The 60,948-nt window shown below is 36.3% G+C and overlaps 1 protein-coding gene and 2 pseudogenes across 5 annotated transcripts; all 3 read left to right on the top strand.

Annotated features, from left to right (window-relative positions):
* The first annotated feature begins 7,622 nt into the window (after nt 1-7,622).
* LOC148695480 (uncharacterized) lies at nt 7,623-8,927 on the top strand (annotated as a pseudogene).
* A 5,953-nt stretch (nt 8,928-14,880) lies between these two features.
* LOC137734712 (protein GLUTELIN PRECURSOR ACCUMULATION 3) lies at nt 14,881-23,827 on the top strand. Of its 4 annotated transcripts, none has more exons than XM_088697697.1 (17): nt 14,979-15,142; nt 15,265-15,362; nt 16,254-16,311; nt 16,400-16,535; nt 16,639-16,667; nt 16,799-16,895; nt 16,982-17,037; nt 17,156-17,263; nt 18,598-18,654; nt 19,246-19,337; nt 19,895-19,979; nt 20,777-20,929; nt 21,550-21,650; nt 21,845-22,024; nt 22,115-22,218; nt 23,127-23,217; nt 23,373-23,827. In XM_088697697.1, exons 2-17 carry the CDS (start codon nt 15,354-15,356, stop codon nt 23,430-23,432), a joined length of 1,416 nt encoding a protein of 471 aa, XP_088553823.1. In that variant the 5' UTR covers nt 14,979-15,142; nt 15,265-15,353; the 3' UTR covers nt 23,433-23,827. The 4 variants fall into 4 exon arrangements, with proteins under 4 accessions (XP_088553820.1, XP_088553821.1, XP_088553823.1 ...); XM_088697696.1 differs by having other exon boundaries at nt 15,093-15,142; nt 21,842-22,024; XM_088697694.1 differs by lacking the exon at nt 16,254-16,311 and having other exon boundaries at nt 14,881-15,142; nt 21,842-22,024.
* A 7,505-nt stretch (nt 23,828-31,332) lies between these two features.
* On the top strand, nt 31,333-32,919 carry LOC137733338 (UDP-glucosyltransferase 29 pseudogene; annotated as a pseudogene). Its single transcript, XR_015964554.1, has one exon. The product of XR_015964554.1 is annotated as a UDP-glucosyltransferase 29 pseudogene (transcript).
* The last annotated feature ends 28,029 nt before the right edge of the window (nt 32,920-60,948 follow it).

The following is a 60,948-nucleotide window of genomic DNA, read 5'->3' as shown; positions in this document are numbered from 1 at the left end:
AACGGGGTTACCTTGGGCAGTGTAGGAACGATAAGTTCAAAACACACTTTGGTAAAGAATTTGACCTGGATTGTAATTTCAGTTGTCTAATCAGTTCTAAGTTGTCACTAAATCAACGGAACACGGTTCGATATCATCGTTTTTCATTTATGTCGGTAGCTACCATATAAGTGAAAACATCATCGATGGTAATCTTATTTCAATTCCATTTAGCTCATCCAAACTAGTATACTGGACCAAGAACTTCAAGTCTCGGGAGTAATTCAGATTAATCTCATGAGATAAAAATGATTTGAGACAACGATCAAGTATGGATTCATTGTTGTGCCGTGTCTTTATTTTCTAGGGAAGTGAATCCTACAAACCAAATGATATATCGTGCTCCAGGCCAAGATATATTGATTGGCTATCCGTCGATGTACTGGACCGTCCAACAGGGACGGCACACCCTCCAATGATGTTGACTCGACGTCTGTTAAGTATGTCTATCCTTGCATGCATGTTTACAGCTAGTACATGATCTCGTCACTTTAGCTAGATCAGAGGAATGCGTTTGGAGAAATATTCTGAAAGCTAGAATTTATCGCACTTGCTTGTCATACATGTGCGGTATGAGGATTACGAAGAGACATAATGGGTAACGTCCACATAACTTTGCGACATTATACAAGAACGTTGACGTTCTTATCTCCCCCTAACGGTGGGAAGACTGTCTCATTGAAGTGACAACCCACAAATGAGTGATAAAGAGATCGTGTGCAAGGGTTCTAAGAGAGCTAGTGTGAAGAAGAATCATAATCGACAAAGATTCACATCCTTCTTTAAGGACCCATATTAGTATGTTGCGGTAGCGTACCTTGGCATATGGAATGCACACCCAAATGTGTAAATACGAAAAATGTCAGGTTCGTACCCAGTAACCAACTGTAACGTTGGGATGGTTAGGTGGTAATGGGCCTTAAGGCGAACCAACATAACTGCGTACAAGATTGCATAGCTCTAGGCAAAAATCGAAAACTTGGTATGTACACCAAAATTCAGGCAATCATTTAAATTGCACTTTATGATCACTAGACAAGGCTATTTAGAGTGAACATGGGAATTCGATTATAAACCCAAAATACAAGCAATACTTTATAGACTTTCCGACATTATCTAGTCTCCCGAACTTTATGGGATAAGTAGGGGTGAACCCTTAATTGGCCAGGAGGTTTACCAACAATGTGTGTGGATAAACATATGACCAGTTTGTCGATTCATCAACCAAAACTATAAGTATTTATATGGTCTGCATTTTGGTTGGATTAGTCCACATATATTCCCTTGAATCCACTGTGAAAAGAGAGTCGTTTCGTATATTTGCTAGGGATGATTTAGAAATCAAATTTCCCAAACCGAGTGGGTTTTGGCAAAGTGTTCTTGTAGGCATCAGATCCTTACTTCAGGTAAGGAGATGTGTCGTAGCATCATTGTTCGACCTAAATGTCCCAAAAAAGGTCATGCCAAAGCAAGTAAAACTACTCAATCACCATGCTTCAGGCTGGCCATATGTGGCGTGTTCCTAGTTGGGAGACAACCCATTGCCCCAAATCAAAGCTGCATGCTCATTTTTGGAGGTGGTGCAAAGGTTTTCCACTCTATTTTCTTTGGTGGTTTCATTTATGATCATTGTTCTCTAGAATATCCTCAAAAACTCAACGACAAGGAGAATTTAAGGTCCCTTAAATGGTAATTCAATACCATTCATACAACGAGGAGCGTGCCAATGCTCTTAATCAGGTTGGATAGCCTTGAAGTCGTTGTTAGAGATGTGCTTTAGGTGTAAAGTTAGTGTGCGTAGTATCGCATTCATATACCAGACAACTAACTTTCCCACATTTCTACCTAATCATGTGTTTAATTGAATTGGGTCACATGTATTAAGAAACATGATTCAATTAACTCGTATTTGAGGACAATATCAATAAGATTATCCATAACTAAAACAAACACCAAACTTGAATCCAAGAACATAGAAAAATGTTCACAAAGTAAATGGTTTACTAAAGGGATTCGGCCAACAAGGCTATCCATGTCAAAATTATGCTCTTTCAACGGTGTTCAGTAGAGCAAAATTAGTCTCACATATTGACTACAAGAATGGTACTCCTTAATGACATTGGTAGGCGTACGAACATGTGCATAACCAATAATCTATTCCATCGAGATGGAAGTAGGTTTTGCAGGGTTAAAGTTTGGGACTACTATCCCTTATTCTTGAAGTTTTAGGTCTTAGATGCCAAGGATCATGCTTCGTGCATAATGCCACACCTTGGCAGGCCCGGATTCTACCATAGGTTGTAAAAATAAACTTGAAATTGGATTGTAAGAGAGATAGACCCAAACTTGGGTTTGGTAGGCCCCAGCCGAAGCTAGATAGGTCTGTTCAGTAGGCTTCTACCGAAGCAGAGCAGTACCGTTCGATGCATCTCTGTTGAATAGGTAGGTTTTGACCGAACTGGGTTAAGCCATTCGATAAACTCTAATCGAACTGAGTTTATACCCTTTGGTAAATTCCAGCCGAAGTTGGATCTATACCGTTCGGTAGACTCCATCTGAACTAGATCTATACCTTTCTCTCATGTTTGTGCTAGTAATCATATCCGAGAATTTGGTAAACTTCCGCTTTCTACACTGCTGCTTCATGAGTGAGTTAGAAACATGGAAGGACAAGAAAAATATTCTCTAGTCAAAATTCGGTCAAATTTATAAAATTTAGAATCGTACTCATTCATGGACGTAATCACGGTGTGCTTCAGGCAATGTCTTGTACCCCACATAAAGTGGTTTCTATTAGAAACGTCCAAATAAGGGAAATCGAACTTGTTACGGTTTGACAATCCATTGAATTGGAGGGAATAAGATTGTGAATAGTGTTATGGGAATGAATCATCCATAAGCATCAAAGTTAGAACATTCAAGTTCTAAGACATGGTTTTCATGAAAAACGTTGGGTTTTCATGGGTGTATTGTTTTATGAAAACTTCGGGTATCAAAGGCACTAAATTTGAAACTACAGGTTCAATTTAGTTTATGAACGTTTAGTTCATAAAAGAGAGGTTCCTGCAAGAACACATAATGTGTAATGGATTTGAGTTACTTCAGGAACTCAAGTGTGAGAGCTTCGGGACTACAAAAGTATGTCAACGGTTCAAAGAAGAGAAATAAATTATTGAATCGTTAATGTCTAAAAGTGATCTTCAGGTCAATCATTTTGGATTCATTATCAGATTAATGGATTGCAGGTCACTTTTAATTAATTCAATAGATCGAGACCAAAAATGGTCGATTGTAGAAGCAAAATAATGACTTTGGGGCCATATTCACTTTACATGTCTTTGGGCCAAATAATTAAGAAAATTAAGCCTAAATAAGGCTTAGTCGTGGGCACCCCAACCTAGTTGGGTGCCGGCAAAAAGCAGAATGGGCCAAAAAAATGATTTTGGTCGTGGGATTCATAGCAGCCCAACAAAGATTTGATGGCTGCTATCCAAAAAGAAGGGTCTGCAGCAAAGCTACAGGTTTAGGCTCAGGTCATGGCTGCAAGGAGTAGCCCAATTTGCATGCAGTCGTGCAACAAAGATGGGCCGAGAAAAGAAAAAAAAATATTACAAGTAGTAGACGTGCTGCTGCAATGTGGGCCAAGTCAGGTTTTTGGGCTAGGGAGCAGAAGCCCAGCAAGGCTGGCTTTTGATAAGGTGGCGTTGATTGGGGTTGCATGCCTAACTGTGAGGAACCCAGGCATGCGGGCCTGGTGAAACGCACGTAGCATGCTCATATTTTCTTTTTACTTTTTTTTTTTTTTTTCGAAATCTAGGGTTTGGAAAAACTCTAAATTGCTTATATTTTATTTCGATTCTTTGCCTCACAAATTCCACATAGTAAAAATTGTGTAATGCACGAAATGTATGTGTGTCTATATATATATATATATATATATATATATATATATTGGAAGGAAAATATAAACATAGGGGGTTCACGCATCATGGGGAATGCTTCATGGTCGTTTCAAATATCTTACTTTATTTTAAGTGTACCTGATTGGCAGAAAACAACAAAAGCCTTTGAATTTGTAGATCATTCTTAGAAAGCCGGAATTGCATCTCCAATGCGTTGTATCACGTTCAACACAGAAAAATTGAATCAATAGCATGTAGATCAATTTAAAATAATAAATTAATAACAAAAAGAATGATTAAAACGTAATACTCCCTTGATTGAAGATGAAACTCTCTTTAGCGCATCGTCAAGAACGTGCTGATAACGTGTTGCAGACATAATTTACTGAGCAATTATGGAGGCCAGAAAGAGAGAAGAGAGAGATGCGTAATTGTGAGGTGTGCTCTATTCCACCTCATTGTGCCTTTATTTATAGTAGTAGGGAAGGTTAATTCTTTACCCTTTTAGGATTACAACTCCTAATAGGAATATAAGAGATATTCCTAGATCTACTAGGATTTACACAATCACATTTCTAATCTAATAGGACTGCAACAATATATATATATATATATATATAATTATAATTATAAACTTGTCTCTTAAAAAAATAATATATAAAACTAAAACTAAGGATACAGTCATGATAGAATTTCATCTGCTTCATCTAACATAAGAAAAATGCATGATTGTTTCATATCAAAAAAATTGTTTGAATAGAGCGTGAGAGTTACCATGCCCAAACTAAGTTCATTATTTTTGCTTTCTCTAAATGAAAGGAGATGGGACGACAAGTGAGGGTTTGAAGGAGACAAATCATCTAAACAAAGCGTGAGAGTTATCATGACCAAACTTTTCTTTTATTCTAAAAAAACATAACGAAAAGAGGGTAGCTAATGTCCTTATTAGTCATTTTACAGATGGACAAAGTTGTAATTAAAAAATTCATTAAAAGGTGGGTGGAGATATAAGATATTAGGGTGAGAATAACAACACTCTATGTATTTTTGATATAATATATATAAGGCATCTTCCGGATAATTCAAAAGATGCTTTGCTTATTCTTTTTGGAGTAAAGAATATTTAGTTTTGATTTTCTTAATTTGTTTGGGTATGAAGATTCTACGTTGGAAGAGTTTGTCCCAACTACAACGTCGACTGAATCCGGAATTTCGTATGCACTTTACTCCAACTTTCTGTATGAACTTTCCATGTATGTTTCTCTTCTTCAAACTTTTGTGGTGATTCATGACTCATCTCCAATATGCATTAGGCCCTCCCTACAACCTTCCTTAGCGAGAAAATCTTTAGTTCCTCCATCTACATCACTTGGAATTGAAAAATGAACCGTGTGAGACCCAAGAATTTAATTGGAAAATATGTTCGGCTTATTTATCGAAAAGGTCATCACAAGAAGATAATGAACGTGATATGAAGATGTTGAAATACACCAAAAGAAAAGGAAAAGAGAGATTAGATTTCCTTCTTGCTTGACACATGAGGCAAAGGCTTGGGAGATAAAATCCCATATTCTTCCTCTTTTGTGAAATGGTCTGAAAGAGAGCAAACAAAGAGCCCTCGTTCTTTTTAATTGGAAATAAAGAAAAATCTGAAACTCTCTCCATACTTCATCAAATTCGATTATGTTTTCGCCTACGAGTTTGTAGTGAAGAATACTACATTTAGAGCTATAGTAGATTTTAATATTTTCCATTTTTAGGATTTATTCCTACATAAGCTTTAATCTTCGAATTGAAAGCTTAACTGAACGAATTGAGATTAATTTCTACATGGGCTAGCTGCTGCTAACCCTAGAATTATTTCATGGTTGTGAAACTTTGTTATTTTTTGGTACTTATAAAATTAAGAGAACTTGGTGAACTTGAATGGTGATTTGGTATTGGAAGTCATGATAAATGATTTGGACATGTTCTGGAATGAAAATGGAAGAACGAACCTGGATTTTTACCCCTGTTGAACATTTCGTGCAGCTAGGACCTTATAGTAAGATTTATTGAAGTCTTGGAGTTAGTTGTAATTTTCAGAAATTGATGGGTAGAAGTGTAATTGCCGAAAAGTTTGGGGGTTAATTTCTAATTTTTTTTTGTGGTAACATAAGTGGGTAGATCACCCAAAACTGACTCAATAAATTATTACAAACAATTCAACTTTTAGAGACTTCGGTCATATAATCCAATAAATGAGTTCCAGTTCATTTAGATGGATTCTCAAAATAATTATACCCAAGATTCAAAAATACAATTGCACAGAAACTTGTTGATTGTCCAGCAGTAAGGGAGCTTGTGTTAGAGTATAAGGTTGATTAGATTGTGACAAGTGTCAATTGTAAAAGAGTGCCATGTGTCAGTTTGTTATTGAGCTCTTGATGTCAGATGGTAGTCATACTGTGAGGTATTTATATTGTAGAAAAACTAGTATTCATTTAATGAAAACATAAATTGATAAGTCGGTTACTACTTTCTCTCTCTATTCTTCTTGTGTATTCTTTCTCTCTCTAAGATTTCTTAGCTGTGTTGTTATGGTATCTTCGCCGACTATGGTTCACACCAACGGTTGACGATCATTTGCTTCCACTCATTCATTCGTTCTCTGATAATTGTTGTCGTTGTTGCTGATTCAACTCGGTCGTGGTCGTCTTGAAGGTTTGATTTTTCAGTTGTCGAAGACTTGAAGCTTGTCGATTTGTGGCGAAACCCTAGAAATTTGGGGATTTTTGCAGCTAGTTGTTGTGATTGTTGTTCTAGCTGCTCGCGATACTGAGGTGATATCTCCCTTTCTTTGATTCTATAGAAGTTGTTGTTTCTTCTTCATCTGCTGTCTAAAATCTTTGTATTTGGAGATCGTTGCCATATCAAATCTTCATATTTGGAAAGCGTTTCTTTTTTTGTGAATTGTTATCAAGATTCTTCAAGATTTGTGTTCGATTGTTTGGAAATGGTTACTCCTAATCAATTGGCTTTCACTCAGTCACCGATTTCTTCCTTAATTCCTAGTGTTGGAAACACTGTCATTGTGAAACTTGATGATTCTAACTATGTGACTTGGAATTTTCAAATGGAATTACTATTGGATGGAAATGGAATTCTAGGCTTTCTTGATGGTTCAATTCCTTGTCCAGCAAGATTTGATAATTCTGATTCGGACCATGAAGCTAGTGATGATCCACCTACTTTGTCTTATGCTTATAAAGTGTGGAAGATTCATGATAAAGCTTTGATGACTCTCATCACTACTACTCTGTCTACTGTTGCTTTGTCATGTGTGATTGGTTGTAAAAGTTTTAAGGAATTGTGGACTAATATTCGGAAAGGTTTGCGAATGTCACTAGAACTAGTCTTGTACAAATGAAGATTGATCTTCAAAACATTAAGAAGGGTTCTGAATCCATTTATGGCTATCTTCAACGAATTAAGGATGCTAGAGATCAATTAGCTACTGTTGGAGTACTTATTTCTGATGAAGATATTGCAATTGTTGCTTTAAGGGGTCTCCTTCCTGAGTTTAATACAATTAAGGCTGTTATTCGTGGACGTGAAAATTTGGTGTCCTTGAAAGAACTTCGATCACAGTTAAGGGCTGAGGAAGCTACATTGGAGGAAGTTCATACGTCAGTCCCTATAATGTCAGCTATGCTTGCTCATACTTCTGGAATTGTTTATAACGCTAGTGGTTTATCTGGAACAAAAACATTCAATTCAGGATAGAATCTTGGTGGATTTTCTGGGATCAAACAGGTTCCATGATTACTCATTTTCAGTCCACTTCCTAGTTTCAGCACTTTCCCTTACCCCTTTCAGTTTCAACAATTCCCTTTACCCTCTCAGTTTCAACAATTACCATTTCTTGGACACTTTACTTTTGTGTCTCAAACTGGTTCGGGCACTTATAACAATTTCAGGGGGAACAATTACAAACCAAAGGGTAAAGGCAAAAAGTTCTTTTCTGGTGGAAATCAATACTCCCCGCAACCTGCTTTTGGTAATATTTCCTATTCACAACAAAATCAAGCTATGTTTCCACAACCAGGGCAGCAATTGCAAGGACATCAAGGAAACCAATCTCTCTAAATTTGTCAAATCTGTGATAGGAAAGGTTATTCAGCAATAAATTGTTTTCAACATGGCTATCAAATCTGTCATAGAGTGGGACACACTGCTACCACTTGTTTTGATAGAAACAATTCTTCTTCTCATGGTCAAGCCTACCATCCTTCTCAGAACTATCCATCATTCTCTCAGAGTTCTCCACAGTATCCTTAACAGTTTCAGGTTCCTTCTCCTTCTGTGTATCAGAATGGTCAAAACTCCAACATGCCTTTCATGTCATATCCATCAGGTCCTAAGATGAACTCCAATACATATTCTGCACCTGTTATGCCTACTCAATCCCACATACCAATTGCTATGAATGCTCGTACTCATGCCACTCCATCTGCACCTCAACAAGAATATTGGCTTGTTGACTCTGGAGCAACAAATCACATGACATCGGATTTGTCTAATCTTCAAATGGCAGCTCTTTATCCTTCCACAGAAACCGTGATTGGTGTTGGTGGTGAAGGTTTGAACATTGCTCATATTGGCAACTCTCAACTTTCCACTAAAACTCATAATTTTCGATTAAATTATGTACTTCATGTACCTCAATTGTCAAAACACTTATTGTCTATGCATTAATTGTGCAAATATAATAATTGCTGATGTATTGTTGATGAGTTTTCTATATGTATACAGTACAGGGTCACCGAAAGAACACTGTTTCAAGGACTGAGTAATAATGCTGTCTATCCATTTCCTGTGATTAAGCAACCAAAAGTCTTTCCAGCAGCATATCTTGGTAAAAAGGTTTCTTCTACCTTGTGGCATTGTCGTTTAGGTCACCCTACCAATCTAGTTGTCAAAGCAGCTCTTGATAAATTCCATTGATTTCAGTTGTAATTTTCCTTCTCAGATTTGTAATTCTTGTTTACATGGAAAGTTTACCAAACTTCCATTTCCTACATATGCATCAAAGTCTTTCATTCCCTTTGAGGTTATACATACAGATGTATGGGGTCCTGCTCCTTGTTTGTCAATAGATGGTTATAGGTACTATGTGTCCTTTATCGATGAATGTACTAGATATACTTCGATTTTTCCAATCTTTAATAAAGCTGCTGTATTTGGTATCTTTGTTCAGTTTCAAGCCTTTATTTCTAATTCTTTTGCTGCCCAAGTTAAAATTTTGCAAAGTGATGGTGGTGGAGAGTATATCAGCAATTCTTTTCAAACTTTTATTAGGGACAAAGGCATTTTACATTAGAAATCCTGTCCTTATACCCCTGAGCAAAATAGGTTTGCTGAAAGAAAAAATCGACACGTTGTTGAAATAGCCATAACCTTACTCCACCAAGCCTCTTTGCCATCCAAATTTTGGTACCATGCTTGTGCAACTGCCACCTATCTTATCAATAGGATGCCTACCTCTACCTTGAAGATGAAGTCTCATTTTGAAGCTTTATATCACTTTCCACCTCGGCTAGATCACTTAACGGTTTTTGGCTGCGCATGCTACCCCTTTCTGAAACCTTATAGAACAAATAAGCTTGAATCTAAGACTACTATATGTGTTTTCTTGGGATATGCAGCTCAATACAAGGGATATATTTGTTATTCTGTCAAAGATAACAAATAGATTGTGTCTAGGCATGTATTGTTTGATGAAACACAATTTCCTAATCCACAAATAATCACTCCTACTGTGTCTTCATTATCCATATCTTCAACTTCCACACCTACTATTATTCATCAAAATACTTTTGTGCATACTCCTATCATACCTATTCCTTTATCACATGTGTGTATACCCCCTTCCAATGCTTCTATCCCTAGTGTTACTCAGTCCTCCTCTCTCAGAAATGATGATCTTGTCTCCACTGCTTCCACAAGTTCTAAGACTGCAACCAATAAATATTGAGACAACAACTTCATCCAATTCCGAGACAGCACATTTACCATGTCTTGAGCTACATCCAGACACCACCACATCTCAAGTTTTAACATTACAAATGGTGTCACTTCCTCCTCATAATTCTCATCCTATGCAAACTAGATCAAAGTCTGGGATTTTTAATAAGAAACAGGCTTACATTGCTACCAAGTCTGATTCTAACACAAAACCAAAGTCTTTTACTGCAGCTTCTAAATCTATCTAATGGCAAACTGCCATGAAGGAAGAAATGGATGCTTTGTTACAACCAAAAACTTGGAAACTTGTTCCACTTCCTCCAAGTAAAAATCTGGTTGGCTGCAAATGGATTTATAAAATCAAGAGGAATCCAGATGGTTCAATTGCTAGACATAAGGCTCGGTTAGTGGCAAATGGATTTTCTCAGGAAGCTGGTTTGGATTATTATGAAACTTTCAGTCCCGTGGTCAAGCCAACCACTATGCGATTAATGTTGTCTTTAGCAGTAACTCATAGTTGGGAACTCAAGCAACTAGATTTTAAGAATGTGTTTTTACATGGTTTTCTTGAAGAAAAAGTTTACATGGCATAACCTCAGGGCTTTATTGACAAGAATCATCCTACCTATGTCTGTAAGCTCGAAAGGTCCTTGTATGAGCTAAAGCAAGCTCCCCGAGCATGGAATGATAGGTTCACCACCTTCCTACTCTCCTTGGGATTTAAATCATCCTATGCCGATCTGTCCTTATTTGTTAAACATGATGGCCAACATATTGTTGTGTTGTTGTTGTATGTGGATGATATCATTCTCACTAGAGATAGTTCACCTTGTGTTCAATTTGTGATAGCTCAGTTGACAACTGAGTTTGATATGAAGGATTGCATAAAACAGACATGATGCAATGTAAGCCGTGTATAACTCCGTGTCATCCCAATCAAAAGCTGCTGAATCATGGCAGTCCGTGTTACTCAGATCCTACCACTTATAGAAGTATTGTAGGGGCATTACAATACTTAACGTTTACTCGACCAGACATTGCTTATTCTGTGAATCAGGTGTGTCAATTCATGCATTCACCTTTGGAATCTCACTATGTTGCTGTCAAGAGGATTATGAGATATCTTCGAGGCACCTTAGGATGGGGTCTATGTTTTCAACCTGGCTCATTAGGACTGAAAGCATACACGGATGTTGATTGGGCAGGTGATCCCAATGATCGAAGGTCTACTATAGGTTTTGTTGTCTTTCTTGGCTCTAATCCTATCTCTTGGAGCTCTAAAAAACATCACACTGTTAGTAGATCATCAACAGAGGCCGAGTACAAGGCAATGGCAACGACTACTGTAGAAATTGTGTGGCTGCAACAACTATTAAAAGATTTGCACATTGACAATCTGTCTCCTCCTTTACTGCACTATGATAATCTATTTGCCATGGCATTAGCCACAAACCCTGTTTTGCACTCAAAAGACAAACATATTGAATTTGATTGTCACTTTGTACGAGAACGTGTTCAACAAGGCACCATTTCTCTCCAATTTGTTGCTTCTGCAGATCAACATGCAAACATATTCACTAAAGGCTTATGTTCTCCTTTGTTTACATCTCATTGTTACAATCTTATGCTTGCTTGTTCTCAGCATAAGATTGAGGGGGAATGTTAGAGTATAAGGTTGATAAGATTGTGACAAGTGTCAATTGTAAAAGAGTGCCATGTATTAGTTTGTTATTGAGCTCTTGATGTCAGATGGTAGTTATACTGTGAGGTATTTATATTGTAGAAAAACTAGTATTCATTCAATGAAAATAGAAATTGATAAGTCGGTTACTACTTTCTCTCTCTATTCTTCTTGTGTATTCTTTCTCTCTCTAAGATTTCTTAGCTGTGTTGTTAGCTTGCATATAATTGGGAAATGTTTGAGAACCAATGAAATACCAAAAGTTAAAGGGTCCTTATTAGTTTAAGCGGAATATCGGAATCGTGGCAATTCAGAATAAAGGTTTATATATTGGTTACTGACATATTTTAATTGTAGGAATAAGGGACTCTAGTTACTGCTATGCTTGTGTTTTCTTCCAGGTGTTGGTGAGAGATATTGCTTGCTTGGTTTGGAATCTAAGTGGGGAAAATACGGTAAATTTTTACGCAAATTGATTTTATTAAATTTTATGAAATGCTGTATAATTGTAGATCTTATTGATTGATATGGGTTAATAAATGGCTGAACAAACGGGAAACATCTTCGGTTGTGTATATTTCCTTTGGGAATGAGTACTTTTTTATCCAAGGAGGAAATAGATCGAGATGACTCATGAGTTAGAGCTTAGTCAAGTGAGTTTTATTGGGTTGTTAGGTTTCCTAAGGAAGAGAAAATCACTAGGGTTGAGGAGGTATTGCCAAAAGGATTAGTAGGGAGGGTGAAAGGGAGGGGAATGATAGTGGAAGGTTGCGCACCACAGGCAAAGATATGCATTCTAACGTCGGTGGATTTGTGAGCCACTGTGGATGGAGCTCTGGGTTGGAGAGCATGAAGTTTGGTGTTCCAATTATAGCCCTGCCTGTGCATCTTGACCAGCCGCCCAACGCTCGACTGGTAGAGGAGCTGGGTGTTGGCGTGGAGGTCAAGAAAACAGTAGGAGGAAGTTTGCGAGTATAAGAGCAAAGGTGATAAATGATGTGGTGGAAAACAATAAGGGGAAGGATGCGAGAAGATAGGCAAAGGAACTAAGAAACAACATCGGAAAAAGAGAGGATCGAGAGATAGAGAGGCCGGTGGATGAGCCGGTGCAACTTCAAATTCGTACTGGGAAGGAATCAATTAATTAAGCGTGCAAGTTAGCTTGCAATAATATCCGGATGGTGTATAACTCGTTTTATTGTAATAACTTTGCTGCTAAATGCAATCCCTTTTGGTCCCGACATCGAAAAAGAGTCGAGAGATGGATTCGTTTAAGGAGTTGGTTCGAGTTTGTACAATAGGGGAACAATGAAGTAGGTATAGTTGCAAGCTTCATTTTTCTTTTTCTATTTTATTGAAGCTTTTGGTTTTAGCGACGTTCTCCTAAAAGATTGTATAATCCTACTTAACTCAAAAATGGTTGTTCCTCTTGACTTGGAAGTGAGAGATTTTATGTTTGAATCTCGTGGATGGGGAATTCGATACCAAATTAGGTTGCCTATTGTATGACTTAGCCAACTCCCCCTTCTCCTAGTGTAAAAATATCGATGTATTAAAAAAAAAAAGAAAAAAAGAAGGCTATCGTTTCCTTTTAATTAGCATTGTGGTATTCTGATTGGGATTAATTCTAACCACAAACACTAAAATCCTGTAACCTGTTCCCTTTCAAGATAAAAAGAAACAGTAATAACCTTAATAATTGGAGTATGCATGCGTAGATGATTTGGATAGTTTGATGCGGTATTCCTCCTCGTGCATGCTGGGAAGCGGGAAGAAAACTATACACTGGATCAGTCTTCTCTTACACATACACACACTCATGAGGAAAAATTCTTGCTTAGGCTCCACTGGACACAAGGCAAAGCCTCATGAAGATTTTTTGTGATATCAAAAGAAACCATCCAGTTCAGCATGAATTTTGCACAAACATAAACTGCAACCTAACTTCGACTTTCAGCCTGATTTTTGCTGTTTGAAAGAGGGATTGTTTGGTGAAGAGAAAAAAAATGTTTCCCTCTAATCTTCCAAAAATTATTAAAGGAAAATGATAATAACCATACACTCTTTTTTTGCTCCTTATACACCATTGTTTGATCTTTTCTATTGCTTTTATTTTATTTATTCAATCTTGTAAGGTTACTTCGTATTGTATTTCAATGTCCAAACCGTATATAGTTTTTCCCTAAACAATTTATCCTTGCAAAATGAAACTCATATATATATATATATATATATATATATATATGAAACTATTTAACCATTCCACTACATGGCTGGCAATTGAGGTGTTTTCTTGAAATAATGTGTTCCTCTATATTTTTTGCTACAACTAGATTTCTTATTGGTTTCAGATTTGTTTAACTTCTTGCAAGAACGTGGAGACTAAAAAAAATAAATGATTTAAATTATTAAATAAAATTAGAGCAGGTTTCACAAGGTGTGTCACAAAAGGTTATTTGACAGGTCCTCATTATATCTAAGAGAACCTTCAAATAACAATTTTTGTGAGACCCTCTTATAGGCCGCACTCCCCATTATATTTCAATAACTTGAACCATCTAGTTATAAGTTTTCCTCAAAGATTATCTTTGCAAAATGTTACTCAAATTTGAAATCCATTTCTCAAAAAAATTAGTTGTCATTTTAATGTTTTCTTAAAATACCGTGTTTATATATATGTTTGTCTACAAAAAGATGTTTTAATGATTTTTAATGTGTCTTTTTTTTTTACAAGGTTGATGCATAAATACACACGTGTGCATCAAACTTGTGACAAGCAATTCTTATAACACATGCACACTACTACTATATTGTAATATTTTGAATCAATGATACAATACTATACAGGAAAAAACTCGCGCATAGCATATATTATTAAGACATAATATCACGATGACGTTATAGAAATGACATTGTAGTGTAACTTGTACCAAGATGGGGCAAAACTAGGGGGACAAAAGTTAAACAGGACTTGCCCGTTCTTATAGGTATCGTTTGGTATGCTGACGGGACGGGACAGAATGGAATGGGATGGGACGGGACGGGACAGGACGGAACGGAACGGAACGGGAGCAAAGATGCCCTCGGATGGAAACAAGGAGGAAGAAGAAGGAGACGGAGAGGTTATAATTTTGTGTTCCACGGATGTGGAACGAGTCGTTCCAGGGGGTGAGGTGGAACGAGTCGTTCCAGGGGGTGAGGTGGAACGAAAATTCACCCAAAACTCGTCCCGTAGAACAGCTCATTTCACCCGTTTTAGGCGCACCAAACGCGGGACGAAACGCCTTATCCCGCTGTTCCGTTCCGTCACACGTACCAAACGGTACCATACGAGTGCCAAAGGTCGTTTGTTCTGAACACGCATAACTGGGTTCGAGCTTTCACAACACACAGCCTGGTGAACTCTATTTGGTGGGCAAGCGACAGTGATTAGCACAGCGAAAGAAGAGAAAATGCATTACTGGGTTCGAGCTTCTTCCTCTGATTTTGTTGGAACACTTCCTCAACCTCGCAGGTAAAATTCTCTCTCTCTCTCTCTCTCACACACACACACATATATGTGTGTGTGTGTGCGTGCGTGCGTGCTTATAGCTTTCAAGATTTCCCATTTGAATTTTGGTTTCCTTTAATTCTCAGTGGTCACACGGCAGTGATTGTCGGTAGATCAAAGCTGGTTGTGTTTGGAGGCCTTGTAGAGAAGAAGTTTCTCAGCGATATCGTGGTCTATGACATTGGTACTTTGTTTCCCACTCTCTCTAATTATCTCTATTTGCTTGACTTCATTTTGCTTTGCTCTATTTATATTGGTATTTGTCATCTGGGTTCTCTGAAATTCGATGAAATTATGTAAATTTTACTCTGTCTTGAATTTCTGGGTGTTCTTGGTCTTACTGTTTTGTTCACTTATACCGACGAGATATAATTTTTTGTTTTGACATAATACTCCAATGTGTTATTTGAAATTTGTATATACGCGAAGACTAACGCAGTGAGATCAGGAGATAAAGGATCCGATAAGAGAATGATAACTGGATTCTGGAACCTACCAGGGTTGATGGAAGTTTCAAGTTTTCTAATAATGATTAAGAATCAGGTAGGTATAACAAAATTATAATTACTAATTAAAAAGGTCAAATTCATTAATTAACCAAACTCAATAACAAAATAACTTTTAAATTGCTTATATAGATGGAGTTTCAAAACATAACATCCTGAAAAAAGATTGAGTTGGCTTTGTATAATATATAGCTATCAACATGAATTTGCATAATTTGAATGGTAAAGGGGCTTTTGAACTTCTCCTTTATAAATTTGAGGATCTTACAAAATCTTAAAAGTGCTTTAGATATTATACTATTATTTGTATTTTTTGAAAATCATATTTTCTTGTATACACGATATCCCCGTGTGAAGTCATCATGTTAGGAACTTCTTACTATTCAGCATTGTTGCAACAACGTTTCCCTACATACGTTCTATTCCTACACGTTTTTGTCATAATACTTCTCTTACATAAACTTGCCTGACTTAGTTTGAAGGATCACTTTGTACTTAATTCATGTTACGGTAGAGAACAGGTGAAATAGACCTATACTTAAGCAAACACAAACTTGTATTTATTACAGAAAACAATATGCACCATGGCAGTTCAAGTACAAATGCTTTTGTGGATTAAGGTTTTCTGTGAGTGGGAGTTCACTTGACTTTTTGTCAATAGATTTTCACACAAGTTTGACTATAGCATCTCAATGTAGGCCTGTTACTTTTTCAGATAACAAATTATGGTATCAACCAGAGTGCACTGGTGACTCTGATGGACAAGTTGGTCCAAGCCCACGAGCATTTCACGTTGCTGTTGTGATTGATTGTCATATGTTCATCTTTGGTGGGCGTTCTGGGAGCAAGAGGTATGTTCACATTCGATACATATCTATCTGCAGCTTTCTGCTCTATGACGCTAATACTATTACTTTACTGCAAATGGTATTAACAATATTGTTTGGTTTTCAGGTTAGGTGACTTTTGGGTCCTAGATACTGGTAAGAATCTATTTATTTTGTGCTGCTGATAATGCACGAGAATTATACCTACTTGGTTTAATGCTTCTTTTGACTTCCTTTGACTGGTGAGTAATCAAATATATATTTAAAAGAAATTACGTTTGTTCTAGATATATGGCAATGGACAGAGTTGACAAGTTTTGGCGACTTACCTTCTGCACGAGATTTTGCTGCAGCTTCAGCTATAGGAAATCGGAAAATTGTTATGTGAGTATATCTTTTGTATTACTTATTGATTAGTTGATATGACGGTTCTATAGTAACTTTGTTATGTTAAATATAAACAAATGCAGGTATGGTGGCTGGGATGGTAAAAAATGGTTGTCAGATGTGTATGTCTTGGACACAAGTAAAATCTTTTCTCTATGATTTTGGAATTATCTGTTATTTTCTGCTTCATGTTTGATTTAGTATATTTGTTGAAATGGTCTTAAATCAGTTCTATCTTGATTTGCTTTCTTATACAGTATCGCTAGAGTGGATGGAGCTGTCAGTTACTGGGTCATTACCTCCACCCAGATGTGGCCATACAATTACCATGGTTGAGAAACGGTTGCTTGTTTATGGTGGCAGAGGTGAAGTAGCTTGCTTTAACTATGTTGATAATTGGGTTCATAACACTTCCTTCTAGTTTGATTTTATTTTAATTTGTAATACATATCTCTCTCTGTTTGTTATAGTTTTTTTTATGAGAGTTTACCTCCATTATGAATTAATAGTGTAATCTGCAATCATTTACTGTTTCTTCGAGAATGATATGACAAAACTTAATTAGAGTTGCATTTAATCATTCTGCCCTTCTATATTACAAGATTTTTTCTATTAAGACAAGAAAAATGATATGATTGAAAGGAATGCTAATTTGTGAAAGTATTTCCCCCCCATTATTTTGTTGAAGTTGAGAAATGAAAATAACTAATTCTAAAGCTGTAGTGTCTTAGAGTTTTGTCCTAATTGACTCTGTTATTTTGATGTAATTTCTTTGATGGCTGTTTATTATTTTAAGAGATATCAGGGTTTATGGAGAGTGTGTCCTCTGTTTTGTATTCTTTCATTTCCTTTAAAGTTTCTTATCAGAACAAAATATCATGCAAAATTTCACACCCCAAAAGGCCAACCTAATTACTTGGGGAACAATGAATTAATTGGTATTCTCATGTACCACACGGGATCTTCCCATTAAATGTACTTGTGAATTCTGAAGGCAGACCATTCTTTCCATAGAATATCCCCTTTAAAGATAATTTCAGTGCCTATTTTCTTGCACTAGCCATTTGGGATATCCGCATTTTAATGTCTGAATTATTTGGTGCAACAAACTTTTACAGTCTACTTTTTAATTGGCCCCATGACTACTTGGAACTTTTTGAATTAAATACAAGGAGATACAAATTATTATGGCTTTTTATCCAAAATGGTCCCTGAGATTGGCTAACTCCTCACTTTGGTCCCTAAGATTCAAAATCGATGGAAGTGTTCCCTGGGATTGTCCACCGTCAATCCTTTTGGTTATTCTGTGAAAAATCTCTGATAAATTGAGGGTATTTTTGTCAAATCAACCCTTCCCCTTGAACTGGTGGTTTCTTCAATTTAACGGAGATTTTTCACAGGACCAAAATGATTGATGGTGGACAATCTCAAGGACCAATTCTATCGATTTTTGAATCTCAGAGACCAAGTGAGGAGTTGTGCTCAGGGACCATTTTGGCTAAAAAGCCAATTATTAATAGAAATCCAATTAGTGTTCAAGTTTGCTGATTATTTTTTTTGTTTGCTTCCTCCTTTCCCTTTCGTTATTTGTATTGCTTATAAACATATATGCCAATCTTTGCAATAAGGCAAGCATAGGATGCTTGAGTTTATTTGTGTACAATCTAGCTGACTTGAATATTTGTCTTGACTTTCATAGGAGGTGGAGGTCCAGTGCTGGGTGATTTATGGGCGTTGAAGGGTCTAATCGAAGAAGGTTAGCAGTATATTCCCTTTTTCTATGCTAGCTTACTATTTCGTCATGTCTTATCCTTTTGGTTTTACTTTGTTCTCATGTTTTTTGAAAATTGCTTTATTTTGTCAGATTATTTTGTTACATTTTATGTTTCCTCTCTGGATAACTGATGTGTCCCTCTTAGAGCACTTGTCAAAGTGATGAGTATTCTCCTTCTAATGCCATCCAAATTACAATTAGCTTTTTGTTGCATCTGTTTACACCTGGACAAATTGAGTTTTAGCAACCCAAAGATACAATCATCTTAAATTTGTTTGTCTTCCAAATAGTACTGTTAAGGAATTTAAGGATTAAGAAACCATTTCTCTATTTTCTTGTCTCGGAAGCAATCTTTACATTGTGTGCACCTGGACATGTTAGGCTGTCATTTTCCGTTTCTTTTGTTATTTTAGCTTGACGCTTCTTCTTATCCGTTGTTACTCAGATTCATGAGTTTAAGCTTCAAACATGTCAATTCATAAAACTCATTATATATGTGTGTCTATATATATTATTACTTGGTTTTCAGTTATTCAACTTAATTTTGTGATTCGTCTTTCTTGTGGAAGGTAGAGAATGAAACACCTGCGTGGACCCAATTGAAGCTTCCAGGACAAGCTCCTTCTGCTCGGTGTGGCCATACTATTACATCAGGAGGGCACTATGTAATTGACATTTCCATACTATTTTTATTAGTCTCTTCATTATACTTTCTTCAGGGATGACTTCTACTTCATTACAAGTTAATATATTTCTGTACTGTTGTTATTATGGTTAACCTGGTTTGGGTAGGATACCCTTGGTAAGAGCAGAAGGATTGTTAGAAGCTTGATTAGTTAAGTTTACATACATGTGATCTCAGCTTGGCATGTGTGACTGAACGTATAAGTTCTTTCTTGGCGATAGATATCCTTACTTGAAAAAGTAGTATCTAACTTTTCCTTTAGTATCAGATTTCATTTCTTGGTTACTTTTACAATTATGTTGCAAAAGATGAAAAAATAAACTCTTAATGTCTGGATCTTAGAGTAGCGAAGAAGATGTATCAATAGTAACTAACAATGAGACTTTTTGGCCAAAAGCACTCCAGTCCTGTATTGTAGGGTTCTTGATTACAACAATCATATTTGTATTGATGACAAGGGAATTATTACATCATGATATCTGTTTGCTTTTCTTTATTGTTTAATCTTCACACTATTTTCTTGATGTCCTTTTGAAGCTGTTGCTCTTTGGCGGCCATGGAACTGGTGGCTGGTTGAGTCGTTATGACATTTATCACAATGACTGCATTGTTCTAGACAGGGGTAATTGATTCTTGCCTTTTCTGTTGGACTATTCACTTTCCAAAATGCGCCATCATAGTACTGATTAACCATTTATATTTTACCATGTTAATACCCTCGTTTAATATATTCATATAGCAAACAATACAGATGCTAGAAAAATTTCAGTCTCTCAGAACTCTTACTAGGTTCACCTTTTTTCGTCTTTTTAATTTTTTTTTTTTTTCACTTGTAAAAAAGAAGTGAAATCCTTTTCATAGTCCACTGACATACTGCAATCTTCAATAGTCCTATCCTTGTGTTTCTATAAAATAGATAGGGAATCATATGGCAGAGAGCGAGACAGAATGAAAATAGTAGTGGTTCAGATACAACTAAAATCAGAAAGCAGAGCTCTTATCTGATTCTCAACATTGAACCGGCTCATCAAATGAAGAATTAAGATTGGCGTTAATATTTAGTAATTGTGAGGCAAGAACAAAGGGAAAAAAAAAAAAAATGGGTCACTGGAATCAGACCTACTTTTAAGTTGTTGTACACAGAGGACTTGGGTATGATCACTGACATCCAATGCTTAACATCGAAACATGAAATATTATGGATTTGCATTATTGAGATAAAATGAGGATTACTTTAATGAGTAAGAAACTATCTTCTTAATTATATATTTGTGGATAACTCTGTGTGTGAAACATTTCTATTTTTCTACACGTTCGATGCAATGTTTTTAATTGCATCATTCCTTTCCAGAATTTGGTTCAAATGCTTTGCATTTTTAATGCAATTATTTATAATTCCTTTGTCCTTCTGGTGTCAAGTGTCTGCACAGTGGAAGCGCTTGCCTACTGGCAATGAACCTCCTCCTGCTCGAGCATACCATTCTCTGACATGTATGGGTTCACGCTATCTGCTATTTGGTGGCTTTGATGGAAAATCAACATTTGGTGATCTCTGGTGGTTGGTTCCTGAAGGTATTATATCGCCTTCGTTTCTCTCCATTGGATAATTTTGTTTATGGTCTTATAAACCACTCTTGAAGATGAACCTCAGTTAGGTGATGAATAATCCTCTATGTACTTTGAAGCCCTTGTGCTATAAATTAAGTGGTGTGGGAATAAAAGTTCTCATAGACTTGGTCTCTTGCTAAATTTTCTGCGACGACAAGAAAAATGAAATTGGTCTGTGGTCTTCAATTTATTATTAACTCTTTTTTCTTGGCTGGAACGCTTATGAAATGTTGCATGCAATTGCGAAAATCTAATGAAAGAGTTTGATATAACATTTAAACAAATTTGATTGATATCAGACTCTTGGAAGTTTGTTTGGTTAGGATGGGCAGGCTCCAAAGTTATCTAAATCTTGTTACTGAAGAAAAAAGTTGAGGAAAGAAGACTTGGAATATTGCTTAGTGAAGGAGAGAATGGCAGAAGCCCTATTAGCTAAGAAAGACGTTTTATGACCCTTGCTGTGTGTAGTTATCCAAGCAGAAGAGGAACTTGTATTTCCTTTTTATTTTATTTTATGATTCATGGCGTTTGAATTAGAACCTAATTCTACCATATTATAATTGTCACTTTTGCTTGTTCTGTAGAGGACTCCCTTGCAAAGAGATTACTTGCAGCTTCGCCAAATATCCAAAATATCCAGAATAAGGATGTGGAGATGGGAAATGAAAATGTCCAAAATATCAAGGTCTGTTTACAAATGCCTCCAATTAAGTGCAACTTTTAGCATGATTTTATCATACTGCCTTCTCATAGAACCATAACTGGGTTGGTTGTTATTAGGTAATTGTTTTTTGAAGTTGGGCATGCATGCATATCTCACAAAAGTATTGGTTTACTGCCAGAGTTTAACTTTGTAACCGACCCTTCTAATTTTAGCAGGAAAGCCAAATGGAAGAATCTGCTGTCTCGGAGTTACAAAAAAGATTAGGAATATCTGTTTCTCTTCTTGGTAATGGGGTTCCAATTGTGGATGAGGTGGAAGACAAAGAATTCATTCAACTGGCTTCGAATTTGGTTGGAGAAAGAGTCTTTAGTGACGAACGGGTTTCTGATGTTCAGGTAGGGTATTTTACCATGCATCAAGTAGGTACTTTTAATGTCAAATGCAATTGGTGGTGTGGATGAAAATTTAATGAAAATACAACCCAGGCACTTCGTGAACACTGGAGGAAATCGGCACCAAGGCTTATCCCACTTAAGGAGCTTGGACCCTTGCTTCGGGACTACCAACGCCTGATTACTCGTCGTCTTCAGTAAGAACATCTTACACCATAGTTTATGATCAGCCAAACTTATTACAGGATCTTCTTGTTATTTTATTATTAAAAATTTTCTTGCTGCACATTAAGTGGCTAGTTCACACGATCCGCATTTGACCTTTGGTTGTGCAGATGGTATTCACAATCTTTGATTCTAGGTCTTGGTCCCCACATAGTATGCGGCTCAACATGAGTTGAGCATGACATAGGTACAGCATAATGAGTATAGAAAATACATCACAGTTAAAGAAGGGTCAGTGGGATTTTTGTGCATTCTCCTATTTTTGCTAGTTTAGCTAATAGATGACTCCTATACTCAAAAATAACACTTGATGATATACTCCTACTAAATGTTTCGTGTGTACATGAAAATATAGAGCGAGTACAGTGAGCTACCGAATAATCGAAATAATGCTGCTTGGAGTCCTCTCATGGTAGGAGAAAGATGATTCTGTGAAGCATTGTGCAAAAGGAGGCTAGGGTTTAGGAGTAAGGTGATACTCTAGTAAAAGAGGACGTTGAGTGAGTCGTTTGGAAGTTGGCTACTGTAAAATGGACACCAACACTAGTGAACCAGATTGTTTTTGTGAAGACAAATCTATCAGACATCCAATAACCGAAATGTGATCAACTTATCATTTTTTTTAATTAGCAAAATTGAAATTTCGACCAGTCCAATGGCATTTCAAATGTTTTGGTCTCTGTCCATTTCATGTTAGTTCTTTTCCCCCTAGAATTTGTGGAAATGGACACAAGTATAGAATTTGGTCTTTGTCCATGGGAAAATAACAGCATAAGTTGTATTTTAATCCATATATGTCGGTTTCTCATTTGTTAACTTGGTTGATTAATGTTTTCATCTTCTTTTTCTCTTTGTGGAATTTTCTTCGTGGCTATAATAGGGTGAATAGTGGATCTGATATGCAGTTCGTCGAGTCCAGTTTTCCTGGAAAAGCGGCTTATGGTTTTTACCATATAAGAAATGTTAACCAGGTACAATTCATGCTTAGTTATGCAAAGCAATCAAATTAACTATTATCATCACATGGTACCATATTTTCCTCCATCTGCAAACTTTCTAGTTTCTGTTTATGTTCTTTCATTTATTTGTCGTCTCATATTGTTTTTAATGACATCGTGGTTTTCAGTTGCGTCTGGATGACATCCCAAAGCTGCTGGCAGAGTACAAACAACTAGTGCCAAATTAACGGACAGAGCTGGAAAAACGAAAATGAAAAGGCAACTCCTCTAAAAATATGTCTTAACCAATCTACATTTTCATCGAAGTTATGGTATTGTAGTGCTCTCATGTTTCGCCGGCACAAACCTCCATCGATGAACTCGTTGCCAGAGTGGTGCAAAGATGTTGTACATGTCCGCTATAAACTCGTCGAAATCTGCTGCAGCTTTAGATGCTTGTCTTATTTACTTTATCATAACTTTGGTGGACCTTTCTAAGGTATACTGTATACAGGTTAAGACTTTTTGAGTGTATATATAAACTCTTATCTCGGACAGGTTCAAACTCTCGCCCTCCCCTTAATTTAGTGAAGCTGGGCGTAGATTATTCTATTTGATGAACGTCATTGAAGCTTTCCGGTAATCTCCCATCTCTTCGACTTCCCGTTAAAATGATAATATAATGAAATGTCAAAGATTTTATTTAATGAACGTCGATAAATAGATAAATTGGAGTACATCCTGTTGGATAGGTTAGTGGAGAAGATGATGAGCAATTGTATCTACGGAATTGGTTGCATTCGAGAGGTTTAGTACGAGGATCAAAATGATACCGGTGGACAAATTTGAGGACTATCTTTATTGATTTTTATTTTTAAGAATCAAAGTGAAGAGTTATGCTAATTTACTATTTTGATTAAAAAGCCAAAACTGAAACTAGAAACCTGTGTTAGAGGTTTATTAAATCCAATGTTGAAACCTATTCAATAGTATTGTTCAAAACTTGAAAATTTATAGCTATTGGATAGACTTGATAGTAGAGTACAGGGAAAAGAAGAAGAGAAAGAAGAAGCACGGAGCCTTTTAAGGGAGGGATGCACAATTTTTTATAAAAATTGGGAATAGTTGTGGGACCTACTTTACGTCGAACTTCAATTATCTGAACCGTCTATTTTTCGAGTTACACAGATCATCCTAATCAAACATAAAACCAGAATAGGTCACTCTAGGTGTGACCCACACTAGAAATTAATGGCGATTTTGAAATTTGTTTTAAGAATGATGATTGATAAGATGACTACATAATTAAGATATATTTGTGTACTATTTTATGTGGTAAGTGAGATATAAAATAAACATTTAATGTGCTAAATTTATTAATTAATATGATATGTACACATTACTTATTATATGAGATGATGGATTAATACGATTACCTTAGCATTTTCATTGTTTTGAAGATGACAAGAATATACTAAACTTTCCCTCTTTACTTTTCTTCCACTTATAAGTTTCCTATTTTATAAACAAAAAACCTTATAAAAGAAAGCACATACATAGTTTATTAATAAAAACATGAATAAAATAATTTGAAGTTCGAACTAGACCTGATATTGTGTCGTGTTTTCTATGTTCGTGTCGTTTTCGTGTCATACCCGATATTTTAACGGCTCGTTTCGTGTAACACCCGTTAAAATAAACAAGTAAAATGACCCGAAATCAACCCGATAATATTAACAGGTAATATGACCCGACCCGTTACCCGTTAAGGAAAATATATTTTAAACCAATAAATAATCAAATAAAAAACATAATACCAAATAAGTATATACATACCATATTATCACATTCAAAACATAAAAACGCATTTGTCTTTCAAGTATTACATATTTACATACCCAAAATAAGAGCATAATAAATATAAAAAAAAACATTAATACATTATAAAATATCAAATGTTCAAAAGATTTGCAAAATTAAGGGAGTTATGTTTCAAGGTTTGGAACCTTGCACATTTTCTTACAATCAAACTCTTCAATTTTCATCAATCACCATGAGAAACGGTATTGGAACATTGGCTTGATATATTGTCTTCAAGAGTTATATTGATGATATTTTCAGTGAGGCTTTCTACATTAGCACTCTCTTCTCTTTTATCCTATGGCTATTGTTTAAGTAAAGTCTTTAATAGTTTTTTAATTAATGTAGAAGTGTGAAAAATATAGAAAAAAATATATAAATGCTTGTAATGAAAATTTTTACTACTTTCGTGAACGGCTTAACTTTGAAATGTGACACTATAATCATATAAATTATAGATCAAAATTTAACTGTCGATTGTTGTTTACAATTATGCTTCATTTTTCTCACCAAATTTTGTTTTTTCAGATTTTGTTTTTTTAAAACATGATCTATTAGAGGATATAGGAAGATGAATGGTTCGGATTGTTGATATTATGTTCAGAGTTTTACTGTTAGTGAAAATATTGCTTGGTGTTTATAAAATCTCTACAAACTATATAATATCGACTCATATTTCAATTAATCATAAATATCGGGACGTGATATCAAAGATCCGAATCGTTCATCGTCCTACATCCCCCAGAAGATCATGTTTTCAAAAAAGAAAATTTTAAAAAATGAAATTCAATATAAAGAATAAAACCTAAACGACAATCGACGGTTAAATACAAATTTAAGGTTTATGGATTATAGTGTCGGATTTCGAAGTTGGTCCCTTCACAAAAGTTGCAAAGCTTGTCACTACAAGTGATTGTATATATATATATATATATATATATATATATATATATATATATTTTTTTTTTTTTTTTTTTTTTTTTACATTTCTTACACTTCAACAATAATTATTATTAATTTTATTACTTTTACACTCAAATAAAAAACACTATTCATGACGGTTTGGAGGGTTATAAAAATTTAAATGATAATGTAAGTGTAACCATTGTCTACTCATGGAGGAATAATGAATCACGAGTGTTCATATATTCTTTCACATTTTTCATACTTGTAGGGATGTCTTATTGCCTATACTAATACTATAGTAGTTGATTTTAATTTTGGACAACAACAATATATCCTATTAATAATAATAAGAAACTCTCAAAATTAAAATAAATAAATGAATAAAACTTAAATTTTTTTTAACTTATATAGAATAATAATACAAAAATATATATTTAATATAGAATGTACCAATATATACAATATGGCTATTGTATTTTATAATAAATTTTTAGTGATTAAACTTTAAAATTATAATTTATTTTTCTTAACGGGTCGAAACGGGTTACCCACGTGTTACCCGCGTGTATACCCGTTAAGAACGGGTCATCCAATAATGACCCGATTAATTATCGTGTTGACCCGAAACCCGTTATTTTCGTGTCGTGTAAGAAATTACCGAGTCTAGTTTGAACCTTCTACTTCCTTTTATGTTTTACCTTAAAGACCTTTAAGATAAAGTTCCTTAAGCAAACCTGGAATTTAATAGCAAGGACATAAGTTTTGAGCACTAAGCGTGAGATTTACATAGAATGAGTTCACATTATGTTGCTTTGTTGATTAATAAAGTATGGACTGTTATGTACAAGTTTTTTTTTACAATACAATTTTTAAAAACACCACCTGGCAGCAAATTCATTCTATATAAGTTGCTTTCTAAAATATAAAATGTTATTACATATTTTATAATATAAGTGGATGATAAGATAGATATGTTACATCCTAGGATATATTTTCTAGAAACTTGTTACTGGTATTTGAAATCTAATTGTGTATTCTAAATTTTTTATGTTTGAAAAGGAAAATATTCTTATAAGTGTAATACTAGGGACTAAACATGTAGAAAATTTTGTAAACTAAATAACATGAAAATAGATAATTGATTAACATACTTACTTTTTATTGATGACACATTAAAAGTTTAATTTACCTAACATGTAATAAGTAGATTTTTAGAGTACTTGTAATAATTTTTTAGTTTTTATTTTTTTATTTTTTTTTATTTACTAAAAAGAACAAAAAAGGCATATTGATATGTGTGCCAGAAAAGAAGGTCGACTATACAAGTCAGTTTATTTTACTTATGCCATTAAATCTGTCCACCAACGACAAAAAAGGTATGAATAATGTTAGAGATGTTAAATTTATTGATTAAATTTACAAATTAAATGATGTATTACTAATAGAAAATGAGCACGTTTATGAATATTTAAGTAATAATCTAATAATCAATTTTTGTGTCATTTAATTTACAAAATTTAGTCTCTTTAGCATTACTCAAAATGTATATTAGTACGAGAGTTGTGACTGTAATAAGAGTGACACACCATGTGTTATATATAAGTGGTGAAATTTTTTATTTTTTATGTTATTTTAGTTTTCAACACAAAAATCTTACCATTTGTATAAAAATACGTAATGTACCACTTGATATTTCAGGCACATTGAAAAATCTCTCCAGCAGCAGCATATCCAAAGCATCTGTGTGCTTATACTCCAAGACAAAAAGCATGTGCGTGGTGTGCTCAACTTATTATAGAATACGGGCATAGTGCCATGTGATATTTTGTGTAAATAAACCGAGAAGAACTTCGAGTGTGTTTGTTGTACTAGACTATTTTAGATTGGACTAGTTTCAGAGACTAAGCTGAATTAGCTTAGACTAGACTAAGTTGAACTAACTTAGTGAAATGTTTGGTGCAGTGTCTGACTAAGCCTAAAATTTTTTTTTTTTTTGCCATTTTTAATTCACTTTTGTCTAAAAATTAAACAAAAAATAATAATAACAAAGTAGTGAAGTTTGGAGATGAATGGATCCAAGCAGATTTTCTTTCCCCTTCCTTCCTATACCCTTCCTCGTTTCTCCTCCATCATTTTCTGTCTATCAAATCATGCATCAGTCTCTTAATTTTCTTCTTCGATTAAGAGAATTTGTTGGTTAACCATTCGCCAAGCCTTCAGAAGAATTCCAAAAAGAAATGCAAGCCCTCCAACAACCAATTAAACTTGCAACTCAATTTATAGAAGTTAAGGACAAAAATCAATTGGGTTAATCCCAAGAAAAAAAAACCATAAACCATTTAAACCTGCAGATGTATTTATAGAAATTCAGGACAAAAATCGTACCACAGCCAAATCATTCCTCTAATATCAAAAATCATAAAGAGAAGATGACTGAGATTGCGAAGCAGCCATGGCGGAGATGACCCAGTCAACGAGGAGGCAAGTCGAAGCCAAAGCTAAAACCAGTAGCTTCAAAGCCATAACCATGGCAATTGCGAAGCAATGAATGAGAAGAAGATGACGAAGATGACCAAGTTAACGAGGTCATCGTCGAAGATGAAGCAATCAACGAGTTCATTGTCGGAGATGAAGCCACGCCCAAAGCTTGTGCTGTTGAAATCGAGGTCAAGGAGGTGATTCGAGCAGGACAAAGAAGTTCTTAGCTAGTCCCATGGTTTTCTGGGGGACATGCTAAGAACGGCTAGCAAGGTTGTCACATCCCAGCCCAGGCCCCCACCACATCCCGAGCTCGACTCCACCGTAGCACGATATTGTCCGCTTTGGGCCCCTACCACACCCTCATGGTTTTTTTTTTTGGAAACTCACACGAGAACTTCCCAGTGGGTCACCCATCCAGGGATTGCTTTCATGCGAACTCGCTTAACTTTGGAGTTTCGATGGAACTCGAAGCCAGTGAGCTCCCAAAAGGCCTCATGCTAGGTAGAGATGAGAATATACATATAAGGCTTACAGGATCCACTCCCCTGGGCAATATGAGATGTTATAAGGTTGTTAGTGAAAGCGTGTCCTAGATAATCCCATTAAAACTAGTCTGACTAGGAAACAAACACAGACTACATTAATATTTAATCCAGTGTAATTCAATGAAACTTAGTGAAGGTAAACAAATACCCCTAGTATGATTATACTATTACTATATATAACGTCTCGTGTTGGTAAAAAAAAAAAAAAAAAAAGAAACGTGTTTTTGTCAAAATATGTCATTAACGTAAGGCATGATGTGGTATGAACAAAAATAGCAAATATCTTTATTTTACTAATACAATAAGCAAATTTTTATCAAATATCTTTATTCACTGGGACAAGACGTGTATTACCTCTTCTTCCCGCTGTATTTTTGTTCTTGCATTTCCCAATGATATACATAAGCAAGGTATTTCTAGACTCTAGTCCTTTATAAAGAATTTATACCATCTTGTAATCAATCAACTATCACTTAGGGTAGGAACACCAGTATTTCATTTATATGAATATTGATTATTGAAAGAAGAAAAAAAGGACATATATTGAGCTATTTCTCCTCAACTTTACAAAAAATGTAATTTTTTTTTCACACTCATAGTTGAAGTGAATTTTTAAAAGATAAAATGGATCATGGGATTGTGTGACTTGAACTATTGATCAGGCCTTGCAGATGTATATCCTTATTTATCTGCCACATATTTTTTTTGTATTCACATTAAAAAATTATAGCATAAGACATGTTGTAACGGTGCACTAATTATTCTTTAATAAAATAAAGACATGAACAAAATTAACTCATATCTTTATTTTATTATACACTACGTCACCAAGGGTTAGAAATATTTGTATGCATTGAATTTGTGCTCCTTACTAATTAATAAAGTCATGATATGCTATATAATACTTACATAGAAATTAAATTTGTAATATAACCCCGCTACGTGCCGCTTCACATACGAAACTTCATGTAGCTTATATTTGGTTTGTAGTATATGTGTGCCTTTCACTGCCGACCTCCATTTAACTTTGGTGAAACTTTGTTTTTGTAACAGACAAAGAGATGGTCCCATATCTCCCATGCATGATGCAGATACGATGCGGTTGTATCTGCTTTACATTCTTGGAAGGTGACACGTAAGAGAGAGGCGCCACCTTCTCGTAGCCAGTCCAGACTACTTCTACGCACTCACGGCATGCAATAACAAATGGAAGAGGATTGTCTCTGGATTCAAGGAGATCTTAGGATCCTCATATTTTAACTGTTTATCGTATATTTGTAAGTTAATTTTCATCAAATACTATTTGTGTTTAAATAAAAAAAGTCAAATAATTTCTGACATATACATAATGAATGATTAAGATACAAAGATTTCTAAGATCCCCACAAAATGGATCAGGATAGGATGATTGAGTTTAAAATTACTTTTAATCATACGATCCTTTGAAACCGTAATTACGATACTTTGAAACCTGAAACCATATTACGAAACTTGAAACCCTAAACAAAAGAACCGCCACCCCCAACCCCACCCCCGGCGGGTGAGATAAATGGTTAAATATACAATGGTAGTCCATTCACTATAAATTTGGCCAAAAAAAAAAAAAAAAAAAGAAAAAGAAAAAAAAGGATCATTTGAAACCCTAATATTAAACCGTACAGCTAATAATGAACCAAGAACAGAAAATTTTGGAAGTAATTAACGAAGAAACTGGAACAGTGAAAACTGATTGGCGAGATATTAGACGTAACTTTTCTTTACTTATTTTTTTGACAAATATAAAATAATTACAGGAAATTTATCTAAATTATAAAGATGAAGGGGTGTTTGATTTAAGATCCGGTACTAATTATCAGAATAATTCACCACTTGTTAGAATTAATTAATTACGAAAACAAAAGAAATACTGGTCCCCCCCCCCCTCCCCCTGTGAAGAAGAGTACTAAATCAAATTACATGTCCCCTCCCCCTGTGAAGAAGAGTACTAAATCAAATTACATGTCCGGCTAACTATTTGAGGAAGAGTAATGTTGAAGAGATTAAAATTTAAATTAAATTTATAAATCAAATATAGTGTTGATTAAGTACTTATTTTTATTAGTATATGTTATTTGATTTGTATTTAAAAATTTAGTTTTTCTGGCATATCGTATCTTCTGACGAAACCAAGTTTATGCTTCTTTTTCTTAATTCGATTGGTCATATATAAGTTTTTGTGAAAAGACTAACCGCCAATTCCTACTACTTGCTTGAACATCCGTATGAAGGTTCCACGTATTTCTTCAAACGTCTACACATCTTGCACTATATACCTCTCTCCACAAAAACCACACTAACATACAAGCCCATAATCATATACAACCAGCAACAACAAACAAAGAATCAAGTTTAGAAAGAAAAATATGCTTTATCCTGATCAGAACAGAAGCATTAGCATTCTTATGCTTCCATGGTTAGGTCACGGCCATATTTCTCCCTTCCTAGAGCTAGCCAAGAAACTCACCAGCCACAGAGATTTTCACATCTTCATTTGCTCCACACCTGTTAATCTCAGCTCCATCAAGCCCAAACTACCCAAGAAATACTCTCACTTCATTGAGTTTGTGGAACTTCATCTTCCACACGATGAGTTGCCACCTCACTACCACACCACCAATGGCCTCCCACCCCATCTCATGCCCACTCTCAAAAAAGCCTTCGACATGTCCAGCGATAACTTCTCCCACATCCTCAAAACCCTAAAACCAGATTTGCTCATATATGATTTTCTCCAGCCATGGGCACCGTCCCTAGCTTTGTCGCACAACATTCCGGCCGTCGAGTTCACCACCACCAGTGCTGCCTCGATGTCACTTTTTCTTCACCATCACAGGAACCCTAATGTTCAATTCCCTTATCCTTCCATCTATCTTCGGGATTACGAAACTAAGGAGTTCAGCAATCTACTAGAATCTTCAGCAAATGGCATCACGAACGTAGAACGCGTACTACTGTGCAGTGATCTGTCTCGTAACATCATTTTGGTAAAGACTTCTGGAGAGATTGAATCAAAGTGTGTTGATTATCTCTCCCAGTTAACGGAGAAGAAGATTGTGCCCGTCGGTTCACTTGTTCAAGACCCAATGGATCAACAAGTAGATGAGGAATCGTCGATCATCAAATGGCTAAACGAAAGGGAAAGAGCTTCAGTCGTGTTTGTGTCCTTCGGGAGCGAGTACTTTTTGTCCAAGGAGGAAATACAAGAGATAGCTCTTGGATTGGAGCTTAGCCAAGTGAGTTTCATTTGGGTTATTAGGTTTCCTAAGGAAGATAAAAGTACTAGGGTTGAAGATGTTTTGCCAAAAGGGTTTGGGGAGAGGGTAGGAGAAAGGGGAATGATAGTGGACGATTGGACCCCACAGGCAAAAATATTGAAGCATTCTAGTGTTGGTGGGTTTGTGAGTCACTGTGGATGGAGCTCGGTGTTGGAGAGCATCAAGTTTGGTGTTCCGATTATAGCCATGCCTATGCAACTTGACCAGCCAGTAAACGCCAGACTGGTGGTGGAGGTTGGCGTTGGTGTGGAGGTTATCAGAACCGGCGGAGGAGGTAGTTTGCAACGGGAGGAGGCGGCGAAGGTGATCAGAGATGTGGTGGTGGAGAAAATTGGAGAGGGTGTGAAGATAAAGGCATTCGAATTAAGAGACAACATGAAGAAGAAAGATGATGAAGAGATGGATAGGGTGGTGGAGGAGTTGATGCAACTTTGTACGGCGACGACAAGGGAATCAATTAGTAACTACTTTTAAGCGAGAGATCGATGTCTGACACTTGCAAATAATGATTCTTATGATTTTGAATGCTCTCGTCAGTGTATCATGTCTAATTTTTAAAATCGTGTTTGTATATGTTCTTGATCATTTAATCATTATAATGATTTCTAATGGACTATGTATCATGTATGTCTGGACGCTCACATCTGTGTATGCATGTGTTTGATAAAACAACATCTTTTGTTGTAAGTAATAGTTGCAAATTTATGTAGTTGATGAAACAACATATTTTCTTCTAGTAAATAATAGTTGTGAGAGAAGGGAGAGAGGCGGCAGAAAGAATGGAGAAAAAGGGGCGCAGCTAACTTAACTTGATTGATTTTTTTTTCTTCCCTATCTTGTGTCTTTATTTACACTAATCATGATCAGTATATTTGCCTTCCAAGTTACATAAAATACAAAAGAAAGGATCTTCTAGATCCTATAGGATTTTATAGGAATTTTTACCATTTGGAAAAATAAGATAAAAAACACATTGGATTACTTGAAGAGAACAAGGTTATTAATTACAAGAAAAATGTCATTTGCGAAATTTTATGCGTCAAATAACACTACACAGTCTACGAGTAAAACAAATTAGGAGCACTAGACTGTGCATCGAAAAATATTTGTGACATCGGCAAAGTACGAGCTTTAGATTGTGTTTCAAAAAATATTTGCGACATTCGCATTAGTAACAATCAATTAAAGTCGCAAAAAGATAACAAATAGCAATATGTGAGAAATTTGGAAATATAACCATTTTGAGAACCACCTAATAAAATATAGCCTATGTTTTCCATTGTTTTAAAATTAACCAAAATTGAAAGTGTAAAAGACTTAATTACTCTTAGGTTAAAACTCTCATCTCCTACCTCTGCTGTTCGTCTCCTACCGTCCCGGAGGTTGAAGAAAGAGAAATCATTCCTTTTTGCAGTAGAATCTCCCAAATCCAATCCAACACAACAACAAATTGGTTGGTTGCCTCAATGCTAATCTCGATCCCTCCAATCGATTCCGAATCAAAACCTTCAACCGGTTGGTTGCCGAGAATCTGCACGCATGGAAAAGAATTGTTGACTATTTGGCTGCCAAGAAAACGCCAGAAAACGATAGGATTACAGTTACAATTTGAAAATCCAATCCAATCCAGTGCCTACTGTATCCGGAAAGTTACGGGCCGGAGATGAAAAAGCAATACATGCTATAATCCTGAGCTGGATGCACTAGATCCACTGACTACTAAATAGATTTTCATAATCTAAATTATCTATTACTTACTATTGGGTGATAACGGAATTTGATCTGGAATTCAAGTAGATTCTAGTCAAATATATTGACTAGTTAATTAAGAATTGTTGGTTTCCTGAGCAAAATTCGTGCTAAAAAAACTAGGTTAATGTTGATGGACATGGTATCGCAACGGTATGTCGTAGGTGGTTTAAAGTATAACCAATGAGGGTGGTTTGTTCTTAAATAGAATTATTAGAAATACAAAATAAAGATTAGAAGCAAATAGGTGTTAATTTTCCATTAATTTAGTATATACTCTTAATGATTCTTGTCTATGATATCTGAAATTCATTAGTCTTTAATATTATGTTGTAATTTTTTTAACAAACAATATCATCTATACTAAAGGGGTGGGAGAGTGTGCTATATCTTACGATGGGCTAGCAATAATGTGCCTTTGACGAGAAGAAAAGGAATACCACTAGACTGTAATACTAAGTGACTAATATGGTGTTGTATTTAGATACAATAATATGATGGGTTGGTGGGAATTTTGGCACTTGGTTTCTCTTTTCTTTTTATTTTATATATTTGTTCTTTCTTTGTTTGGCTTTTTTTGGTCAACACTATTTTTTTATGGTTTATTTTGTTGCGTTTTGATTTAGTTTCGCAGTTCCATGGTTTTTATGCCCACCCCTAGATGTGTATGTCTTGGACACAAGTAAACTGTTTTCTATATGATTTTTGAATTATCTGTTATTTTCTGCTTCATGTTTGATTGAGTATATTTGTTGAAATGGTCGTAAATCAGTTCTATCTTGATTTGCTTCCTTACAGTATCACTCCAGTGGATGGAGACCTCCACCTGGATTGGCCATACAGCTACCATGGTTGAGAAACGGTTGCTTGTTTATATTAGCAAAGGTGAAGTAGCATGCTTTCACTATGTTTATAATTGGGTTTCATAACAAGTCTTCCTTTCTAGCTTGATTTTGTTTTAATTTTTAATACATATGATTGAAAGGAATGCTATGATTTAAAGAAAAAAAGCGATAAGAAAAATGATATGATTGAAAGGAATGCTATTTTGTGAAAGGTTTTTCCCCCGTTGTTTAGTTAAAGTTGAGAAATAAAGACAACTAATTCTAAAGTGTAGGTTTCTTATCAGAACAAACTATCCTGCAATTTCTCATGCCCCAGACCAACCTAATTACTTAATTGGGGAACAATGAATTAATTGTTACTTTCATGCAAGTCCAATGTAACTCAGAAGACCCATCATCTCCACAGTGGCAAAGTCAGCATGGGTCATTGGTTGTTTTTTACTCCAATAACTCCAAAAAGCCTTTGTATATTATCTTTGACCCCTAAGGAAAACTAAATTATAACATCGTCCTTCTACTTCTTCTATTTTCTTTAATCATGCGTCTTCCTTTTCTCTCCTCTTGTATGAAATACTTTAGCTGAAACGCCTTGGCAGTCTTCAACATTATTTCACAGTATCATGCATCAACTCTCAACAAGCCTCTACAAATAATAGTAGTTGTCAAAGTATGTTAGCATATATAAATTTTCGGCAGATGTTGACAGAAATTGACAGATGTCTACTAAGTGCTCGACGAAATGACCAATGATTGATATTATGACCACATTATTTAAAAATCCTGGCTTTGCCACTGCATCCCCAGAAAATCATTCCACACGGGGTCTTCCCATGAAATGTACTTGTGAAGGCAGACCATTCTTTCCATACCCTTTGAAGATAATTTAAGTGCCTATTTTCTTGCACTAGCCATTCGTGGTTTTCCGTATTAAGTGATAATATTACTACGTTGTGTCCGTAAGCATTTTGAATGCTTGAATTATTTGGTGTCACAAACTTCTACTGTCAACTAACTGGCCCCATGACTACCTGGAATCTTTTGAACGAAAGAACAAGGAGATACAAATTATCAATAGAAATCTAATCAGTGTTCAAAGTCCGCTGATTCTTTTTTTTTTGTTTTCTTTCCTCCTTGCCCTTTCGTTTTTTTGTTTTGGGTTTATTTATATGCAATCGACATGAATACTTGTCTTGACTTTCATAGGAGGTGAAGTTCCAATAATGGGTGATTTATGGGTTTTGAAGGGTCTAATCGAAGAAGGTTAGTAGTTTATCCCCTTTGTTATGGTAGCTTACTATTTTGTCATGGCTTATCCTTTTGGTTTTACTTGGCTCTCATTTTTTTTTTTTTTTTTTTTTTTTTTTTAAATTTCTCTATTTTGTCGCATTATTTTATTACATTTTATGTTTCCTCTCTTGATAACTGGTGTGTTCCCTCTTAGAGCACTTGTCAAAGTGATGAGTATTCTCTCTCTAATGCCATCCAAATTACAATTAGCATTTTGCTGCATCTGTTTGCGCCTGGCCAAATTTAGTTTTAGCCACCCAAAGATACAATCATCTTAGTTTTGTTTGTCTTCCAAATGGTACAATAAGGAATTAAGGATTAAGCAACCGTTCCTCTATTTTCTTAGCTCGGAGGCAATATTGACATTGTGTGCACCTGCACATGTGTTGGGGCTATCATTTTTCATCTCTTTTGTTATTTTAGCTCGACATTTCTTCTTATCCATTGTTCTACTCAGATTCATGAGTTTAAGCTTCAAACATTTCGATTCAAAACTCATTATATATGTGTTTGTGTGTGTGTATTATTACTTGTTTTTCAGTTGTTCAACTAAATTTTTTGATTCGTCTTTGTTGTGGAAGGTAGAGAATGAAACACCTGGGTGGACCCAACTGAAGCTTCCAGGACAAGCTCCTTCTGCTCGTTGGGGCCATACTATTACATCTGGAGGGCACTATGTAATTGACATATCCATAATATTTTTTTTTTTTTTTAGTATCTTCAATATAGTTTCTTCATGGACGACTTCTACTTGATTACAATTTAATATATTTATGTATGGACAACCTGGTTAGGGTAGATACCCTTGGTAACAGCATAAGGATTGTTCAAACCTTGATTGTTAAGTCACACACATGTGATCTCAGGTTGGCATGTGTGATCATATGAGAGATTTTTCAGTGTGATCGGTACACGGGGTGGTACACCACGTGTCATTATACAAGTGGTGAGATATATGTGCTAAAAGGTTAATAACTTAAAAATAAAATTTCCCACTACTTCTATTAAAACACGTGGTGTACCACTTGTGTTTCCATCACAATTAAAATTTTCTCGTGATTATATAAGCTCTTTTTTTTTTCGTTTTTTTTTTCACGGGGATAGATATCCCTACTAGAAAAAGTAATATCAAACTTTTCCTTAAGTACCATATTTCATTTCTTGGCTACTGTGTTGCATACTTGAAAAATAAGTACTCCAGTCCTGTATTGTAGGGTTCTTGATTACCAAAATCATATTTATATTGATGATTATTGGAAATTATTATATCATGTTATTTGTTTGTTTTTCTTTATCGTTCAATCTTCACAATATTTTCTTGATGTCCTTTTGAAGCTGTTGCTCTTTGGCGGCCATGGAACTGGTGGTGGTTGAGTCGTTATGACATTTATCACAATGACTGCATTGTTCTGGACTTGGGTAATGCTGCCTTTTCCGTTGGACTATTGGATGAACTTTGCTGAATGCACCTTGATAGTATTGTAACTATTTATATTTACAATGTTAATACTCTCATTTAGTATTTATGTAGTAAACAATACAGAAACCATAGGCCTACCATTCAATAGACCATAGTTGCCAGATACGGGTACAATTTGAGTTCACAGTTCGGTTAAGATACGGGATTTGGTAGTAACATGAAGTATCATTCGTCAGAAAGTAGGCATAGATAGTACGATTTTCTGTTCAATTCTTTTTAAATTTGTTAAAAAATGTAAATTAGTTTGTATATAAAAATATTGTCACACCCTGGCCCGGGGCAGATCATTTCCCGGGCCCGCTCCACCACCGTAGCACGATATTGTCCGCTTTGGGCTTACCATTCCCTCACGGTTTTGTTTTTGGGAACTCACGATCAACTTCCCAGTGGGTCACCCATCATGGGATTGTTCTAGCCTCCTTCTTGCTGAACTTCGGAGTTCCTACGGAACCCGAAGCCAGTGAGCTCCCAAAAGGCCTCGTGCTAAGTAGAGATGGGAATATACATTTAAGGATCACTCTCCTGGGCGATGTGGGATGTTACAATCCACCCCCCTTAAGGGCCCGACGTCCTCGTCGGCACACATGCGGCCAGGGTTAGGCTCTGATACCAAATTGTCACATCCCGGTCCTGGGCGGATCATTTCCCGGGCCCGCTCCACCACCATATCACGATATTGTCCACTTTGGGCTTACCATTCCCTCACAGTTTTGTTTTTGGGAACTTACGAGCAACTTCCCAGTGGGTCACCCATCATGGGATTGCTCTAGCCTCCTTCTCGCTTAACTTCGGAGTTCCTACGGAACCTGAAGCTAGTGAGCTCCCAAAAGGCCTCGTGATAGGTAAGGATGAGAATATACATATAAGGATCACTCCCCTGAGCGATGTGAGATGTCACAAATATTGATAATAATACATTTATAATTATATTTTATAATATTACTTATTATGAGCAATCATTTTTATTTTGTAGCATTGATGATTTGTAAGCAATTATTTGTAACATGGTTGGATGCATGGCAAGGAACATGGTGGGATACAAGAATCCCAATAAAAACATACATGGTTGGTACATACCTCAAAATAATAAATAATAAAAACATGGTTTGTACATCCATCGAAACAAAAACAAAGAATATGATTGGATAAATGCATCAAAAATATTATGGTACATGTATTAAATGGTTAAGGTCCTTAGACCATCTTCAATGGTTGGGCTAAAAGTCAAATTTTTTTAGCCCGAAAAATTTAGCTTTTAGCCCAAAAACAACTTTTCTACTCCAACCATTCTACCCTAACATTTTAGCCCGGGATTATTGAAGAATGAATTTAGGCTATTTTTTTTGTTAAATTAAATTTTTTTTAAAAAATAAATATGTAGACTATCATAAATTAATTTTATGAACATTTTAATCTAAAAAAATTTAAATTCCGATAAATATTGGGTAGAGTCTGATAGGAGCATATTTATGCGACTTAAATGGCTTGTTCTCGTACATTTACGTTATGTTTCTTTAGTTATTTTAGTACTTTAAGCTATTTTCGTGTGTTTGTAGGTCCAAAGGGCTAAAGGAGCAAAAAGACGCATTTTGGAGACTTTTGGAGCACTTTTGGGCTAAGGACGGATAGCTTATGCTTGAAGCCAAAGTGTTGGACGAAATTGAAGACCTAATTGGAGCCAAAGTGTTGGAACCTTGTTCTCTTTAGTTTTAGGACATTTAAACCTTTCCTAATCCCAATCATGCCATGCATAACACACATCCATTCTAACACATTGTCATTGCACATGCATTTCCTTCATTAGTTAACCCACATGCACTTATCACTTATCATCACCACATATCATATCACTTAATCACTTATCACTTATCATCACCACTTAACCACTTATCATATCATAACCACATATCATATCACTTGTCACTTATCACTTAACATAACATCCACCTACTTCACCTACAACATCCACTTCACCTACAACATCCACCTACTCACCTACAACATCCACCTACTTCACCTACAACATCCACCTACTCACCTACAACATCCACCTACTTCACCTACAACATCCACCTACTTCACCTACAAATGACATAGCCATATGTTCCCTCCACTACTCCTATAAATACCCTTGCATTCATTCATTCAATTAACATCTCATTTCATACACAACACACCACTCCTCATCCATTTCCATAATTCCCCAATCCATTCAACACATCAACAACATCCCTTAGACCTTATGCTACAACGAAGAGGAGGAGAAGAGTGCCTAAACGTTCATACAATTCAAGTTTGAGTTGTTGGAATGTTTAGGTGTTTCTTTTCCTCGATTATAATGTTTAATTTTGATTCTCTTTGTTTTGTAATCATGAGGAACTAAACCCCCCTTTAGCTAGGGGGGGATTCGAAATATATGTTTATGCTTGCATTTTGATTTGATTACTTCTAATTGCGTTTTATAAGTTGTGATTTCAATTTGTTTAACCGTTTGATTGATAACTTATTTATGTATGTTTATTGAGAGTGCACGCTTAATTTTCATGCATGAATATGACGCTAGAATATAAGTGAGTTTCACCTAATAGTTATGAACTTATATTCACAAGTAGTGGAGGTTGCTTATAAACAATCGCGTTAAATGAATTCTTGGCACTAGTTTCATGCGTATTCCATAGTAACGAAGGCCTCGTCAACACTTATAGTTTTCATGATGCTTAATGATCTTTGATTGTATCTTTATTGTGCTGTTCACGTAAAGGACTTTTGGAGAATGTTGTGAATTGCGTTGCGCTAACCCATCCAATTCATTAACTTAAGGAGAACTTGACGGTTAATTTAAGCGGACCTAATTAACCCGGGGTGTTGAGTTTCATAATTTATCGAAAGACCAATTGGAAATCTTTTTATTATGCAAGTGTAACATGTGTGGAGATGAACCCCTTGGCTAGCATCCATTCATTCTATTTTCATCATATTCATATTTACATTCTGCTTTAATTACAATTTGTTCATTTAGTTTAATTTCGTTCAAAACTCAATCCCCCTTTACTTTCTTATTCTTTAGTGCTTAGAATCTGTTTAGTTTATGTTTTAAAGCATTTTGAGTTTTTGGTTTGTCTTAGTGTTTTAAACTTTAGTTTTGCATTCTTTGAGTCTAGGATAGCGTTTTATATTGTTTTTACGTTTTTGTGTCAGTTTCCAAGAGATTTGCAATCCCTCCTAATCCCCGGTCCAGAACGATCCCTACTTGCATACTTACTACAATTGACAAAAAGAGGGTTTAATTTGTGTGCGTATAAATCACGCATCAAATTTTGGCGCCGTTGCCGGGGATTAGCAACTTTGCTAATCTCTTCGATTGTTTTATTTTCGTTTGTGTGTATATATTTTTAGTTTTATTTTAGACGCAAGACATGGCACTTGATAGTGCTTCTCTTTTGTCACAGCTTATGGAAGAGTACCAAACGCAAAGAGTTGGTACATTTGATCATGATCAATCAAGGAACGACGTGTTTTCCAATACTTACAATTCCGATTGGAGTGATCATTCAAACTCTACGTGGTGGGAACCTCAACATGTTCAACAAGAAGGATATTGGCAGCCATATGAGGAGTTCTATACAACGCCTATGCATCCACCACAACCTCATATTCATTATGCCCAACCAAATTTAAGTTCGTCAATAGATTATAATCAAAAGCTTGATGAATTAATTTGTTTGGTGCAGGGCTTACAAAATCAAGATAATGAGGCTCAACAAGAAGGATATTGGCAGCCGTATGAGGAGTTCTATTCAACGCCTATGCAGCCACCACAACCTGCCCAAAGTAATGTAGGTAATTCAAATGATAATGATACGATTTTTCAATTACTTACTACTCTGGAAAAGCAAATTGGGCAGATAGCGGAGTTCGAAGGACAATTTTGCGACCAAGGCGAACTCCCTAGTTCAACCATTGCAAATCAGAAGGGAGAATTTGAAACAACCAATGATATCATGTTGAGAAGTGACAAGGAGGTTGGAACGGACCCTCAACCATCAAAATCAAATCACAAGGAAGAGGAATACACCCAACCCACGGAAAGGGTGGAAACACCTTTACCGGAGGCACCTATTGCTCCTATGCCATCTAATACAGGTATGGTTGTTCCAAATTTCATTATTTTTAATCCCGTTCCAACAAGTATCCCTATTCCTTGCAGATTCATGACTTCCAAGGAAGAAGAAGGTGAGAAAGACATCTTGGAAGTCCTTCCAAAGGTGACAAGTAAGGAATGTCATGAATTCATCAAAGAGGACGTTCTTGAAACCAAAAAATCCAAAGAAGTTAAATTTGATGACATTGGACAAGTCATAACCATCATTTGCAATCTGGCCAAGTCCAATATCCCTGAAACTTTCAAAGGAGTGGTGTTTGTCATTGAGTTCTTGTCGGACAAAACAAGTAAGTTTTCTTTTCCAAATTCCATTAGATTTTATACTAACTTACTATTTTTTTTTCAGGCACCTACACTAGAATTCAAACCAATGCCGGTTCACTTCAAGTATCACCTTCCATTCAAGGACCAATTCCATGCCGTTTGATTTTATTTATGTTCATAAAAAAACAAAAAAAAAAAAAAAAAAAAAAAAAAAAAAAAAAAAAGATACTAAACATGAAGAAAGATGGAGCTTCACAAAGGTTGTTTACGTGAAGCCCCACTACGAGGCGTCGGAGCGGAAGGCATAGAAGCGGGAGGCATAGAAGCGGGAGGCATCGAAGCGGGAGGCATCGGAGCGGAAGGCATCGGAGCTAGAGCATTCCAGGCCTCAATACTTGGCCAAGCGCTGGATGACCCAGGAAAAATGTGCCTCTGGAAGTAAGCTGCAAGCCTTTGACGGTCACTTTGACGGTCACTTTGCATGCGACCATTGGATTCTTGCAGCTCATCAAGCTTCCTCTTCATGCCCGTCGAATAGTTGTTTGCAAGCACATGCAAACTTCTATTCTCGTACTTAAGCAGTTTGATCTCTTGCTTAAGACTTTCCACCTCCGCCATCAATGATTCCACCTGACGGGAGCGGGCAAGCAGGCGTTGGCCCATGTTGGACACAGAACTCGCACACTGAACACTAAGTGCGAGGGACTCTTGAACGGCCAACTCATCGGACCGTCCTGACAGCAGCCTACTATCTTTTGGAGTAAGGAGGTTTCTAGCTACTATTGTAGCTGTTGTGGCGTCCTGCATCACGGAGTCTTCACCTGTAAGAAGACCGTTAGAAGATAAAAAAGAAGGACGCCATACATTACCTTGATGGGGCGCAACCGGATCGCTGCTGAGACTCAAATCTAAGCTAAGGTTCGATGGGTTTGCCATTTTTCAAAAGTGTTCAAAAAGAAGGGATGGATTTAAATTTCAAAGGGCCGGAGTCGATTTTCAAAGAATGGGAAATCTTCAGAGTGTGTTTGTTGTGGTGATCGATAGCTCTATAAGAAGCCAAGGCGACGCGTCCATCGATTCAAAAAGCCGGAATTTCCGGCGTAAGTTAGGCGACGCGTTCTCGGCTTTTCAGAAGACGCGTTCCACTTTGTCAAAAGATTTCTTCTTTTCAGACAACACGTGGAGGCCATCATCGCAACTACACATCTTTAGCCGACAAGCGCAAAGTCCGGCGACGCTTTCTCTGCTTTTCAGAAAACTCGTGCAGCTTTTTCAAAAGGAGCCGCATCCGCACGACTACGTGTCTTTCAGAAAGCGAAGGGGCGTCGTTCAGAAATTGAAGGGCCGCCTGCTCAGAAATCGAAGGGGCGTCGTTCAGAAATCGAAGAGGCGCCACTATCTCTATATATGTCGACCTTCGTCTTTTATGGCAAGGCAAACTTGAAAAAAAAAAAAAAAAAAATGCCCAACTCTCCCTCACCTCTGAGGGTGCACTCCCAGCAAAGCCTTTCGAAATACTCAATTCTTTCTTCTTCCCCAAAGATGATACCAGATGCCTGGAGTACAGATGACCCAGGAGGAAATGGCGGATTGAAGTGTGCTGATTCGTTCACCGCTTCTTCAAAAGCAAAGGTATCTCATATCATCAAGGTGATAGGAGCATATTCATGCGACTTAAATAGCTTGTTCTCGTGCATTTACGTTATGTTTCTTTAGTTATTTTAGTATTTTAAGCTATTTTCGTGTGTTTGTAGGTCCAAAGGGCTAAAGGAGCAAAAAGATGCATTTTGGAGCCTTTTGGAGCAAATTAGAGATTGGATTGGATTGCATATGCTTAAAGCCACATAGATGGACGAAATTGAAGATCAAAACCATTCATTCATCACTTATCATTACCACAACCATTCACACCCCTTTAATCCACATGCACTCCCATCCATTTCATCATTGCAGCCATTGCACATTTACATCAACAAACATCTCTTTGCCGTGCCTTTCCCTTAGCCTAGTTGTTTTATGCCATTTTCAGATTTCCACCATTCACATACACATTCAATCATTTACACCACTCATTGCCGTGGCCTCCCTTTGCATTCACATGCATCTCACTTCATCATTTCAGCCACATCTTCACATGCATCTCACTTCATCATTTCAGCTACATCTTCACATGCATGATCCACATCCATTCCGTGCATTCCATTACATTTCTGCACTTCATCTTTGCAGAAATACACATGCACTTCAATTAAATAAAATCCATGCTTGCACCTTTCCCTTTTGCATTTCCCCTTAATAAATCAGCCACATGCAATTTAATCATTCAATCACACCAACACACATTCAATCCCTTACCTTGTGCCGTGACTTCCCCTTCTTTCCAACATAATACATCTTGCATTTTACATGCATTCCATCTTTTAATTTAATCACATGCACATTCACCTTGCATTTGCAGAAAATCCACTTCATAACACATGCATCTTGGCAGATTTCACATGCACTCATGCACATTCACCTTAATCATTTACATAGCTTTAATTCACATGCAAACACATACACAACCTGCCATCAATCCTTTAAAACATTCCACATGCCATTGTCATTCCACTTTAGCTTTAATTCACATGCACATTCATTCATTCAGAAAATACATCCTTTGCCATGCACATGCACTTCTCACTCTTTAATCATTCAAACATACACCCAAAACATCCCTCACATGCATGTCCACAACCTGACCCATGCATTCCATTTCCCTTCTTCACTTCTCTTTGCAGAAATCCACATGCATTTTGATTAAACAAAACACAAACTTGCAGATCATGTCCATGCCGTGGGTCTACCAACTCAGAAACACAATCATTTCCATCAATTATGCTCTGCCATCTGAGTAAACAAAGGCTAGATCCAATCTGAATGTTGGGGGATCACACACACTCTAATTGCTCCATTTTCTGTCCATTATTCTATCCCTTTTCCCATCCACAAGTTTTCTTCTTCAACCAGTCCATTACACTCCCATAACCCCCCCCCATTTCACCTATAAATACTCAATCATCCAAGCCCCATTACATCTCATTCATACTCATTCACACTTCCATTCCATTGTAAATACCACAACACAAACCCTTCCATTTTCAGAAATGTAGACCATAAACCACCCTTGCCGTGACCTTCCCTATTAATCCAAACACCACTCCCCAAACCATTCACACCACCAAACCTCACCTTAGACCTTGTGCTACAACAACGAGGAAGAGAAGAGTGCCTAAACGTTCATACAATTCAAGTTTGAGTTGTTGGAATGTTTAGGTGTTTCTTTGATTTCAAAGTTTAAATTCAATTCTCTTTGTTTTGTACGTATGAGGAATGGAAGAGAAGAGTGCCTAAACGTTCATACAATTCAAGTTTGAGTTGTTGGAATGTTTAGGTGTTTCTTTGATTTCAAAGTTATGAGGAAATAAACCCCCCTTGGTTAGGGGGTGATTCGAAATATATGTTTATGCTTTCATTTTGATTTGATTACTTCTAATTGCGTTTCATAAGTTGTGATTTCAATTTGTTTAACCGTTTGATTGATAACTTATTTATGTATGTTTATTGAGAGTGCACGCTTAATTTTCATGCATGAATATGACGCTAGAATATAAGTGAGTTTCACCTAATAGTTACGAACTTATATTCACAAGTAGTGGAGGTTGCTTATAAACAATCGCGTTAAACGAATTCTTGGCATAAGTTTCATGCAATCCATAGTAACGAATGCCTCGTCAACACTTATAATTTTCAAAGAGCGTAATGATTCTTGCTTGTACCTCTTCTATGCATTCATGTTGAGGACTTGTGGGGAATGTTTTGAATTGTCGCATGCATCATCCAATTCAATAACGTTAGGAAGATTTGAAGGTTAATTAGTGCATCACGGTTAACTTGGGGTGTTGAGCATCATGGTTTGTTGAAATACAATTGGAAATCATTTTATTATGCAAGTATAACATGTATGGAGATGAACCCCTTAGCTAGGTTCCCATCCATTCCATTTCATCAAATTCGTTTTTAGAATCTGTTTTGTTTACAAGTTTCTGTTTTAATTTTAAATTCGTCAAAACTAAATCCCCCTTTACTTTAATGTTCAATTTAGTTAGAAAGTGTTTTAGTTTGTGTTTATAAGTGTTGTGATTCAATTTAGTACACAATTTCGTCCAAATTCACCAAAGTGCTCAAAACTGCCCAGAAAGTGATTTTAAGGCAGTTTTGAGTGTTTTGGGTGTTGTTTGAGTCTTTTGGTTTGTTTTAATGTTTTAAGTGTTTAGTTTTACATTCTTTGAGTTAGAAATCAATTTAGTTTGTGTTTATGAGTGTTTTGATTCATTTTATTTCCCAATTTCGTCCAAATTCACCAAAGTGCTCAAAACTGCCCAGAAAGTGATTTTAAGGCAGTTTTGAGTGTTTTGGGTGTTGTTTGAGTCTTTTGGTTTGTTTTAATGTTTTAAAGTTTAGTTTTGCATTCTTTGAGTCTAGTATAGTGTTTCATATTGTTATTTTACGTTTTTGAGTCAAATCCAAGTGATTAACAATCCCTCCTAATCCCCGGTCCAGAACGATCCCTACTTATACTTATACTACAATTGACAAAAAGAGGGTTTAATTTATGCGCGTATAAATCTCGCATCAAATTTTGGCGCCGTTGCCGGGGATTAGAAAATTTGCTAATTCCTTGGATTGTTCGTTTTTATTATGTATTTTAGTTTTAGTTTCTGATTTGTGTTTTGTTTCTTGTTCTAGGTACTAGTTTATGACTCGGAGTTCTCATCTGATTCGTGAACTTATCCTGGAGTGATTGGGTTCTTTGTCCAGCTGCAAGACGTAAAAGAAAGCGCTACTTGGGAGGCAACCCAATGCACTAAATAAAACAAAGCATGTTCATAAAAAAAAAAAAAAAAAAAAAAAAAAAAAAAAAAAAAAGAAAAAGAAAAAAAAAGAGATACTAAACATGGAGAAAGGTGGAGCTTCACAAAGGTTGTTTACGTGAAGCCCCACTACGAGGCGTCGGAGCTACAGGCATCGGAGCGGAAGGCATCGAAGCGGGAGGCATCGAAGCGGGAGGCATCGGAGCGGAAGGCATCGGAGCTAGAGCATTCCAGGCCTCAATACTTGGCCAAGCGCTGGATGACCCAGGAAAAATATGCCTCTGGAAGTAAGCTGCAAGCCTTTGACGGTCACTTTGACGGTCAATTTGCATTCGACCATTGGATTCTTGCAGCTCATCAAGCTTCCTCTTCATGCCCGATGAATAGTTATTTGCAAGCACATGCAAACTTCTATTCTCGTACTTAAGCAGTTTGATCTCTTGCTTAAGACTTTCCACCTCCGCCATCAATGATTCCACCTGACGGGAGCGGGCAAGCAGGCGTTGGCCCATGTTGGACACAGAACTCGCACACTGAACACTAAGTGCGAGGGACTCTTGAACGGCCAACTCATCGGACCGTCCTGACAGCAGCCTACTATCTTTTGGAGTAAGGAGGTTTCTAGCTACTATTGTAGCTGTTGTGGCGTCCTGCATCACGGAGTCTTCACCTGTAAGAAGACCGTTAGAAGATAAAAAAGAAGGACGCCATACATTACCTTGACGGGGCGCAACTGGATCGCTGCTGAGACTCAAATCTAAGCTAAGGTTCGATGGGTTTGCCATTTTTCAAAAGTGTTCAAAGAGATGGGGTGGATGGAGAGAATTCTCAAAGGGCCGGAGTCGATTTTCAAAGAATGGGAATTCTTCAGAGTGTGTTTGTTGCGGTGATCAATGCATCTATAAGAAGCCAAGGCAACGCGTCCATCAATTCAAAAAGCCGGAATTTCCGGCGTAAGTTAGGCAACGCGTTCTCGGCTTTTCAGAAACGCGTTCAACTTTGTCAAAAGTTCACGTGGAGGTCATCATCGCAGCTACACTTTTGCCGACAAGCGTAAATTTCGGCGACGCTTTCTCTGCTTTTCAGAAAACGCGTGCGACTTTGTCAAAAGAGCTCTGACAGAGCCGCGTACGCACTACTACGTGTCGTGCAGAAATCGAAGGGGCGTCGTGCAGAAATCGAAGAGGCGTCCGTTCAGAAATCGAAGAGACGTTTGTCGACACGGGTAAAGACCACCACTTGATATTATCTCTATATATGTCGACCTTCGTCTTTTATGGCAAGACAAACATGAAGAAAATGCCCAACTCTTCCTCACCTCTGAGGTCGCACTCCCAGCACAGCCTTTCGAAATACTCAATTCTTCCTTCTTCCCCAATGATGATACCAGATGCCTGGAGTACATATGACCCAGGAGGAAACAGCACCACAAATACATGTGCTGATTCATTCACCGCTTCTTCAAAAGCAAAGGTATCTCATATCATCAAGGTCTAAAGCAAAAGTATCTCATATCATGCTCTTTCCCTATCTTTTCCTTTGCCCTTGTTATTACTCGCATGGCAAAGTAAACAAAAGCAATCAGAGGCACTTGGAGCCAGTCTTCTGTTCTGGAACCGACTGCCTGGAATCCATTCCTGATTGCTTACCTAGAGTTGCTCTCGAGTAGTCATCTTCAACGGTTGACACACTTCCGGAGAAGGGACCACTTCTGCAAGGGGAGCAAGCAAGGCAAGTGAAAATGATACATTGAAGCATGTGGAGACAAACGTAGGCTGAGTTATCCTCCAACCCTTTTCAATACGAATTGGAAAGATTGAACAAAGAAACAGACCAAAGGGGAAAGCTCAGACCTCCGGGGGAGACCAAAAGAAGCCTGCTGCCCAGTTCAAGAGTAGCACAAAGGAAAATCAACGATGGGAGCAGTGCAGTTCAAGAGTAAGCCTGTGGAATCACCATGATCAAAGCCTCAATACAATCAACAAGGAGAAGATGGAATTTACCTTCCACATCCAGATTTGCGTCTCTAAACTCTTCTCTTTGTTAATTACATTCTGCCATGTTTAGTATGTTTAAATACTTTTTGTGTGTTTACTTATGTTTTGTGTGAATCTATGCTTAAAACATTGAGGACAATGTTTGATTTAAGTGTGGGGGGTAACTAATGTTGTTGATACAAATTCGTGAGATTTTATCACCCATAATTTCAAATGTTGTTCCTTACTGTTTTAAAGTGTTTTTAAGATGTTTTAGAGTGTTTTATTATGTTTTGTTTTTCTAACTCCGAAAATCACATAAAAATTTGAAAAATATGTTTTGAAAAACCTAAAAAGAGTGTTTTGAATCGTTTTTGTGTGTTTGTGTCTTAGGGTACCTTCCAACACAATGATAAGGATTTGGGTTGTAAATTGCATGACTGTTAAAAAGAGTTATTAACATAGAGAAAAGTTTGATTTACTCTTGGTATATGCTTGGTTATAGTTATAATATATGACTTCACATGCAATCATAAAAGAAAAATTCGTTTTTGTAACATGCTTGAAGGAAGGAACTTAGAATAACATTACAACCCTGAGAGACTTGAGCTTTAAACATTCTTTGGAGAGTATTAATCTGTGATTCTTGTTTTCAAACTCGTTGCATGATCTCATTATTCTTGCTTGGTTGCTAATTAGAAGGCGTTTCATCACTTAGTTCCAAATGCTAGAACTTGCATCCATTCCATTCAAAGCATGATTGCATAATATATATCAAGATGAAGTGTGTAGTGAAGCCATCAACCAAATAGCCAACCCATGCACTATTTATTGTAGGTCATAATCCCCATTGAGCCATTGTTAGCCTTTGTTATTTGTTTATCCATATCATCCCTACCTAGCCTAGATTAGGACCACCCATACCCTTGTTCTTGAAGCATAGTAAGCATGATTTAGAGGGAATCCTTTCGATTATGCAAAACAACAAGTGTGGGGGAATTTGTGTGTGTGTGTTGATATGCCACAAAAGAAATAAGGCATGAGTGAGAATAAAAAGAAAAAAAAAAATATTTCGTGGAAAAAGAAAAAGAAAAAGAAAAAGTTGTGAAAAGAAAGAAAAAGAGTATCAAATAAGTGAAAATAAGCTCAAATGTTTGTGGTAGTTGAAGAAAGGGTCCAAAACGTTGAATATGGCCCTAAGAGTTGTGTGAATTTTCCCCTTGTGTGTCTAAGTGAGTTTCTGAAATCACGAGTGATTCTAAGTGTCAAATTTCATTACTTTGCTTGTTATTGCCTAAAGAACGTTTGTTATCCTTACCTTTCATTGTTAGCCAATCACCTTTAGCCCGTTACAACCCTTATGCTTCTATCTTGATCATTATGTTTTCAATAATGTGGAGTTTGGAATTGATGTAAGCTTATGGTGTCCCTGGTTCTCGCATCTAATTAGTAGCATTCCTTTCATGAGATCATATTCATATACATTCCAGAAAATGCTTTCTTTGATATAACATATGTGAGTGTTAGAATTCATATTTACATCAATCTTCTCACATATAACTAGTGTAGGGTGTGTAGTCAGAAAATCTGTGTGAAAAACGAGTGCATATCTTGTAAGGATTTGAGCAAATTCTCTAAGGCATGTTACTACATTCAAATCATGGTTTTAAATGCTTAATTGTGAACTAGTATGTGGTGACTATGATTAAGAATGTACTTAAGTGTAAAGATGGCTAAAATCTGTGGGAATAATGATTTTTAACTTGTCATGTGCATTGGAAATCCGTGAGACGATTGTTGGAAGGTGTAGGTTGTGTTTTGTTCGTTTTGTCTAGTTTCGTGTTCTTTTGTTGTTTCGTTTTGCTCGAGGACTAGCAAAAGATAAGTGTGGGGGTATTTGATAGGAGCATATTCATGCGACTTAAATAGCTTGTTCTCGTGCATTTACGTTATGTTTCTTTAGTTATTTTAGTATTTTAAGCTATTTTCGTGTGTTTGTAGGTCCAAAGGGCTAAAGGAGCAAAAAGATGCATTTTGGAGCCTTTTGGAGCAAATTAGAGATTGGATTGGATTGCATATGCTTAAAGCCACATAGATGGACGAAATTGAAGATCAAAACCATTCATTCATCACTTATCATTACCACAACCATTCACACCCCTTTAATCCACATGCACTCCCATCCATTTCATCATTGCAGCCATTGCACATTTACATCAACAAACATCTCTTTGCCGTGCCTTTCCCTTAGCCTAGTTGTTTTATGCCATTTTCAGATTTCCACCATTCACATACACATTCAATCATTTACACCACTCATTGCCGTGGCCTCCCTTTGCATTCACATGCATCTCACTTCATCATTTCAGCCACATCTTCACATGCATCTCACTTCATCATTTCAGCTACATCTTCACATGCATGATCCACATCCATTCCGTGCATTCCATTACATTTCTGCACTTCATCTTTGCAGAAATACACATGCACTTCAATTAAATAAAATCCATGCTTGCACCTTTCCCTTTTGCATTTCCCCTTAATAAATCAGCCACATGCAATTTAATCATTCAATCACACCAACACACATTCAATCCCTTACCTTGTGCCGTGACTTCCCCTTCTTTCCAACATAATACATCTTGCATTTTACATGCATTCCATCTTTTAATTTAATCACATGCACATTCACCTTGCATTTGCAGAAAATCCACTTCATAACACATGCATCTTGGCAGATTTCACATGCACTCATGCACATTCACCTTAATCATTTACATAGCTTTAATTCACATGCAAACACATACACAACCTGCCATCAATCCTTTAAAACATTCCACATGCCATTGTCATTCCACTTTAGCTTTAATTCACATGCACATTCATTCATTCAGAAAATACATCCTTTGCCATGCACATGCACTTCTCACTCTTTAATCATTCAAACATACACCCAAAACATCCCTCACATGCATGTCCACAACCTGACCCATGCATTCCATTTCCCTTCTTCACTTCTCTTTGCAGAAATCCACATGCATTTTGATTAAACAAAACACAAACTTGCAGATCATGTCCATGCCGTGGGTCTACCAACTCAGAAACACAATCATTTCCATCAATTATGCTCTGCCATCTGAGTAAACAAAGGCTAGATCCAATCTGAATGTTGGGGGATCACACACACTCTAATTGCTCCATTTTCTGTCCATTATTCTATCCCTTTTCCCATCCACAAGTTTTCTTCTTCAACCAGTCCATTACACTCCCATAACCCCCCCCCATTTCACCTATAAATACTCAATCATCCAAGCCCCATTACATCTCATTCATACTCATTCACACTTCCATTCCATTGTAAATACCACAACACAAACCCTTCCATTTTCAGAAATGTAGACCATAAACCACCCTTGCCGTGACCTTCCCTATTAATCCAAACACCACTCCCCAAACCATTCACACCACCAAACCTCACCTTAGACCTTGTGCTACAACAACGAGGAAGAGAAGAGTGCCTAAACGTTCATACAATTCAAGTTTGAGTTGTTGGAATGTTTAGGTGTTTCTTTGATTTCAAAGTTTAAATTCAATTCTCTTTGTTTTGTACGTATGAGGAATGGAAGAGAAGAGTGCCTAAACGTTCATACAATTCAAGTTTGAGTTGTTGGAATGTTTAGGTGTTTCTTTGATTTCAAAGTTATGAGGAAATAAACCCCCCTTGGTTAGGGGGTGATTCGAAATATATGTTTATGCTTTCATTTTGATTTGATTACTTCTAATTGCGTTTCATAAGTTGTGATTTCAATTTGTTTAACCGTTTGATTGATAACTTATTTATGTATGTTTATTGAGAGTGCACGCTTAATTTTCATGCATGAATATGACGCTAGAATATAAGTGAGTTTCACCTAATAGTTACGAACTTATATTCACAAGTAGTGGAGGTTGCTTATAAACAATCGCGTTAAACGAATTCTTGGCATAAGTTTCATGCAATCCATAGTAACGAATGCCTCGTCAACACTTATAATTTTCAAAGAGCGTAATGATTCTTGCTTGTACCTCTTCTATGCATTCATGTTGAGGACTTGTGGGGAATGTTTTGAATTGTCGCATGCATCATCCAATTCAATAACGTTAGGAAGATTTGAAGGTTAATTAGTGCATCACGGTTAACTTGGGGTGTTGAGCATCATGGTTTGTTGAAATACAATTGGAAATCATTTTATTATGCAAGTATAACATGTATGGAGATGAACCCCTTAGCTAGGTTCCCATCCATTCCATTTCATCAAATTCGTTTTTAGAATCTGTTTTGTTTACAAGTTTCTGTTTTAATTTTAAATTCGTCAAAACTAAATCCCCCTTTACTTTAATGTTCAATTTAGTTAGAAAGTGTTTTAGTTTGTGTTTATAAGTGTTGTGATTCAATTTAGTACACAATTTCGTCCAAATTCACCAAAGTGCTCAAAACTGCCCAGAAAGTGATTTTAAGGCAGTTTTGAGTGTTTTGGGTGTTGTTTGAGTCTTTTGGTTTGTTTTAATGTTTTAAGTGTTTAGTTTTACATTCTTTGAGTTAGAAATCAATTTAGTTTGTGTTTATGAGTGTTTTGATTCATTTTATTTCCCAATTTCGTCCAAATTCACCAAAGTGCTCAAAACTGCCCAGAAAGTGATTTTAAGGCAGTTTTGAGTGTTTTGGGTGTTGTTTGAGTCTTTTGGTTTGTTTTAATGTTTTAAAGTTTAGTTTTGCATTCTTTGAGTCTAGTATAGTGTTTCATATTGTTATTTTACGTTTTTGAGTCAAATCCAAGTGATTAACAATCCCTCCTAATCCCCGGTCCAGAACGATCCCTACTTATACTTATACTACAATTGACAAAAAGAGGGTTTAATTTATGCGCGTATAAATCTCGCATCACAAGGTCAAAAGCAAAAGTATCTCATATCATGCTCTTTCCCTTTCCTTTTCTTTGTCCTTGTTCTTACTCGCATGGCAAAGTGAAAGAAGCAATCAGCCGGCACTTGGAGTCAGTCTTCCGATCTGGATCCGACTGCCTGGAATTTATTCCTGATTGCTTACCTAGCGTTGCTCTCGAGTAGTCATCTTCAACGGTTGATACACTTCGAGAGAAGGGACCACTCCTGCAAAGATTGAACAAAGAAACAGATAAAAGGGGAAAGCTCAGACCTCCGGGGGAGACCAAAAGAAGCCTGTTGCCCAGTCCAAGAGTAGCACAAAGGAAAATCAACGATGGGAGCAGCGCAGTTCAAGAGTAAGCCTGTGGAATCACAAAGATCAAAGCCTCAATGCAATTATCAAGGAGAAGATGGAATTTACACTCTATAACCAGATTTGCGTCTCTAAACTCTTCTCTTTGTTAATTACATTCTGCCATGTTTAGTATGTTTAAATGCTTTTTGTGTGTTTACTTATGCTTTGTATGATTTTAAGCTTAAAACATTGAGGACAATGTTTGATTTAAGTGTGGGGGGGTAACTAATGTTGTTAATGCAAATTCGTGGGATTTTATCGCCCATAACTTCAAATGTTGTTCCTTACTGTTTTAAGGTGTTTTAAGTTGTTTTAGAGTGTTTTAGTATGTTTTGTTTTTATAACTCCGAAAATACCATAAAAATTTGAAAAAATTGTTTTGAAAAGCCTAAAAAGAGTGTTTTGAGTCGTTTTTGTGTGTTTGTGTCTTAGGGTACCTTCCAACACAATAATGAGGATTTGGTTTGTAATTGCATGACTGTTAAAAAGAGTTATAAACATGGATGAAAGTTTGATTTACTCTTGGTATATGCTTGGTTATGGTTATAATGTATGACTTCACATGCAATCATAAAAGAAAAATTCGTTTTTGTAACATGCTTGAAGGAAGGAACTCAAACAAACGCTACAACCCTGAGAGACTTGAGCCTATAACGTTCTTTGGAGAGTATAATCTGTGATTTCTTGTTTTCTAAAGTCGTTGCATGATCTCATTATTCTTTGTTTGGTTACTACTTAGAAGGCGTTTCATCATATAGTTCCAAATGCTAGAACTCATGCCCATTTCATTCAAAGCATGTTATTGATTTGCATAACACATATTCAAGAAGAAGTTGTGTAGTGACCACCACCATAGCCAAATAGCCTTACTTCCCATACTTCGTATATGTTGTAAGTTTTAACCCCGTTGAGCCTCGTTTTGCCTTTATTCCTTGTTTACCCACATCACCCCTTACCTAGCTTAGAGTAGGACTTTCCTATACCCTTGTTCTTAAAGTTTAGTGAGCATGACTTAAATGAATTCCTTTTGAGTTACATTATGCAAGAAAATGAGTGTGGGGGAGTAAAAGTTTGTTCTTACGTTTATATGTATGTTTTGAGATTCAAAAGAAAAAGAAGAAAAAAAAAGAAAAAAAAAAAAAAAAAAAGGAGTGAAAATAAGTAAGAATGAACTCACGAGCGTTGATGGTTGAAGAAAGGGTCCAAAAAGTTGAATATGGCCCTAAGTTTTGTGTGATTTTCCCTTGGGTGTTCAAAGTTGACTTCTGCGTTCTTAAGGGAATTCTAAGTGTCTAATTCAATACTTTGCTCACTATTGCTTTAAGAATGTTTGTTTATCCTTCACCTTTCATTGTTAGCCAATACCCTAGCCCCGTTACTACCCTTTGACTTCTATATTGAGTGTTATGTATTTCAATTGTGGAGTTTGAACTTGGTATGAGCTTATGGTGTCACTGGTTCTCGCGTCTAAGTAGTAGCATTCCATTCATGAGATCATATCTAAACATGCTTATTAACTCCAGAAAATGCTTTCCTTATTATAACATATGTGAGTGTTCGTCTACATGTTTACATCAATCTTCTCACATATACCTAGTGTAGGGTGTGTAGTCAGAAAATCTGTGTGAAAAACGAGAGTACATCTAGTAAGAAATTGAGGGAATTCTCTAAAGGCATGTTACTACATTTGAAATGTGTTTTAATTGCTTAATTGTGAACTAGTATGTGGTGACTATGATTAAGAATGTACTTAAGTGTAAAGATGGCTCAAATCTGTGAGAATAATGATTTTTAACTTGTCATGTGCATTGGAAGTCCCTGATACGATTGTTGGAAGGTGTAGGTTGTGTTTTGTTCTTTTTGTTTTGTTTTTCTGTTTTGCTCGAGGACTAGCAAAAGCTAAGTGTGGGGGTATTTGATAGGAGCATATTTATGCGACTTAAATGGCTTGTTCTCGTACATTTACGTTATGTTTCTTTAGTTATTTTAGTACTTTAAGCTATTTTCGTGTGTTTGTAGGTCCAAAGGGCTAAAGGAGCAAAAAGATGCATTTTGGAGACTTTTGGAGCACTTTTGGGCTAAGGACGGATAGCTTATGCTTGAAGCCAAAGTGTTGGACGAAATTGAAGACCTAATTGGAGCCAAAGTGTTGGAACCTTGTTCTCTTTAGTTTTAGGACATTTAAACCTTTCCTAATCCCAATCATGCCATGCATAACACACATCCATTCTAACACATTGTCATTGCACATGCATTTCCTTCATTAGTTAACCCACATGCACTTATCACTTATCATCACCACATATCATATCACTTAATCACTTATCACTTATCATCACCACTTAACCACTTATCATATCATAACCACATATCATATCACTTGTCACTTATCACTTAACATAACATCCACCTACTTCACCTACAACATCCACTTCACCTACAACATCCACTTCACCTACAACATCCACCTACTCACCTACAACATCCACCTACTTCACCTACAACATCCACCTACTCACCTACAACATCCACCTACTTCACCTACAACATCCACCTACTTCACCTACAAATGACATAGCCATATGTTCCCTCCACTACTCCTATAAATACCCTTGCATTCATTCATTCAATTAACATCTCATTTCATACACAACACACCACTCCTCATCCATTTCCATAATTCCCCAATCCATTCAACACATCAACAACATCCCTTAGACCTTATGCTACAACGAAGAGGAGGAGAAGAGTGCCTAAACGTTCATACAATTCAAGTTTGAGTTGTTGGAATGTTTAGGTGTTTCTTTTCCTCGATTATAATGTTTAATTTTGATTCTCTTTGTTTTGTAATCATGAGGAACTAAACCCCCCTTTAGCTAGGGGGGGATTCGAAATATATGTTTATGCTTGCATTTTGATTTGATTACTTCTAATTGCGTTTTATAAGTTGTGATTTCAATTTGTTTAACCGTTTGATTGATAACTTATTTATGTATGTTTATTGAGAGTGCACGCTTAATTTTCATGCATGAATATGACGCTAGAATATAAGTGAGTTTCACCTAATAGTTATGAACTTATATTCACAAGTAGTGGAGGTTGCTTATAAACAATCGCGTTAAATGAATTCTTGGCACTAGTTTCATGCGTATTCCATAGTAACGAAGGCCTCGTCAACACTTATAGTTTTCATGATGCTTAATGATCTTTGATTGTATCTTTATTGTGCTGTTCACGTAAAGGACTTTTGGAGAATGTTGTGAATTGCGTTGCGCTAACCCATCCAATTCATTAACTTAAGGAGAACTTGACGGTTAATTTAAGCGGACCTAATTAACCCGGGGTGTTGAGTTTCATAATTTATCGAAAGACCAATTGGAAATCTTTTTATTATGCAAGTGTAACATGTGTGGAGATGAACCCCTTGGCTAGCATCCATTCATTCTATTTTCATCATATTCATATTTACATTCTGCTTTAATTACAATTTGTTCATTTAGTTTAATTTCGTTCAAAACTCAATCCCCCTTTACTTTCTTATTCTTTAGTGCTTAGAATCTGTTTAGTTTATGTTTTAAAGCATTTTGAGTTTTTGGTTTGTCTTAGTGTTTTAAACTTTAGTTTTGCATTCTTTGAGTCTAGGATAGCGTTTTATATTGTTTTTACGTTTTTGTGTCAGTTTCCAAGAGATTTGCAATCCCTCCTAATCCCCGGTCCAGAACGATCCCTACTTGCATACTTACTACAATTGACAAAAAGAGGGTTTAATTTGTGTGCGTATAAATCACGCATCAGAGTCCACCCCGATTTTTGGTAGAGTCCACCCCGATTTTTGGGCTAAATTTCGGGGGGAATTTGGCATTGGTTTAGCATTTAGCATTTAGCTCAAGATTTCCACTTGGGTTGGAGTGCGTTTGGGGGGAAATTTTGGGGGGTAATTTGGCTTTGAGCCCACCATTGAAGTTGATCTTAGGCATAAGTATTACCGAATACATTTAACCTAATAAAGAAATATGAGTATAAATTTATGCACAATTGTTGTTTAGAAAACATCAAATTGCAAAAAAATCCACACCAAATCCTGATGAAAAAAAAAAAAAAAAAAAAGAAGAGAAGAGGTTTTTGGCAAGGGAAGAATAGAGGAACCAGAAATATCCCAAAATGATATCAACTCATTCTCGTCGGACGAGAATGAAGAAGATGTAGAGATTCAAGAATCAAGGGAAATGCCAAGTCAACCTCAATCATCCAGGCGGACTCCGCAACAAACTTCACTATCCGAAAATCGTAAACAAGGGTGAAACCCTTGTTGGTCAATGAAGTTACTTTTGAGACATTGGGTAAGACAAAACAATGGAGATGCAAATACTGCAAGAATGCATACAAATCCTCCACTACACGAATTAGCTATCACCTCATAAGTACTATTATATTACTAAAATTACTAGTTATTTATTTTTGTTGATTTTTAATTTTGATTTGTTTTTTACTTTAGGTCCTCTAGTCAGAAAAAGTGCAAATATTGCTCGTTGTGGTGTAGTTTAGAAAAAACTTTGAGTTACTGCAAAATTTGAGAAACAAAGCACGAGAGGAGGAAAATATCACAGGTGGTGGCAAAGTTAAAACAACAAACCCGATTGAAGAAGTGATGCAAACTATGGCTAGAGAAGCAGTTGATATGAAGGTTATTACATCGTTTTGCGCTAATGGCATACTGTTCAATGTCTTGAGGAATCCACAATTCCAAGAGATGGTCATTGCCATGAACAATGGACCTAAAGGGTACAAGGCTCCTAGGTATGAAAGAGGTAGAACCACTTAACTCGATGCATACAAAAGTGGTATTGAAAATGAGTTAAAACCTGTTAGAGAGACATGGCTCACACACGGGGTATCCATCGTGTCAGATGGATGGTCAAACATGAAGCACAATCCACTCATTAATGTTGTTGCAATAAACAGTCGAGGATGCATGTTCTTGTATGCGAATGATTTTTTAGTAGTAACAAGAAGTGGTAAAGAGATTGCTGATTATTTGCTTAAAGCAATTGAACAAGTGGGGGGAATCAATCTCATTCAAGTTGTAACCGATAATGCAAAGAATTGTGTTGCTGCTAGACAAGAAATTTGAAAGGTACACAAACATATCTTTGGTCTCCATGTATTTTTAATACATTGAATCTCATTTTTAAAGATCTAGCAGAAAATTTTGATTGGCTTAGGAGCATGCAACCTATCTTGTCTAGCAGTAAATCAAAATTTTTCTACTAGATCCTTAAAAATAAGATTCAATGTATGAACAACACATGGAGACCAAAATATATGTTTGTGTACCTTTCGAATTTCTTGTCCAGCAGCAACACAATTCTTTGCATTATCGGTTACAACTTGAATGACATTGATTACCCCCCACTTGTTCAATTGCCTTAAGCAAATAATCAGCAATCTCTTTACCACTTTTTTGTTACTCCTGAAAAATCATCCACATGCAAGAACATGCATCCTCGACTGTTTACTGCAACAACATTAATGAGTGGATTGTGCTTCATGTTTAACCATCCATTTGACACGATGGATACCCTGTGTGTGTGCCATGTCTCTCTAACATGTTTTAACTCATTTTCAATACTAGTTTTTCATGCATCGAGTAGAGTGGTTCTACCTCTTTCATACCCCGGAGCCCTGTACCCTTTAGGTCTATTGTTTATGGCAGTGACCATCTCATGAAATTGTGGATTCCTCAAGACATTGAACGGTATGCCATTAGTGCAAAATGCTTTAATAACCTTCATATCAACTGCTTCTCTAGCCATAGTTTGCGTTGCTTCTTCAATCGGGTTTGTTGTTTTACATTTGCCACCACCTTTGATCTTTTCCTTCTCTCGTGCTTTGTTTCTCAAATTTTGAAGTAACTCAAAGTTTTTCTGAACTACACCACAACGAGCAATATTTGCACTTTTTCCAACTGGAGGACCTAAAGTAAAACAAAAATCAAAATTAAAAATCAATAAAATTAAATAATTAGTAATTTTAGTAATATAATAGTACCTATGAGGTGATAGCTAATTCATGTAGTGGAAGATTTGTATGCATTCTTGCAGTATTTGCATCTCCATTGTTTTGTCTTACCCAACGTCTCAAAAGTAACTTCAGTGACCAACAAAGGTTTCACCCTTGTTTTAAGATTTTCGGATAGTGAAGTTTGTTGCAGAGTCAGCCTGGATGATTGAGTTGACTCGGCATTTCCCTTGATTCTTGAATCTCTACATCTTCTTCATTTTTGTCGGACGAGAATGAGTTGACATCATTTTGGGATATTTCTGGTTCCTCTATTCTTCTCTTGCCAAAAACTAATTTTTTTTTTTTTTTTTTTAAGGATTTGGTGTGGATTTTTTTGTAATTTGATGTTTTCTAAACAACAATTGTGCATAAATTTATACTCATATTTGTTTATTAGGTTAAATGTATTTGGTAATACGTATGCCTAAGAACCTTAACCATTCGATACATGTACCATATTATTTTTTTATGCATTTCTCCAATCATATTCTTTGTTTTTGTTTCAATGCATGTACAAACTATGTTTTTATTATTTATTATTTTGAGGTATGTACCAACAATGTTTGTTTTTATTGGGATTCTTGTATCCCACCATGTTCTTTGTCATGCATCCAACCATGTTACAAATCATCAATGCTACAAAA

The sequence above is a fragment of the Pyrus communis genome, chromosome 7 (assembly GCF_041283825.1).
Source record: "Pyrus communis isolate YQ-2024b chromosome 7, ASM4128382v1, whole genome shotgun sequence".
Classification (NCBI taxonomy): Eukaryota; Viridiplantae; Streptophyta; class Magnoliopsida; order Rosales; family Rosaceae; genus Pyrus; species Pyrus communis.
The sequence above is the reverse complement of the archived record's forward strand: the minus strand, read 5'-3'. Positions and strand labels throughout refer to the sequence as shown.

Bases quoted from the DNA above. Each gene is read 5' to 3' on its own strand.
- LOC137734712 (XM_088697694.1), top strand. From the start codon at position 15,081: ATGCATTACTGGGTTCGAGCTTCTTCCTCTGATTTTGTTGGAACACTT. The intron at 18,655-19,245 runs GTTAGCAGTATA...TGTGGAAGGTAG, and splicing joins GAAGGGTCTAATCGAAGAAG to AGAATGAAACACCTGCGTGG. The intron at 19,980-20,776 runs GTAATTGATTCT...TCTGGTGTCAAG, and splicing joins CTGCATTGTTCTAGACAGGG to TGTCTGCACAGTGGAAGCGC.